This window comes from Euleptes europaea, chromosome 8, assembly GCF_029931775.1.
Source record: "Euleptes europaea isolate rEulEur1 chromosome 8, rEulEur1.hap1, whole genome shotgun sequence".
NCBI lineage: Eukaryota > Metazoa > Chordata > Lepidosauria > Squamata > Sphaerodactylidae > Euleptes > Euleptes europaea.
The window spans coordinates 35,521,494-35,593,582 of NC_079319.1; the positions used below are offsets into that span (position 1 = coordinate 35,521,494).

Sequence of the window (72,089 nt, forward strand, 5' to 3'; positions counted from 1 at the left end):
TGATAAAACATGTCCTAGGTCCAATTAATATAACATTCCCACCCACAAAAGCATGTTTATAGCAATGTACTCACTAGAGGAGCATCTGACTTGCAGCATACTTGGTGAGATGCTTGGCCACAATTTTATAGCCCCCCTCCCATTAAAATAAAGCCCCGTGGCGCAGAGTGGTAAGCTGCAGTACTGCAGTCCAAGCTCTGCTCACGACCTGAGTTCAATCCCAGCGGAAGTTGGTTTCAGGTAGCCAGCTCAAGGGTGACTCAGCCTTCCATCCTTCTGAGGTTGGTAAAATGAGTACCCAGCTTGCTGGGGGAAAAGGGAAGATGACTGGGGAAGGCACTGGCAAACCACCCCATAAACAAAAGTCTGCCTAGTAAACGTTGGGATGTGACGTCACCCCATGGGTCAGGAATGATCCAGTGCTTGCACAGGGGACCTTTACCTTTACCCATTAAAATAATTGAGACATTCCAGTGGTCAAGGTAATTCAAAATGGATTAAACCTGACCTCTCTATATATAATACAATATTACCCCATGTCTGTTCCAGGAATGGTCCCATGGGGCGGGGAGGAGTTTGCCTAGTACATTAAGGGTGACCAGAAGTCTCAGTTAGGCCTACTTGGTGGTGGTTTTGACCTTGAGTGGGTCCACTAAGTAGAAACCTGATGTCCTTTATCTTGTATCTCAACACATGGGACAAAGCCCTTTATGTGAAACCTAGGCCCAGCCTCTTTCTGCACAACCCTACACAGGTGTTTCTTCCCACACCTTGAAGGTCTTGGCTGCTGGGATCTTCCTAGATGTGAACTCTTGCCAGTCCCAAAGGCTTAGGTCAGCCTCAGCTTTCTAACCCTGTAATGATGAAATATCACATTTTTATTTCCTGCTCCCTTTGGCTTGCCCCTTTGTCCTTTTGCCATTTCTGATTTTGACTTGGCTCTTCTTGTCTTGTATTACATGAGCCAATCCCAAGAGGGTGCCCCAGCCCACTGCTCCACTATCCCTCTTTAGATATTTATCCCCACTGTTCATCTTACTTGGCCAGATGGAAGTGGTCAGGTCCTACTCTGATTGTATCATCTAATTTTGACTGGGTTTTGTTCTTGCTTGAATTCTGAACAATAATGTAGCATATATGTCCCCTGGATTTAAGAACATAAGAAAGGCCCTGCTGGATCAGACCAAGGCCCATCAAGTCCAGCAGTCTGTTAACACAGTGGCCAACCAGGTGCCTCTAGGAAGCCACAAACAAGACGACTGCAGCAGCACCATCCTGCCTGTGTTCCACCGCACCCAAAATAATACGCATGCTCCTCTGATACTAGAGAGAATAGGTATGCAGCATGACTAGTATCCATTCTAACTAACAGTCATGAATACCCCTCTCCTCCATGAATATGTCCGCTCCCCTCTTAAAGCCCTCCAAGCTGGCAGCCATCACCACATCCTGGGGCAGGGAGTTCCACAATTTAACTATGCGTTGTGTGAAAAAATACTTCCTTTTATCTGTTTTGAATCTCTCACCCTCCAGCTTTAGCAGATGACCCCGTGTTCTAGTATTATGGGAGAGGGAGAAAAACGTCTCCCTGTCCACTCTCTCCAAACCATGCATAATTTTATAGACCTCTATCATGTCTCCCCTCAGCCGCCTTCTTTCCAAGCTAAACAGCCCTAAGCGTCTTAACTGCTCCCCATAGGACAGTTGCTCTAGTCCCCTAATCATTTTGGTTGCTCTTTTCTGCACCTTCTCAAGCTCTGTAATAACCTTTTTTAGGTGTGGTGACCAGAACTGTACACAGTATTCCAAGTGTGGTCTCACCATAGATTTGTACAAGGGCAGTATGATATCAGCAGTTTTATTCTCTATTCCTCGTCTAATTATAGCCAGCATGGAATTTGCCTTTTTTACAGCAGCCGCACACTGGGATGACATCTTCATTGAGCTATCCACTACCACCCCAAGATCTCTTTCTTGGTCTGTCGCTGCCAGCACAGATCCCATCAGTGTATATGTGAAGTTGGGATTTTTTGTTCCAATATGCATCACTTTACACTTACTCACATTGAATCTCATTTGCCATTTTAATGCCCATTCTTCCAGTATGCAGAGATCCTTCTGGAGCTCTTCACAGTCCAATTTTGTTTTAACCACCCTAAATAATTTGGTGTCATCTGAAAACTTGGCTACTTCACTGTTTAACCCTAACTCTAGGTCATAAATGAACAGGTTGAAAAGCACCGGTCCCAACACAGATCCCTGAGGCACCCCACTGCTCACATCCCGCCATTGTGAGAACTGACCATAGATTCCTACTCTCTGCTTCCTATTTTTCAGCCAGCTCTCAATCCATAAGAGGACTTGTCCTCTTATCCCGTGACTATGAAGTTTGCTTAGCAGTCTTTGGTGGGGGACATTGTCAAAAGCTTTTTGGAAATCCAAATATCCACAGGCTCATTCCTGTCCACATGCTTATTGACGCTTTCAAAAAACTCTAATAGGTTAGTGAGACAGGACCTACCCTTACAGAAGCCATGTTGGGTTTTGCCCAGCAGACCTTGCCCTTCTATATGCTTGACAATTCTATCTTTAATAATGTTTTCCACTAATTTACCTGGAACAGACGTTAAGCTAACTGGCCTGTAATTTCCTGGGTCCCCCCTGGAACCGTTTTTATAAATGGGTGTCACATTGGCCATTCTCCAGTCCTCTGGTACAGAGGCTGATCGAAGGGACATATTACATATCTTTGTTAGAAGTTCAGCAATTTCCCATTTGAGTTCTTGAAGAACTCTAGGATGAATACCGTCTGGTCCCTGTGACTTGTTAGTTTGCAGTTTGTCTAGATGTTCTAAGACTTCCTGCCTTGTTACCACTGTTTGCCTCAGTTCCTAATTTTCCCCTCTCCAAAATCTCTGTTCAGGAGAAGGAATCTTCTCTGTATCTTCAACAGTGAAGACAGATGAGAAGAATTCATTTAGTTTTTCAGCAATCGCTTTATCCTCCCTTAGAGTTCCTTTACTCCCATTGTCATCCAATGGTCCAACCGCTTCCCTAGCTGGTTTCCTACTCCTAATATACTTAAAGAATTTATTGTTTGTTTTGATGTGTTTAGCAATATGCCCCTCAAAATCGTTTTTTGCATCTCTAATTATCTGCTTGCATTTCCTTTGTGCAAGTTTGTATTTGCTTCTGTTCGCCTCGTTTGGGCAACCCTTCCAGTCTCTGAAGGAAGACTTTTTTTCTCTAATTGCTTCCTTCACCTTACCGGTTAGCCATGGTGGTGACCTCTTGGACTTATTACTACCTTTCCTGACCTGTGGTATACAAGCTAGCTGAGCCTCTAGTAATGTGGACTTGAGTAACCCCCAAGCCTTTTCAAAAGATTTAACCCTCCTAACTGTTCCTTTCAACTTCCTCTTTACCAGTTTTCTCATTTTAGACAAGTTCCCTCTTTTAAAGTCAAAAGTAATTGTGTGAGATTTCCCAGTCACTTTCCCACTTACATATAAATTAAATTTGATGCCATTGTGATCACTATTGCCAGCTGGCTCAACTACATCCACATCCCACACTAAATCACTGGCAGCACCACAGAGCATTAAATCCAGGATTGCCTCCCCTCTGGTTGGGTCTATGACCAACTGTTCAAGGGCACAGTCATTTAGGATGTCTAAAAATTTTATCTCTTTGGCTTGACTGGAGCATACATTTATCCAATCAATATGAGGGAAGTTGAAGTCTCCCATTATTTCTACTTCATTACCTTTACATGCTTCCCTAATTTCATTCTCCATCTCAAGATCACCCTGAGCCATTTTGTCAGGGGACCGATAGAACGTCCCCAGTACTAAATCTCTTTTGGGGCCTGGAATCATCACCCATAAGGATTCTATGGACGAGTCTGCCCTTTTTATGGTCTCTAGCTTATTAGACACTATGCCTTCCTTGATATACATAGCAACACCCCCTCCAATACGCCTTTCCCTGTCATTTCTATACAGTTTGTAACCAGGGATAACTGTATCCCATTGGTTCTCACCCTTCCACCAGGTTTCTGTACTGCTCACTATATCTATATTTTCTCTTAAAACCATGCACTCTAATTCCCCCATTTTTGCTTGGAGGCTTCTAGCATTAGCATAGAAACACCTCCACACTGTTTCTCTCTTTCGACTTGCCTGGCATGTGCCTTTGGGCATCTTTAAGTGGCTATCCATCATTTTTTTCCCATTCCCTGTCATGTCAAAGTAATTCCCTTGTGGGCAATCTGAAGCAATTTCCCCTTTGTCCGTGTGCACTGTGTTTGCCCGAACCGGATGCTTCTCAGCTCCTGTCGGCTTTCCCCCCAGGTTCAGTTTAAAAGCTGCTCTGCCACCATTTTTATATTACTCACCAGCAGTCTGGTTCCATCCTAGTTCAAGTGGAGCCCATCCCTTTTGTATAGTCCCGGCTTGTCCCAAAATGTTGCCCAGTTCCTTACAAATCTAAAGCCCTCTTCCCTGCACCACCGTCTCATCCACGCATTGAGACTCACCAACTGTGCCTGCCTAGCTGGTCCTGCACGTGGAACAGGTAGTATTTCTGAGAAAGCTATCTTGGAGGTCCTGGCTTTTAGTCTCCTGCCTAGCAACCTAAATTTGGATTCTAAGACATCTGGACTACATTTCCCCACGTTGTTGGTGCCAACATGCACCACAACCACTGGCTCCTCCCCAGCACTACCTACCAGACTACCTATATGATGGGTAATGTCCGCAACCTTCGCACCACGTAGGCAAGTCACCATGCGGTCCATGCACCCACCAGAAACCAAGCTATCTACATTCCTAAGTATTGAATCCCCCACTACAAGAAGCCCCCCTCAGTACGAGAGGATATCTGTTCATCCACCAAGGAAGAGGTCCCTTCTAAGGTACCACATCCCCCTACCTCAGTGAGATGGCCTCCTTCCCCAAGGGCTCCATTATCTGTGACTGGCAGGTTGCCGTCACCTTGGGACTGGGATGTGACTATTTCATCCCCGGAGTCCTTAGTCACCTTGCTCTCTGCCTGCCTCAGCTCCTCCAGTTGAGCTACCTTGGCCTCAAGGAAGTGAACTCGCTTCCTGAGAGCCAGGAGCTCCCTGCACCAAGCACACACCCATGACTTCTGTCCAGCAGGCAGATAATCATACATGTGACACTCCATGCAGCACACTGGATAGCCCCCCAACCCCTGCTGGCTTTCTACCTTCATAACTGTTATTTAATTAATTAATTAATTATTATATTATTCTTTGGTGTTGTAACCCTGCCCTTTACTCTCTTGCACTCTTCCTATACAAAATAAGAACTGAGTGCCGAAGTTCCTTACCCTGCAGCTATCTGCTGCTAATTCACTTAGATATTCAAGTTGCTCGGTACTCCAAACGGATGGAGGGAGTTACTCTGCCAAGATAAAAAGATTTTATACTCACCTACAGATCCCCAGTCACTTATTTTATTTATGAGTCTTCTGCTTTCACTTAGTAATAGCACACATCCTGTGTATGTACAATTGCTGCCAACTGAGGGTAACATTCATTCATCTCATGAAGTGGGCAGTAATTCACAAAAGTTTAAAACTGTCAGTCCTTACGTTTCCGTGGGACTCTTTTATTCCCTTCCCCAATGTTCAACTTTCAGGTTTCTTATGTGCCTCTTATTGCACTAGTTTAGGTTTGTTTGTTTTTAGATAATACATTATCTTGCAGCATAAGAATATAAGTAGCAGTCAGAAAAGATTGTTGGAGTCAAAATTCATTCTAAAATGCTTGGATCTATGTAATCAGCTATGCTGAACTATGTGGTTATGGTTTATTGTATCAACTTAAATTTGTTTGAAGTGTGCTACTATAAGAGAAGCATTATAAAAAAAAAACCCAAAAAGAACAATTGAACAAGCCGAAATTAAAAAGCATGCACTTCCCACTGAACCACAATCCACATGGAATTAAGAATATTAGTTGAAACCACAAATTCCAGCGAATTTACAGTTAAGGCTAAAAATACCATCTTAACTCATTCTGTTGTGTTTAGGTATTCAAAAGATGAGTGTACCTAGGCAGAATGGGGTTAGTTAAGGACCCACCATGCAATTTGAGTATATCCACAGGCACAGCATTATGTCGCCAGTCCCATTTGTGGATACTGCTATATTAATGGCACAATATTTGTTTTACCAGCCACCACATCTCTCTGCCAGATTAAACATTTGTAATCTGGATCCAGCCTTAATATATCCTTTGAAATGGGAAAGCCACAAACAGCCATACACTATATCAACATCGCCTGCCTCCATCTCTTAGCCTGTCAATTACAGAGGCACCGGAGCCAGTAATAGCAAGCACCTCCCATGAAGGCATTAATTAGAATGCTAAAGTAAAGACTTTACCTTACTCCATACAAATCTTTATCTGATACACTGCTGTGATTTTTTTTTAACCAAACAGCACCCAGAAGCTGACAGCAAAGCGAGTGTCTGTTATTTATTTATTTTTTAAATTAAGCAGAGCGTATAGTTTCTTTCCAGCAATAGTGTTGTGGTTTGTATCCATTTCCCTGAAAGATCTGTTCTTGCTTTCTCTTGCTTTGTACATATAGTGCATACAGCTGGCCTCGCTTGGTCAAACCAGTTCTTTGTTTTTAGGATTACTTCTGAAAAATCTCATAAAGCTGCCACCCTTTTTACTGGCCCCTGTTTTACCAGAGTTTAATAGCGCCTTGATCAATAGACATTAGCAGATGATAATGCTTTTTCACATGCCTGCAACAGTGAATTGTCTCAGCGCCAACATTTCTTAGGCTGCTCTTGACATCAAACTGCTGTTATAAACATACAGTCCAGTTTTTCTACAGTCTGTTGGGAACTGTAGAGTCAGATTGTTAGAAATGCTTGGAGAAAACCAATAAATCACAACTAATGTCATCTTGCTGGAAATATTATGTTAATTAGCATGGATTTTATTGAAAATGTGAGTGTTAATGCCTAGTTGTTTCCTCCATTCAACCATATTGGAATCATAACTTGAAGGCTAGCAATCCACTGGATCTTGCACGATCATTCACCAATCTTGATTTTAAATTAACCATTGGTAATACAAGTTTCCTTATTCATAATAATGTTGTGGTGCTCTCTGGTGGTGGAAATAATTTCTTGCATGCTTTTTTAATTTCTTTCCAAAAAATTCAGAAGTTGTTTCCTTCTTGTAATTATATGCACATATGTACTTATAATAGCTATAATGGTATCTACATCTGCAAAATGTAAAGGGTGCTAGCATTACACTTATATCACTATAAAAATTCCATTCAAATAATTTAGTTCCTATTTGAAACTGGTGTGTTAAAATACTTTACAGAATATTTTAAGCATACCTTTAATCATACTAAGAAAATTAGAAGCTTGTTCAGTATAAGTAGGTCTGGCCTCCTTAAAGATGTAGCTATAGGTGTGGAGAGCCAGCGTGGTGCAGTGGTTAAGAGCGGTGGATTCTAATCTGGTGAACTGGGTTGGTTTCCCCACTCCTACACATGAAGCCAGCTGGGTGACCTTGGGCTAGTCACAGTTCGAAGTGTCTCAGCCACACCTACCTCACAAGGTGTCTGTTGTGGGGAGAGGAGGGGAAGGCGATTGTAAGCTGCTTTGAGACTCCGTAAAGTTAGAGAAAATTGGGGTACAAAAAACAACTCTTCTTCTAAAGGACAGGGAACTGGGAAGAAGGTGAGTCAAGAGGGAGGGTAGTGCAGGGTTCTGTGGAAAGGAGGGGTTAGAAGTAGGATTACCAGCTTCCTTGTGACAGGTCTTTTTTCTATCGTTAACTGAGGGGTATGATCCAGCCAGAGTCCTGTGCATGGAGCTCCAAGCATGATGGTGCTCTCTACTTAGGGATAGGCTTGTGCGGTTTCCCCCTTGCTGCTGCAGTTGCTGATACAGCATAGTGGCAATGGGACTTTCACCTGGCAGGTTTCCCCCCACATTTCCCCTTGCCCCAGTTTCTTTGCAGCAGCCATGCCACCCCCACTCCCCCATGCATCACCAGGGCCTTTCCAGGTGTGTGTGTGTTTTCAAAATCATCAATTGAATGTCATTATATCATTATAACAATATAGGAATTCCCAACATTATAACAATACAGGAATTCCCAACCTCTATTCCTTTTGTTGTGCAGATATAAGGAGAAAGGCATGTCTCCACAACAAAAGGGGCCAGGGAATTCAGAGACCGAGATAGACAGACACATTGTTATAATGTTGTAATGATATAACGATACTCAGCATTAGATTAATAAAACAAAAAGCCCTCTGTCATGGGGGTGGCTTGGCTGTGATCTTGCTTAAAACTTTGCACCAAAGCTGGCGTTCAAAAGATTGGAGAAAAGCCAGGGGAAACTAAGGGGGCACACAAATGTATCAATCACAACGCTGTGGAAAACATACTTCCAAACAGCATACAGCCCATGCGGAAAAGGTCTTACTAGTCCTTGTCCTTTATAGATCTCTTCCATTGTTCCAAAGCTGCTTTTATCCACTTCTCTAGTGGTACCCACTGAACTGGCTGCCCCCTTGCCCTGGGTGATGACATCACTGCCTGACTTATTTGGTTCAGAAAGACTCCTGCCAACTTCCCAGGCCCTTGGTGTCCAGTCCACCTCTCTAGCAAATATTGTCTGAATTGCTCTTGTCGCTCAGGATTTTCTGAGGATACCAACCCAGCCAGGAACCTAAATGTACATAGCATTGGCTGGATGATGCATAGTTGTTTTTTCTTTACCAGCTGCATACTGTTGCTATAACAGAAAGGCTTAAAATGCTAGCAGCAAAAGAATGTCACTACAAGCCAAGTTCTAAAGCAGTAAGCATTCTTTACTGCTTGGGTCAACTTTTTTGCTAGATTTACCACATTTGTTTTTGGCATATCATCTGCAATGTACTTAACTGCAAGCTGCATAGTAAGCAACATGGTACAGCATTATAGCTGTTTGCAGCTTGGTAAACCACATGAAGACAGTTGGAATACACAGGGAACTTTCCTGATACAATGCTAACTAATAAGAGGTTGCAGCTGGTTGTAGTTGAATTGCTAGATGCTGAAGGGGAACCTGGTTTGCTTGATCCAAAATCTGCTTCTTCTCAATTAGTTAAATGCTTATCACACTGTGGTCAGTACCATACATGATGGATATGAGATAATTACTGTTTTGACTTCTTCAAAAAAGAATCTAATCCATATGAAAACAAATCATAATGCCTCACTAGTGTTCCAAACAAGAATTATATGTAGTCAGGCAGCTGATAAAAACTCTAAGGCAAGAGCCCTTTACAAAAAAAGAAGAAAAGTTAAAATTTATTCCTGGGGGGTGGGGAGTTCATATTCCCAGCATGTCAGTTTTCAGCTGGCTTTTGTCAGTGGTTCTTAGTGCACTTGTAGTGTGGCTTGGCTGAGAAGCATGAAAGGAAGAGCTGACAAAAGAACTGTGGAATAATTCAGTCTCTTGTTAGGGTTAGCAATGCTAGAATTTGCCAAATCTTGTCATTTGTGAGGAAGGTGACTGTAACTCGGTCGGGAAGTTTCTCACTTGAAAAGCAGTCAATAAGCAATTCAAATTGGGGTAACCCTATAGGATTTCTTTGAACTATTCCAGAATAACTAATGTATGGGTTACAGTTTAGGTGATTAACACCATACATCCAAGACACATTGGCTTGGATCGTAACCTCCTCTCCCACTTGTGAAAGGCAAACCTGCCTGTGGAAGAGGTGGGATGATTTGAGGTGATTTCCCAGTCCCTCTGCAGAGCCATGCTTCACCCTGCCATACTGTTTCCAAAGGCCTACTTGCCCCTAGGAGCAGTTTTTGAGGACATAGCAGACTACAGCCATTCCACCCCATTGTGTTTTGAGGTGTTCTGTACTCATAATACATTCAAAATAACTAAATACATAAATGCTGCTATTATGGACAATTTGACTATATGAAAAAATTAGGCAACTATCAAGGAATACTGTTGAGAGGTGCCCCAGTCATCAATATATCTAATTGTCAGCGTTGCCAAATCTGTGGATATTTAAATCCAGAGACTGGAGCCATGAACAGGCAAGACAGATCTTTCTACAAACCTTAAGAAAGCCCTCAGGTTTGCAGAAAAATCTGAAATCTAAAAAAAGAAGGGGTGTTAAAATGCTCCAAAATTATAGAGGTACCTGTTGTTTTAATAAAAGAATGCCCTCATTAGCCATTGTAAGAGTTGCTAGGCAACCACAACAGTATTGCTAGCCTTCAAGCATTCCTTTCTGACAGTAAAATGTGGGGAAGGGGCAGGGCCCTTTCCAGGCCCATTTTGGCCTTTGATGAAGGACTCATTGGAACCAAACCTGGCAGCAACCATCACCACCATGCGATTTGCATGACTCACCCAGGCCCAGCTGGGGATCTGTTGGTTTGCCAACAGCTTGTGTCAATTTCAAGTGTCTGTCAGTTTCAAGAGGTTTTTTTTTTTGTCTCTGCCAAAGTTGCTTTGTGTCCCCTTCACGTTTTTTATAGTGTTGCTCAGTGATTGGATTTATTCTGCTGTGGTTTCACTTTGGCTCTGTTGATCTTGCACTGCTACAGTGGCACTGGGTTCTGCTGGGCATTCTGTACATTGCCATTTGTTCTGTTGGGCTTGCAACCCCCCCCCCCTTCCCTTGCTTGGATTTGTTCTGTTGTGATTCTCTGGATTCACATTAGTCCTGTTGAGCTTGCTACAGTGGCACTTGGTTCTGTCCCCTGGGCTTGCAAAAGTGGCCCATTATGCTTAAGATGGTTCTGCTGGGCTTCTGAGGATTGCCCTTGGTTCTAAAAAAAACCTGCTGGGATTCTCTAATTTTATATTGGTTCTGTTGGGCATGCACTGTCACACTGGGGTTCTGCTTGGCTTCTCTGTTACTCACTGGTTCTGTTGGCCTTGCAAAAGTGGCCCCCTGCTTGATTTTTCTGTTGGGATTCTCTGGTTTGACATTGGTTCTGTTGGACTTGCTACATTGGCTTATGGTTCTGCTGGCATTCCTGGGCTCTGCTTTGGTTGTGTGGGCTTCTGTTGGTTTTTGACATGGGAAGCTCTGGCCCCGGTCTGGTGGAACTCTCTATGTAATGAGACCAGGGCCCTATGGGTTCTGATGCAATTCTGCAGGGCCTGCAAGACTGAGGTGGCTTATGGTTGAGGGAAGCAACAGCTTTCCATATTAGCTGGCCTCCTCTCCCCCCATTTTCCCTCCTCCTCCTCTTCCTTTTCTCTCCTACTCTGCCTTCCTAGTTATATTGTTAACTCTGCGTACCTTAACCTTGATCCCCACTCACCACTGGAACAATTAAGGGAGCTATTAGAATTCTAAAATTGATTTTAACTGGAATATGTATGTTTTAAATTGTATACTATGTTGTGAGCTGCCCCGAGCCCAGCATTGCTGGGGAGGAATGGGATATAAATAAATAAATACATACATACATACATCCTTTAGCTTTTATTTAAGTACACAGTCTTATACATTCACTCAAAATAAACTACTTTCATGTTTGCACAAGATCAAGAGTTGAGTGGATACTAGTTATCACAATTCATAACGTAACCAAAACAACATGGAAAAATAAGTTTATTCATTGCAACATCTATGTCAAACAATGAGCTTTATTTTTAGGATATCTTAAAGGTAAAGATCTTCCATAACAAAAAAGAATGGAATATAAAGGAAGACAAGATTTTTTGTTACATACAAAACAGTTTTAAGTGTTGGTTTCAGATAACAAGAAGCATATCTTCTGTTACAGGTGTGATAATTAGTTTCTTGAAATAATCAGAACATTGTGTAAACAGAGACAGAGTGAGCATTTCGAAAACAAAACTAAATTCATTTATTTACAATCTGAATGTGCATACATATCTTCTGTTAGTTCAGCTTATCAGGGCTGTTTATGTGACTGACAACCAATGCTGGTTCAGTCAAATGTCACAACCTTGATGAGTGTGCCTGCATGATAACTTTGTTTGCAAACATACATTTGTTACACTTAAACATTTTTGATGTGTATCTAAAAATACAAAAAATATAAAGAACCAACAAATTGTCTTTGGTAGATACCACTCAGGTTGTTGCAGAGTAATGAAGGCATTTGAGAGAGTTATTTTCATCAGTTCCAAACAGGGCATTCCTAAGGAGAGTTACTCCAGTCTTAAGCCCATTCATTTCAGTGGGCTTAAACTGGAGTAACTCCCCTTAAGAACTCACTGTTAGTGCTTTATTGTATGATGTTCTATCAGTTGTTGCACGTAGGGATTGTTGTTGTCAGACAGCACACTTGAGAAACAGCTTGGTATTGGATCTCATTGAATTATATACTTAACTCAGAGGTACAGAATTCATATAGCCATGGGAAAAAATGATTTGAAGATTGTAAACGTTATCTAGAGACATTTTTCACACATAGCACAAGCATCTGTTGACATTCTGGTTAAAATGACCCCAAAACTGGAATAGTTGGTCAGGGTCATTTTGACTAGAATGGTTACAGTTGATTACACAGCGTGTGAAAAACATTTCCAAATACTGTCCACAATCTTCAAGCCATTTGCTTATATTGTTATAGAACTGCAGTCAACAAGAACTGTTAAGAAAATACTACTTCAAAACTAGCATTAACTCTAAAAGCAAATTTTCCTTTGCCTTTTATGCTCTGGCATATATAATTAAGCTTTGAAATAAGTTTATCAGAGTAACCTGAAAAGATAGATAATTGCTGTGAGATGCTAATATAAGGAAAACAGCTCATGGATATTTTCCATCGTGCAAAATACTAAAAAAATAATGATTGGAAAATTAGATTTTTGTCATGGTTCTTGTTCATTCTCCAAGAAGGATTATATTAATTGGCATTGTTATAGTTAAAATGTATCCATAGCAGCATATAATGTCATGAAAATAAAAATCAATTAATTGACTTAATATTGTGAACTCAGCCACAATTATGTAGATAGAATTGCCTTATCAGTGTAATTATGTTAGTGATGGCACATAATAATTTGGGCATTTACTATACAGTCCTAAACAAAATTACGTGCTTCTAAGCTCCCTGTAGAGAGCCCTGTGGTGCAGAGTGGTAAGCTGCAGTACTGCAGTCAAAAGCTCTGCTCATGGCCTGAGTTCGATCCCGACGGAAGTTGGTTTCAGGTAGCCGGCTCAAGGTTGACTCAGCCTTCCATCCTTCCGAGGTCGGTAAAATGAGCGCCCATCTTGCTGGGGGTAAAGTGTAGATGACTGGGGAAGGCAATGGCAAACCATCCCGTAAACATAGTCTGCCTAGTAAACGTTGGGGTGTGACACTGGTGCTTGCACAGGGGACTACCTTTACCCTTTTAAACTCCCTGACATGGATAGCCCAGGCTAGACTGATCATCTCAGATCCCAGGCACTAAGCAGGGTTGACCCTGGCAAGTATTTGGAGACCTCCAAGAAATACCAAAGTGGAGGCAGGAAATGGCAAACTACCTCTGAACATCTCTCGCCTTGAAACCCCACCAGGGGTCGTCATAAGTCAGATGTGACTTGACACCCCCCCCCCAAAAAAAAACTCCCCCCCAAAAAATTTTAAGCTTATTTACTGCAGTAGCCTTAGAAGGTGGTAACTCTGTTTAGGATTGCATTGTTAAATAGCTCCTGGACTCAAAGTTATAGTATAAATTCATTATTTTGATTTTGCCTTTTGATAATAAACTACAGGCATGATCCATAGTTATGCCTTTAAGTCAATAGTATGGAAGTCATTGTTTCTTAAAGTGCTGTTGCCTGGATTGTGTTTTATTTTTATTGTTGCTATTAAACCATGATAGTTTTAAGCCTGAGCTGGATATCTGCTCAATTAATAATATAGCACCTAAAATATGCAATGTCTTTCTTGGTTTATGATCCATAGTGTATATTACAACATTACTAGAATAATCCTAAAAAGAATTACACCCTTTTAAATCCATTAAATTCAATAGATTTAGGAGAATATAACTCTGTTTAAGGTTGCACTATGGGATATTATTTCACTGGTTGAAAGAAGCCAGTCAGGACATCCTTTTGTGGAAGTTTGTGATTGGCTCGAGAAACCTTACTTACCACCAACAAAAGGGTGAGATTTCAACACATCATTATTTTTAGCTGTGTTCTGTACCACTTATATTTCCTAGAAGAACAACTGGACCAATATAATCCTTTTTTAAATGTAAATCAATATTTATATGGTACATGCTCTTCTCTCATTTTCTGACTAAAAATCCATTTGGCAACCATAAGAATGGCCTAATGTTGATGTGATTGGTTTAGCAAACCCTTTATTTTTTGCCTCAGATGTACATATAATTCCCACCAGTTCCCATATGAATAGTTCACATCTACTGATCATTTTTTAAAAGAAAATTGCTCGTGTCCTAAGGGATGTACCGTATATACCCGTGTATAAGCCGACCCGCGTATAAGCCGAGGTGCCTAATTTCTCCCCAAAAATGGGGAAAAATTAGGCACCCGCGTATAAGCCGAGGGTCGGCTTATAACCCCTCCCCCCCCCCCGCAGACTTACCTTCTGGGCTCCTGGTGGTGGGAAGCGGCGGATCCGGCGGGGGTGGCCTTCCTGCAGCTGCAGGAGGCCCCCCCCAGGCCGCTCCTGGCGGCAGGAAGTGGTGCGGCCCGGCGGGGGCGGCGGAGCGCCATCCCCGCGGCCGCAGAGGGCCTCTAGAGGCCTCTCCCGGCCACGAGAAGGCGGCGGGGGCGGCCGAGCGCCCTCCCCGCGGCCGCAGGGAGGCTCTGGAAGCCTCTCCCGGCCGGGAGAAGGCGGCGGGGGCGGCCGAGCGCCCTCCCCGCGGCCGCAGGGAGGCTCTGGAAGCCTCTCCCGGCCGGGAGAAGGCGGCGGGGGCGGCCGAGCGCCCTCCCCGCAGCCGCAGAGGGCCTCTAGAGGCCTCTCCCGGCCGGGAGAAGGCGGCGGGGTCGACCAAGCGCCCTCCCCGCGGCCGCAGGGAGGCTCTGGAAGCCTCTCCCGGCCGGGAGAAGGCGGCGGGGGCAGCCGAGCGCCCTCCCCGCGGCCGCAGGGAGGCTCTGGAAGCCTCTCCCGGCCGGGAGAAGGCGGAGGGGGCGGCCGAGCGCCCTCCCCGCGGCCGCAGGGAGGCTCTGGAAGCCTCTCCCGGCCGGGAGAAGGCGGCGGGGGCGGCCGAGCGCCCTCCCCGCAGCCGCAGAGGGCCTCTAGAGGCCTCTCCCGGCCGGGAGAAGGCGGCGGGGGCGGCCAAGCGCCCTCCCCGCGGCCGCAGGGAGGCTCTGGAAGCCTCTCCCGGCAGAGAAAAGATGGCGGCGGTAAGTTCCCCCCTCCCTCCTCCCTCCTCCCTCCCCCCTCTACCGTATTGACCCACGTATAAGCCGAGGCCGGCTTTTTCAGCCCTTTTTTTGGGCTGAAAAACTCGGCTTATACGCGAGTATATACGGTAATGCTTCTCTGTGTCAGGAAGGTGACACAGATAATTACCAGATAATATTTAGTAATATCAAAAATAAAATTCCAACTGCAAGGAAACACTTCTAACACCACTGTGTATAGTTGACAACTGCAAACATGAAAGACTAGCACCAAATTGTGTCTACTAACTGCTGTTTAGTAAGGAAGTCCCCCCCCCCCCAAAAAAACCTAGGCAATTATTATGTTATTAAAAACTAGCTGGTCTGCTAAAGACATTTTGGACATCCTTGTAGGTTTTTATTCTTATGTCTATTCTAATTTTAGCAAACAGTTTGAAAATCAATTTAACATTTACTGTATTTTAGTTTCCTTGAAAATATTTGCTTTATATTTGAAGGAGAAAAAAAAGTTACATTCAGAAAAAGTATTTTCCAATGGAATATCTGTTTTAATCAGAAAGCTTGTGACTTGATCAATTTTTACCCCATTCCATTTCAATTCATATACAGCCACTTGATGATGAAAACATTGAGAGAATTAGCAATTCCACTGGAATCAGTGAGATGTCCAAGAAACTAGCTACCAGACTTTCTCCTGTGAAGTATGAAACTTGAACTACAAAATGTTATGACCATTCACATGGCTAAGTTTGTGCTGATGTTCCTATACTTTATTCTTTGTATTTGGCTAGCAGAACAGCAAAATTACAGTTTTGTGGCTGACACTCCAAATATTTTCTATGTGGTCCCCCAATTTCATTCAAGAATTGTCTCCTGCTTTGTTTTTAGTAAATACACACAGCTATATATCTAGCTAATCTATTGAGCACCAATGATACTGGTCAGGAAAGCAAATTAATACTTCACTTTTCTATGATACAAACCAGTGGTTTTCAAACTTTTAATATTTCACAGAAATGTATATTCCAAAAAAACCCATATCTCTCTAGATATGAATATATCATTTGTATCTGCCAGAGAGCATGGTCATAAGCCAAACCTGTTAGCCTTCTGTAAATTGTTGCATGTCAATTGGGTGCATCCTACAGCATATCTAGAATTCTCCTTGGACTTTACATTACAAATATATATGTGTGTGTGTGTACGTGTGTGTACGTGTGTGTAATGATAGCCATTGTTCCAACGGAGTTCAAGGGAAAACCGTTACGTTCATTAAACAATCCCAGGTTTTCATCTTTGAGGAATGTCATTAAAGTTCCTTGAACATATGAAGTTTGGTTATGATACAATACTGTATATTCTGACTGGGAGATCTCAGACAGAGAAATGCTATCCTTTAACTGGAAATTCCGGCAAGTGAAACCGGGACCTTCCGCAAGCAAAGTGTGCACTCTGTTTCTCAGCTATAGCTTCTCCCTATAGTTCTTCCCATAAATTGGGTTCCTTGGAATACAGTTTAAAAAACACTGGCATAAACCCATAGAAAAGTGATAATACGTATTACAGGATTTCAAGTAAACAGAGCAGAAAGTTGTACAACGGCCTTCTATACGATTAAAATGGGAACTTTGCCTTCAGTTATATGTTAAGATTTTGATTTATTGAAAGGCCTCTCTGTGATGTGAAAAACGTTCTGTTGAACTCTCCAATACCTGCTGCCTGTTTTAAAAGAAGCTGCTCTTGTGAAATAGCTTATCTTGCATTTGTTTCCTGCTACTGTCCATAAAAAGTATGCATTTAATGGATATGTGAGCTAAATCCTGGCTTCATTGAAAGAACATAAAAAATATTGCCAACCGATTTCAAAAGAGCCAGGGCTTCACCCACTGTTAGCACCACTATTGTATATTGTGAAAAAATCTGTGCACCTGTTTTGGGAAAGCCGAGTTCCATTACCTGCATTATTAAAAGAAACTATTCCACAGAATTAGCTTATTCATATTAACTTAGAAGAGTAACACTACAATAACATGTATGTATATAAATATATCCATATCCATTGTAATATTTAGCTACATTACAGAATCATGACTTGACCATTATTATTTGTTTGGCAAACATATAAAACTGTAATAACTTCCAGAAGCAGTGTGGTATCTCCCCCCTCCCCCAATATTAACAATGAATGTTGGGTTGGCATGTTGACCATCTCTCTTCCCAGTGCTCAGATCACTGTCAATACATTGGCAATGGAGACGAGAAGTTATAAAAGAAGAAGAAGAGTTATTTTTTATAGCCAACTTTCTCTACCACTTAAGGAAGAATCATAACGGTTTACAATCACCTTCCCTTCCCCTCCCACAACAGACACTCTGTGAGGTAGGTGGAGCTGAGAGAGCTCTAAGAGAGCTGTGACTAGCCCAAGGTCACCCAGCAGGCTTCATATGGAGGAATGGAGAAACCACCCCAGTTCACCAGATTAGCATCTGCCGGTCATGTGGAGGAGTGAGGAATCAAACCTGGTTCTCCAGATTAGAGTCCACTGCTCCAAACCACTGCTGTTAACCACTACACCACACTGGCTCTGTATTTTTACAGAGCTATTGTTTGACCAGCATCTGCCACATGGGAATGAAAAATGCTCAGCAGAAAAGTATGAAACAAGCATAGTCATTAGCCTGAGTTAAATCCCCCATTTTCTTTCCCAAGAACAATTTCAGTCATGTGAAAGTTTTTTTTAATCTAGGGTCACTGATCCATCCACTGACACCTAAAGAATCTGTGCTTCACTGAGATGCAAAGTCTAAGCCTTTGATTTCCAACTGAAGTGGACACTACATATGAATTGTGCTGTTCTCATAACAGATTAACCTGTTTTTCAACCTCCGTAAGTATTACAGTCAGTCACAAGACTTGCTCTTTAATGTTGAGAAAGTGATTTAGAGTGCATGTCTCTGTTGTTCTTGTTTGGTTAGTGAGCACTTGAATATCAATGACTCTCAACAACTGTGAAGATATATATGGGCTGAATTCCCTCCTCTGGTCTACCAGAGGGAGTTTCAGTCAGAACTGCCTCTCTGCTTCCATGCTTGGAATCTAAATCCCAGGCACGTGAGGATGCAATTTGCATTGGGACTGTATTGCATGTGGAAAGGGGGCTTATGCCTCTTCTCCATGTTATTTTCCCAACCTGAAACAGCTTCAGGGTGCCACTATTTTCCCCACTTAGGCTACACATGGGTTTCCTCTATAGGGCAAACAGCAGCTCCATGAGGCCATTTTAGATCAAAAAACAGAATAGGGAAAGACTTACAGTCCTTCTAACATGCTGGTCACAATCTGAATTAGACCACCAATAGGGGTGTGCAAAAAAGAAAACCTGGTAAAATTCAGGTTTGGTTTTATTGGGCCCAATTTTTTTCAGGAAACCTGAAATAAGCCGAATTCCCATACCAGTAAATATGGGAATTTGGTTTATTTTTGGGTTTCTTGAAAAAATTCGGCCCTGGGGGGCATTTTTTGAGGTAGAGCCCCCAAACTTTCAGGGTAGCTTGCAGGGACTCTCCTTGCAAGAACCTCCAAGTTTGGTGAAGATTGGTTTGGGGGTCCAAAGTTATGGGGTCTGGAAGAGGTCGCCCCCTCCCGCCTCCATACACAAGCAGGAAGGAAAGAGTCAGATTCTCTGTTCATTTGCTAATCAGCTAATGCTTGTCTATGCAGGAGGGAGGGGGTGACCTCTCCAGAGCCCATAATACCAGACCCCCTGACCCAATCTTCACCAAACTTTGGGGTTGGTGCAAGGAGAGTCCCTGAAAGCTACCCCAAACATTTGGGACCTCTATCCCCAAAAATGTCCGCACAGGAGCTTCGCAAAAAAATCCCCTTTGTTTGCTATCGTGGGAACTTTCAATCAGCCTACTTTCGCTACACAGACGCAATCCTGCGGCTGATCCTGCATCGAGCAGGGGGTTGGACTACATGGCCTGTATGGCCCCTTTCAACTCTATGATTCTGTGATTCTAATTGCATTCTGAACATGAAATTTGCAAGGGATGTCTGACTGAAAGTCCTTGTGGTGGAACAGGGAAGGATGCAAATATAATGTAACATATATTTGATCCCTCTATCTCAAAGGTTGCCCTGACCTGGATGGCCCAGGCTAGCCTGATCTCGTCAGGTCTCAGAAGCTAAGCAGGGTCAGCCCTGGTTAGTATTTGGCTGGGAGACCACCAACGAATACCAGGGTTGCTATGCAGAGGAAGGCACTGGCAAACCACCTCTGTTAGTCTCTTGGCATGAAAACCCCAAAAAGGGGTCACCATAAGTCGGCTGCGACTTGACGGCACTTTACACACACACATCTCAAAGGTTAACATTATTCAGGCCTCAGGCAAAATACTGTTTTAGTGGATCTTAGTTGTCCATACTTTATTTTCTCCAGGTTGTGTCACTGACAGTAACCAATGCTCTTCTGTTGTAATGGCAAAAGCACATGTGATTTTTAAATAACCTGACCATAAACTGATGATTGTTTTGACCTACAGCTATCCTGGTGTTTCATTCCAACACATAGTTCTTTTGCAATTATTATTCATGTGTAACAAATCTGTCACTCCAGCATGAGAAACTAGTCAGGGACAGTTCAAGATAAATTCAGAGTTCTGTCTAGAAGCGATTACAGGATAAAGGAACCCAATAGCTATTCCCAATGTCACTGTACATCTGGATGTGATCCTAGAATCTATACTGCCATGATATTGGCACTGAAGCTCTGTTTCACCAGCTGGAAGAACAGATGCAACGTTGCATATGCAACAGCATATGCATGCATGGCACCAGTCAGGGCAGGTATCCTAAGGATACCTGTGGTCATTGGTAATATCAGTGTTTAAAAGCTGGAGTAGTGTGACAAGAATACAGTAACCAAGATAGTGCTTCTTCTTTTGTAATGGATGACACTTTAGCAGCAGTTATGTATCCAATTGTTTGCCATAATGTCAGTTCATAGCATTGGGCCCCAATTGTAATAGTGCACATGTTTTTGTGCAACCAACCTTGGGACTCTTGCTATCTAGATTCTTCAGAAATAAACCTACACAAACGTATACCATTACAACTTAAGAACAATTTGTCTTAAAATGGTTAATTTGCATTTTTTTTAAAAGAATTATGCTTAGTACCCGATTTTTTTTGTTAGAATGTTATTGCTTCATTTTAAAGAACAGCACACACAAACACACACACACACACAGAACTCATAGATGATACTTTCCTCCTGACCAATTTCTATTAGTGGAGACTATTTGTATAGCCTATAGGCTTCCATGTCCTTAATCTTTCTCAGTTTTGCCAGAAGACACTAGCCTTTTATGCATGGCTGTTTCCCACGCAGTCACCCCTCCGATGACTTTAGGTCTTTGTTTTGATTATGCATGCCATTTCCAACCGCCTCACTCTCCCCCTTGCATTTCCCCACGTTTTGCCCACATTTTCAAATTCAAGATAAAACAGGTCTCTGAAAACACGAAAAAAAACATGGGGAAACGCAGGGGGACAGTGAGGCGACCTCTGATGGTCGGAAACTGCATGCATAATCAAAACAAAGACCCAAAGTCATCGAAGGGATGACCACAAGGGAAACAGCCATGCATAAAAGGCCACTATGAAGTTCAAAATACCATATACAAAGGGATTGCTTCAAAATAAGGCCTGACTTTTCAACTGATGCCCAACCCTATTTAAGAAATCAATTTAATTCCTATTAGTGAATCCTCTTCCGTCCAAGTCGCCCAGTTTTGCTTGTTTGTGGATCAGCAAAGTGTTTCTTTCTCCCTCTTCCTTTCTTTCAATGCATTATGTATCCAACTCTATATATTAGTGCGTATTGATGTCTTTATCAGTTCAGCAGTGATAGCTAGATTTATGCTACATCTTAAACGCACAACAGACATTATCATTATAATATATATATATATACATACACTATGTGCAAAATTCAACAGACAAGATTTTGTTACACAATCACTCTATTATAACAGTTATTGAAATATTCCACCACCTTACTTAAACCAATATAAGTAGTTTGAAGTCACCCCTGGAAAGCACAGATTGTCAGTACAAGATCCTCCATAGCTGGGAGGGCAGGCAGAACACGGCACCCCTACTTTATATGGTGCTTCTCCAATCCAGTTCCCTCTGAGGAAAAAAAAAAGTAATTATGCATTTGGTAATTTAGAAGAACACTTTCACTACCATTTGATCAGATCAATAAAGTTTGATTTTTCATTTGTTATGTATAGAGTCCTTTGTATTATGTGTTTTGAAACAGAAAAGGTACAGAATTTTATATTGGGTGCCAAGCTTCATGACATGTTCTGTTATCTATTCTTTAGTAACATAAAGTTTCTATCCCCTGTGGTCATGCAAATAAGTTTCAAAGTTCAAGGGCAAGTGTGGTGGCCTCAAAAGAATCTAAATAAGTTTTCAAGCTCTGATGGGCAAGATTTGAATGTTCTTTATCGTTCTTGAAAGTGTTGAGGATTTCATAGTCCTGAGAGCTGGTGGAAGAAACTGAGCCATGAATCAGGAGGTCCCTGATTTTGCCTCTACAATAAGCTTACAGGGAGCCTTAGGCAAGGCACAATCCATCAGCATCAGCCTCTCCCCCATCTGAAATGTGGGGATAATAATGCTGCCCTAATTTTAAAATGTTGTTGAAAGGATAAAGGCAAAATGATACAAAGGAAGCATTTCAAAAACTCAAATGCACTAAAAAAAATGGCATTATCATTCTTTGCCCCTCCACATGACTAAGCAATGCATAAGTTAAGCCAGAATAATGAAAAGGTATACAATGTAATGATAAGAAGAGCTCATAAGACATTTTTGGGTTTTTAAAATCTAATCCTGAAATATCCTATAGCAGTACTTTAAATCTTGCTGACAGTCTGTCCCCATCCACTCCCAGTGAAATCTTTTTGTCCCTCTCACTGTTGAAATCTGAAATGTGCATAACCAGGGATAATAATGTCATTGTTGGGTTATACCTTCCTTGAATTATACTTTGTGTATGCAAACAGTGGTGATAAGCCACCACTACATATTTGCTCATGAACATGGACATCAGAAAGATGTCCTAAATGGAAGCTGTGGTGTTTTGTCATGTAAATAGTTAGTGTGTGTTTTATTTCTATGTTTTAATATGTCGCTGTGTTCTAAAATGTAGGCCTGTAGAGTAAGAGGGGGGATGGATGAGTGAGTGAAGCGTGTTATGATTGAATGGTAGTTGCACCCTAGGGGGCAGAGTTGGCTGGTTGGTTCAGAGAGAGGCTTTGTGTGAGAATTAGTGCTGAGCAGAGTGTAGTATGTGGAGGAAGGAGCTTGAGTGAGGTGCTGTAGAGTGCTGTAAGAAAAGTCTGTGTTCTGTGTACAAGTTATTAGTCTAAGTGGCGTTAGGTGCAATTGACAAGGGGAGGCCAAAAATGCATAGGAGCCGGTGGGACCCCAACACCAGAGTCCGTGCCACTTGCGCCGTGCAAACTGGCACGGACGCAGGCATAGGGCAACTTATGCTGGCCCCAGAAAGCGACATGGCAGTGCAGTGTTTGGACAATGGCGCAGCCTCCCCGCTGGCATTTTCCTGGTGTATCTCCCTGGGCCGGCATCCTGGGAGGCATTCCCAGGGCATTCCTAGGGCAGAGCTGCCTTTAGGCAGCTTCCTAACCCCTTTCAGCTCCCAAAAGCCTGATTTTGCAGGCATATCTTGATATGCCTGCTAAAATTGTGGTGCATCCCCATGAAACTCCATGAGGACTTCCACAGGATTTTTTCAAAATACTATTTTTTAATTTCTTTTTTTGGCTTGCTGTACTGGCAGCAAGCTGCTCTGCCATCGTACCACACACCCCCTTAGGAGTGGGCTGTAAGCTTTGTGGAAGTTATGAGCCTGCGAGGCAAGTTGGGAAGTTAAGCTTTGTGGAAGTTATTGGCCTAAGTGGCAAGTGAAAAAATCAGCCTGTGTGGCTAGTTTTCTGTAAGGGACCATTACAAGTATGCACCTAACTGAAAACATTACACTTATTAACCATACAGAAACTGTTACGCTGATTTACTAATAAATAAACTTTAAATACTATAAATAAACTATCTTTAAGAAAAGCAACTTTATTTTACAATAAAGGATCCCCTTTTACTTCAAAGCCACCCCCACATGCTGACCATTCTGTCAATCTACCATATACAACTAAGCCATCCTGATCTTTGGGTCCAACTAAGAATTCTAAGGCAAGAGCCTTTGGTGGCAGTAAAAATCAGGATGGCAAGGAGGCAGCATAACACATCACTTCAAAACACTACAGAGAGGTGCCTTTACAGAGGTTATACATAAAGGGGCCACACAGAAACAAGCAAAAACGTTACAGAAGCCAAGAAAAATGAGATAATAGAAAACCAGATAAAAGGAGGAGGCAACCAATCAGATGGCCTGATAGAACACAATATATAGAGAGTTAGGTGGAATTAAAAGAGAGCTACTTACTTTGGAGCATAGTTGCATACCAAGTAAACAGCTCGTCGCCAAACTGATCCCCACACATTCATGTTGTGGCAAGTGTGGATTGCACAGCCTATTCGATTGGAAGTAGCCCAAACCATCTGAAGAAAAGGTAATTTTATTTGTTTAAAGTCCAAATTAAAAAGCAACACACCTACCATACATAGAAAAGCTTTGATTTAAAGCACGATACAAGAACAGTGGAACTTATATAACCTGTGTGTAATGTGTGCACATGGGTCCGTAGCATCTCAGAGGACACCTTGGATTGCAATCCTGAGGATATGGAAAGGCATAGTCTTTCACCTCATCATACCATGGCTTTATCAGTTGGAGAATGGATCGATATCTAGATATAATAAAAATCAGAAAGAGGGGAACATTTTTAATGTTCCACGTAATTGATGTGCATAAGGTATATATTATGATGTGATTGTTTCTTTCATGTAATCATATACTTGGGAAGTGCAAACCGATCACCCAAAAAGGAGACAAGTGGAGCCGTTTGTATGTTCATGGCAGTGGAATAAACTAAACTACTTCTTTGTGATCATGCTGAGAACTGAATGAAATGCATAGTCTATCTGAATTTTTTAAAAATGTGAAAGAGAAGCCTATAAAACTAAGATAGATACAGGCTGAGTATCCCTTATCTGGACTGCATGGGACCAGAAGTGGTCTGTATTTCAGATCTTGCCATATTTTGGAATATTTTGGAATTTTTGCATCTATATAATGAGATATTGTGGGGATGGGACCCAAGTCTAAACACGAAATTTATTTATATTTTATGTATGTTTTATATATAATTTATATACATAGCCTAATTTTAAACAATATTTAAACAATATTTTAAATAATTTTGTGTACATTGAACCATCAGTGGCACTGCTGAGAGCCTGGGAGTAATGCCTGCTTGCCAGCTCAAAAGGTCCGGTTTTCGGATCAGTCCGGATATCGAATGTCTGGATAAAGGATACTCAACCTGTATATGAAAAGTTACATTAAATATCTAAACGCTTTATCTAAAAGTTAGGGATATTTTTCTCCTGTCTGATGAATAGCTTTTCATAATTTGAACACTTTAACGCAATGATACCAACTAAAGACAATTCAGGTAGCTATGCTTGATTACATGCAGCTTCAGGTCACATCCTGTTTGCCAATTGCAGTCATGGAGCTGAATGATTTTGATTGCATCCAAAGTAAAATGGATGCATCCATTTGCAATATTACACAGTTTTCTTGCAGTTGCCATCCCCCTTCTCCACCCCCACCCTGTGTTAGCACTGCCACCTCCAATTTTTAAAAGGCACAACGTAAAATAAATCTGAGATTCTGAGTTGAGACATGTTACTTAGGTTTCTCTGTGTTCCTTCGGTACCTGCACATGAGCCTAGTCAGTTTTGTGAGCAGTTCACTTCACAGATAAATGCCACTGACTGCACAAGTGAAATACCAGGCAATGCACAACATCTAACGTCAGTCATCCAAAGAATGTATCTGACTGCACTGCCACAGAGAAGGACAAATGGCAAGCAATTCTGTGCTTTATTAGTAAATCAGTTTTAATAACCTGACATGCCTCTTCTCTGGTAAATTAGTTTGCTGACTGGGCAAAAGCAGCTGCAAGCTACAACTTATTTATTTATTGACCAAGGCCCTGCAACACAGTTGGCTACTGCGCAGGTGCAAAGTTGCTTGACATGGCGCTCTGATCAAGATGAACTTCAACAGGAAACATTGAGGTGATTCAAGATGGGGCTTGTTTTGCCTATAGGAAGGCAGTTTGTGTTGAAGGTTATGGCCAGGGCACATATCTCGTTGCTTATTATAAACATATAATCTTGGACCACATCAAGAACCTTCTTTACCAACATAGGAACTGTTACTATGCTGAATTAAAGAACACTGTGTTCATCCGGAGCCTAACGTGTCAAACCATGTACACAGAGAACTCCGGCGCAGACTTCTATATTTCACTGGTTGCTCTGTGACTAAATTCCATTGTGTTTGATGATGGATAATCATGTAAGTGAAAGACACCTTTGGTTGGAAGATTATTCATTTGCACCAAAAGTACTTAATGCCCTCAAGAAATTATGTATCAGCACAACTGTCTTCAAATAGCATCAAATGAAGTTATCTGTCTACCTTCCAGTTCTCACAGACAGATTTTGTCCAAGGAATCTCAGTAAAAAGGAAGGGCCATGGTCCCAAATACAGGTTGCTGCCCATGCTTCTGCAGACTTGGCTAGAGTTTCATCCCAAACCTGGAAAAAGAGAAATTCTTTAGCTATACTGACACGAAAAGAGTTCAGAGATGATAATTTCACTGAATTAAGCATGAGAAAGAAAAAGCATATTGCAACTCTATGCCACCCCACCACTCCAATTGGTTCTCTTTGGCCATTTTTGTTCTTCTAAGCATGATGGATTAACCAAATGAGGAAAAGTTGACATAGATAGATAACTTATTGTATTTATGTCCCACCCTTCCTTTGAGGTTCTTGGAGGAGCAATTTTAGTCTCACGCCCTGTAAGATTCTTTGGCCATTTATTTATGGTCAATTTTGATGCTCACTCAAAGCTTTTTTTAAATGTGACTTTAAAAATGCCTATTCACGGTCCCTACGCAAAAGGAGAAATTCCACCCCCACCACTCGCCTGCTCCTTTGTTCCTGTTAGCATAGTCATAAGCATGTGCCTAACTAATGTGCCGCTGTTGTTGTGCATGTTTCCTTGAGGAGGATTCTTCGAGACAAACGCCAAAGATTGCATTAAGTGGGCTCTTTAGTAATGCGAAGCAGGTATGCGCCGGCTTCGCAGTCACTTCTGGAATGACGGTTCATTATGTAAAATTCAAAAAATTATGCGGGGCAATTCAGCCTGCAACGCGCTGCTAATTACCATGAATAAATGACCTTTGTGACTTGCCCAGTGCCAGCCAACAAGCCTTCATATTTGAACATGAGTTTGAACTTAGGTTCCCATATCCAAACTCTTAGCCACAGTGACTCATGAACTGCTGAGGGCAGACACAAATGCCATTCAGTTTTTCTCTTCATAATGGCCTAAGCAAACAAAGTGATCTCTGCCTGTTTGTCTCCCTTTATCCTGCACTTCCTCCAAGGAAATGATAAATGGTTCCTCTCTCTCAGGGCTTCTTTTTACCCTTTATGTAGAATTCCTTTCTAATAAAGAATTCTCCTAAAGAATTATTGGGTGGAGGATATGCAATGGTGTGGGGCTGTTACAGAAGTTATTTGTTCAGTTTTAAAGGAGCAGTATAATATAGGGGTTAGAGTGCTGGATGAACCAAGAGACTATGCATGGGAGGCTTTGCCTTCGATTTGCTGTTCCCTAGATGCACATTTTTCCCATCCAAATTCTCAGAACTGAAAAACAAGCCCCCATGCAGAGTTTTGAGAATTCTGATGGGGAAAATGTGCAGCTAGAGAAAGGCAAATCCAAGGCAAAGCCTCCCATGCATAAATGGCCCAGGACTGAAATCCCTGCTCAGTCATGAAGCTCACTTGGTGGCCTTAGGCCAGTCACTCTCAACCTAGCCTGCCTCACAAAATTGTCGTGATGACAAAATAGGGAATGGACCTTTATATACTCCCCTCTCGAAGTTCCTTGGAGCAGGGGTAGGATAAAAAGGAGCTCAACGGAATATCCTGTAATGGAAATAAAAATGAATAAGGCACAGATGCAGTGGTTCTAACAATTCACTGTCGGGTTATGATCAGCTGAACTAAAATCTAGCCCTAGAGAATATGTGCTCCAGCTGAGTGACAGAGGAGCTGGAATCTGAAGTACAGATGGTACTGTTCTGTTGACCTGATAATGGAAGAAGGCTTTATACCACACCTAGCCAACCCAGAGGCTTCATGCCGATTGTTAGTCACTCTGATGGCCAAATATAGTCCATGAGTTGCTCACTCTTGTCCCTGGTTCAAGAGAACAGACCAACAGACATTCAGTGAACAACTGTATGAGTTCCTAGAAATTTGTTTCTTTTGAACTAATAAGAGGAACATGACAAATCTGGATACACAGCATGCCATTCTGAGCCATAAATATCTCAGCATTACAGCCAGAGTAAATGCATAGAATGGAAGTATTTTAAGCATGTTCTTGGATTAGACCTCCTTGAATGAGGCTTATTTTGCATGCATTCAGCATGTGCAGTATATTCAATATGACCAGTGTTAGAGACAATGGGTTGGGTCCAGACTACATTTTCTGCTCACGTAAGGCACTTCTGTCAGTGGACAGAATGTTCTTTCCTTCCCCGGCCCAAACTCCCCAAAATGCTACTCCTGGGTAAAGGGGACCCTCAGGAACATGAGAGGCAAATTGGGGTCTGCAGCAGGAAGGGGGAATAGGTGGAAATTACCCTACCCATCTATTAGTAGAAAATTTAGTCTGGATCCAATCTATGTGCAGTCCTTGTGATAGATGGAACCAGGCACATTTTTGTGTGTGTTTTCTTGTGTTCTTCACATAAAACCTTACAGTTGGCTTGCTAATGGCTTGCTAGGAGTTCTGTAGAAACAAAGGACAAGAAACACATACTGTATATACTCGAGTATAAGCCAACCAGAATATAAGCCGAGGCACCTAATTTTACCACAAAAAACTGGGAAAACTTATTGACTCAAGTATAAGCCTAGGGTGGGAAATGCAGCAGCTACTGGTAAATTTCAAAATAAAAATTCTTCTGCTCTTGACACAACCTAAAGTTTGAAACCAGCTTCGTATGACCTGCGTTTTTGTTTTGCTCCAGGATTAGAAGTATTGGGATCCATTTGTAACAGGATAAAAAAAAGACTTTGAAAAAGAAGTGCTAAAGCAACACATGCAATAACACAGTGCGTACACAACGCAGCATGTATATTATGAGCCCTAACACATGCTGCTCTATGCAAGCATAGTCAACACTGGGTCCTGATAGGGGTTAATAAAAATAAAAAATAAAATATAGCAGAGTAAGTACTGTAAATAAATATAGCAGACTAAGTACTGGGTGTATGGCGTGGCCTTGGCGGCTGGCAACCCTAGCCCCTCACGCCGTACTTGGGGCATGTCGAGGAGAGCTTCCTCGGCCTCAGAGCAATCCGACGGGGAGTCTGAACTGTCCTCCCCGTCGGTAGCAGCCAGTTTGCCCTCTTGTCACCGCACAGGGTTTGGGCTGCTGCTGTCAGTGCTGCTGCTCTCCTCCCCGGTCTCCGCTCTTTCCCGCCTTTATTTCCCCATCCGCCCCTGTGGCCCCTCCTCCCAAGCCCTTAAAGGTCCTCCATGGCTCGCTCCACCCTCTCCCTCCTTCCCCCGTCTGTGGCGGCCATGGGGTGCGCCCCCGCCCCACCCGTGCTCGCCCGCTCGTCAGCTGGGCAGCACTGGGGCCTCTAGCAGCGACGGAGCCCCGGCCCAGAGCCATTGACACGGCGGCACAGGGCTCCCTGGTTTGACGGCCCCGCCCTGCCCCCCGCCCGTCGGCCCCAGCCGGCGCCATCTCACCCCCACATGCTCCGGGCGGCGGCAGCATCTCCGGCGTTGGGCGGCTCCTGGCGACCCCACCCCTCCCGCGGTGCAGAGTCTCTGCGGTCCCGCAGGGTCCCCGGGGGGGCGCCTCTCCTCCAGGGGTGTCTGCGTCTCCGCGGGCATTGCAGGGAGGCGCCCCGCCTCGCCGGGCAGCAGCGTTGTCCTCCTGCCGGCCCTGCCCCCAGCCGCCGCGTCCGGGCCTCCTGTGGAGCTGCTGCCCGGTAAGTGCAGCCGGAACGGGGTGTGTGTGTGCTGGCCGCCGACACAGGATAGTGGGACCCTCACTCGAGTATAAGCCGAGGGGGGCTTTTTCAGCATAAAAAATGTGCTGAAAAACCCGGCTTATACTCGAGTATATATGGTAATCAGGCCCATCCAGAGCTCCAAAGAAACTTGGATTGTTACCAGGATTGCATAAAATATATTAAATGTTATACACAAATAAAACAAAAGTAAATCCCTGCCAATGACATCATCAAAAAGGATCCGTAGTTCTTCCATGCACACACCCAGAATCTCCTTCAATGAAAAAATCCAGTTCCAAGACACATAACTGTATCCACAGATCAGGTACCTCCGCTGAAAAGATGGGGAAGCTCTTCTGAGTCAGGATAGCAGGTACTGAGCTCATAAGCAATCTCTGGATTGAATTTACCAGTTAACATAATGCAAATAAGACATCCAAAGATGTCATCATTTCTTGGAACCTCACGGAATTGTGTATAAAACAGTATTGAGTACAGAGCCAGAAAAATTAGAAATCATTATGCAAAGCAAGATGGGTTTTTTTAACTTTTGTATTTTTCTGTCACAACATCTTAATTTATTAACTGCAATGGTATATTAACAGCTTTTGTTTTCTCTGTGGAAGGTTTTGTGACAGTTATATAAACACTGTATTTTGTTGGTGTTAGTCAATGTATTGGCATGCCAATTTTCTCATTTTATTAAGGCAATAATCCAATCCACAGTTAACAGTAGATGTCTAGATTCAAATAATTACCTGCGAGCGATTAAAAATCACACTTATTTCACTTCTCTCTTTTCAGAATTTCTGCAGACTGAGGAATCAAGAAAACATGGGGCGTCCTTTAATTACAACTGGAGAAAGTTAATAAAATCTTTCAAGTATGTTTTTCTAAGCTCAAACATAATTGTGTTTGAATATTGCCACATATAGCTCTGAGGCTGAGATGTGCTGATTTTTATCACTTCGTAGATTCAAAAATTTACATTGTATAGTCTACTATGGAACTGAACACTGCAGAATCAAATGACTACTTGTGTTGATATTATCTCCCCATTCATATGGTATATAGACTCTTCACATGTAAGCACAGTTTGAATAGAAGAGTACGTTGATAAGTGATTTCTCCCATGTGCACTATGAGGTAGGAGACTAGTCTTTTAAGGCAACTCATAATACAGTTTCAATCAGCATGTTTGAGTTAGCTTTTTAAGGGGAAAATATGGCTTTATTAGTATCCCATTAACTGCTTAGGGCACAATCTCACATTTAGTTGGAGCTCACCTTTCTTCAAGTAAGGCCCATTGATAGTGTTGCCAGGTCCCTCTTCGCCACCAGTGGGAGGTTTTTGGGGCACAGCCTGGGGAGGGCAGGGTTTGGGAAGGGGAGGGACTTCAATGCCATAGAGTCCAATTGCCAAAGTGGTCATTTTCTCCAGATGAACTGATCTCTATCGGCTGGAGATCAGTTGTAATAGCAGGAGATCTCCAGATAGTACCTGGACGTTGGCAAGCCTACCCACTGAACTTTTTATGGGCTACAGCTGGACCCTATCTAGATTAGGCTGCAAATGGTTTGACAGTTGGGTTCAGGATATGTTCACTTTATTGGCTTAATTAACTGGAAGAAGGATATATTGCTACACTGAAAAGGCACTGTCATTTTGGCGTGAGTGAGGCAGTTTGGAGATTGTTGACGTGTAGATGATAGCCTTTTGAAAAATAGATTTGGGGAAGCAACTAGGAGACCACTTATATGGGAGATTAAATTGCCCTTGATTTCCCCTTGATGGCCCATTCTCCAGTCCTTCCACATTACAGGTAGAAACAAACTTTTCTTGGCCATCAGTATTGTGGATATTTGCTTTCTTCAAGTGGGTTGATGTACAGCCTATTCAACACTCACCATATTTGGCCAAACATTTAATACAAAAATCTGCATGTTTTTTATCCATGATTGGAAACTGACTCTCCTCTTCTTTTTTCAGTGTATATTATGTGATGAAAACATATGAGCTCACAGGAAGATTTGGCAGACATCGTGTGTTTATTGGGATTATGAGGTCACCTAGACTCTAGAGATCCCTTTGTAGATCAAGAGTGGTTCCTGTTTTCAGTCAAGAGTCAGGTGTTCAATCAAGAGTCAGATATTCAAAATACCAGTTAGTATGATCAATTAGCTAAGTAATCTCTACTTACCTACAAGCAGTACATATCTGAATTCTTAAGCGCATTTTTACACTGAAAAAGTATGCACCATGTTACAAGCCAAATTTACGTTTTAAAACATGTCATTGTTTAAGATAGTTCATGTGTGAGACAAACATCACACACAAAGATACTCTTCTCAGCTGGAAAACTATGTCAACCCCCCTCCTTTTCCACTGGGTTATTTGGTGGAGGTAGGAGGTCTGTTAACAAAGATCTCTAGAATATAAACAAGATTTCCCCCTATTACGTTGATCTTTCATTTCTCTCACACTGAACTGTGTGTAGATGCTTTCGTTTTGCAACTTTTTCATGTTTGCATTTTATTTCTATTGGAAGGTTTGGACTTAGGGCCTAGGGAGCAGGAGCACACTGAGCACAGGCAGTTGGTAAGATTGCTCATATGTTTCCAACTGCAAAGGCCAGACCCTTTCAGTCAGACTGGCCTGCAACAGGTGAGGGAAGGCCCAGAGCTTGACTGAGGGAACTGATAATTTTCTTACAGGCCCAAGCTAGAGAAAGATCTGCAGAAGCCACAGAAGAGTGGATGGGGAAGAAGCAGCCCTGTACTTTTAGTTAACATTTTGGACTTCCTTCTTCTTCAGCTTTGTATTACTGGGCACTGTTTGTTATTTGCCATTGTTCTGAGTGCCTTCCCTGGAGGGCACTGAAGATCCTGTCTCCTTCAGTTGTGTTATGTTCATAGCCGTTTTGATTCAGTTTTACTTCTAGTTGTAAAGTTGTTGTGTCTATGTTAAATGTTTGTTACCTTGAATGTTGTTTTTCCTGTTTGAAGCAATTTCACATTTGTTAACCAAGCTACAAGGATGCTGACATTTTAATGATTTTGAATCCCCCCCACAACTTTCCAATAGGCATCTATGTAGCCAGGGGTCAGCTGGGTTATAATGTCATCAAGTCTCATCAAGTTTTCTAAGGAACATATTTGGAGACAGTCCTCATGAGGCCAAATCAATAAATATGTAGTTATTAACTTAAATAAAGAGATAATTTCAATATTCCTTCATTTTGTTCAATAGAAGCCAATTAATACCATATTGACTGTATTTGAAATGCTCATATACTGATTTAACCACTAGACAGTCAAATACTGAATCTCATACAACAATGTCTTTCTACTATATAAATCAAGACATTAGGGGTGATATTGGTTGCCCTAAAACATTAACAGGTGCCTAATTCCAATAACTGCCTTTCACAAGGAACCTGGCTGAATTTATTTTGGGAAGAATGATCTCTAAAAAGAATTTCCACTCGTATTAAATCTGCATATGGTACATATTCATCTGGTCAAACCACTTTCGGAGAACTGGAAAGAACCACTTATGCCAAAGCCATTGAAAAGCGGCCATTCCTTTTTTAATGGCTCAGGAAGCTCTTTGTACTAAGAAGAGATCCTTTCCAAAATCTATTTGTCTTTCAAACTGTTCTGTGATCTTTCATTATTAACACATTTCCTGGCCTGACATTTTTTTAAAATGTTAAATAATAATTTTAACAGCCTGGGGCCAGTTGCTGCAGAGAAAGCCCGCCATGTGAAGTACATCATAGCGGATAGCACTTAAGGATCTGAACCTTTTAACACATTTTTAGATTTTAATCCTCCATTAAAAGCTTCATGATGACATGACTATTGACAACACATTAAGAAAACTATTTGCTCATAACGTCTATTTGCATGTTCTATTCCAACAAGTATGGAAAATCTGGCCAAAATTATTTATTTATTTATTTATTATTTCAACTTACTATCCTGCTCTCCCTGGCCAAAGGCCATTCTCAGAGTGGCCTACAAAGGAATATAAACATCCTATTACATAGATAGAAACCTTAAAACAGCAATTAAAATAGCCCTATAAAACAATCTTATAAAACAATGTCCTAATTTACTAAAGGTGCCTCTAAGGTGTTAACATAAAATCGCATCCAGGCGAGCAGATGGATAAAGACCCAGCTTAATATGGGGGAATAGCAGCAGTGGAGGTTAAGGAGGCCAGCATTTATATATAAGAGAACTATCATGCCAATAAATAAGGTTATGGATGGATGGATATAAGGGAACCGTAGCTGGCCTCAATCATAGGCCTGGTGGAATAGCTCCATTTTACAGGCCCCGTGGAACTCTTTAAGGTCCTGCAGGGCCCTGGTCTCACTAGAGAGGCTATTCCACCAGGCAGGGGCCAGGGCAGAGAAAGACCTGGCCCTGGTTGAGGCAACCCGGACAGTCCTCGGGCCGGGGACCACTAAAAGGTTGGTATTTGTTGAGCGAAAAGTCCAGGGAATATACAAGGAGAGGCAGTCCCACAGATATGAAGGTTCCAAACCGTGTAAGGCTTTAAAGGTAATAACCAGCACCTTGAGTCTGACCCAATACTCCAGTGCACCTTGTGGCACCCCACACACCAAAAGGTGCTGCTGCGACACCTCCTCCCCCAGTGTCGCTCTCTGTCCCTGATTGGGGGGGGGGAAGCCCAGCCATTGAAGGGCTAAGCCCCAAATCCTGATGTCAGCAAGGCGGCGGTCTAGAAGATGTTGATCGACCATGTCGAAGGCTGCTGACAGCTCCAATAATATCAGCAGCCCCAACCCGCCCCGATCCAGCTGTCGAAGGAGATCGTCCATGAGGGTGACCAGAGCCGTCTCCGTCGCATGGCCAGGGCAGAAGCTGGATTGGAATGGGTCCAGGACTGATGCTTCAGCCACAAAAACCTGAAGCTGCTTGGATGCCACTCTCTCAACTACCTTTATAAGGCAATAGGAAGATTTGAGTCCAATTGCCAAAGTGGCCATTTTCTCCAGGTGAACTGATTTATATCGGCTGGAGATCAGTTGTAATAGCAGGAGATCTCCAGCTAGTACCTGGAGGTTGGCAACATGTAACCTATGTGCCATATCGTATTGAATGAACATGTTTGATATGGAAAGCTGACAGATCTGACGATCATGATGTAATCATCCTCTCTCTCATTCCCAAACTTAACACATTCTCTTCAGAAAAAATGAAGATCGGGACTTTAAAACGTACACCACTGAGGGATCAGGAGTGGCTCAAATTTTGTTTGCATTTATTTATTTAGAATTTTTTTAAGCTGCATCTTTGATACTTTTTGCAGGACAATGATTCAGCTCAACCCAACCCCTTTTTGAGTATATATTACTCTTCCTACACACTTGACACTGAGAGACACTGTCCTTCAGTGTTAATCCTCTGAAGATGCCTGCCACAGCTGCTGGCGAAATGTCAGGAAAGAAAATACCAAGACCATGGTCACACAGCCCGGATAACCTACAAGAACCAATGAACTCTGACCGTGAAAGCCTTCCACTAAGCACCCTTAGCTTTGAGAAGCTGTATGTATGTAAACGTCAAAGCAATTAATTACTGAACTCAGCCTAAGTTGTTATTGATTTATTTTATTAATTTAGATCATTTTTATGTTGTCTTTCCAGGAACCTGCCCAAAGAGCCTTACAACAACAATAAAAACAAACCATTAAAAGTTATTAATTAAAATCCAATATTTAAAAGCCTCAGCCCACAATGAACACAGCTGAAAATAAGTTTCCAGGTTAAAAATACTGTTAAAAAATGAACACTTTAATTAAAAGCCTTGGTAAACAGAAACATCTTGTCCTGGCACCTAAAAGAAAGCAACATCATTAAATAAAGTGTGTACAGTCAGCTAGGTTTGCTCATTTAGCATCATCTTCAAATGCTTAAATTATATCTTTCTTAAAAGTATACTTTCTACTTAGGCAAAAACCCAGAGCCTGCAATGATTCAAGACAATATGCAATAATCTCAGCGGATTAGAACTCTCAGTATATAGAGAGAAGTCTTAAGGGAGAACATATCATAAGGAAAACAGGATTAGATTTAGATGAAGGTTGGGTGAAAACTGGTAGAAGGAACATTAACAATCTGAGATATGCAGATGACACCACATTACTGGCAGAAGATAGTGAAGACTTGAAACGACTATTGATGAAGGTTAAAGCAGAAAATGCCAAAGCAAGATTACATCTGAACATCAAGAAGACAAAAGTAATGAGTACTGGGGAATTAAACAGCTTTAAGGTTGACAGTAAAGAAATTGAACTTGTTACAGATTTTCTATTCCTTGGCTCCATCATCAACCAAAAAGGAGACCGCAACCAAGAAATCATAAGGGGATTGAGACTGGGAAGGGCAGCCATGAAGGAGCTAGAAAAGATTCTTAAGTGTAAAGATGTGTGACCAAGGTCGAGATAATTCATACCACAGTATTCCCCATTACTAGTATGGTTAAAGTTGGATAATGAAGAAAGCTGAGAGGAAGGAAATAAATTCATTTGAAATGTGGTGTTGGAGGACAGTTTTACAGATACTACGGACTGCAAAAAAGACAAATCAGTGGGTTCTAGATCAAATCAAGCCTGAACTGTCCCTAGAAACTAAAATGACTAAACTGAGACTGTTGTACTTCAGTAACATTATGAGAAGACAAGAGTCACCGGAATAATGGTAGGAAAAGGCTGTTAACGATAGAACCTTTTGGAGTTCATCAGTTCACAGGGTTGCCATGATTCAGAAGTGACTTGACAGAACTTAACACTTGCACACACAAGGGAAAGGAACAAACTGAACAATTAGGAAGGTATGAGAAAGGGAGAGAACATGATGCTGAAGCTAAGGAAATCTAATCAGACATCTTTTGTAAAATAGGAGATGAGTAGTTGCCTAAGCAGTTTGATTTTATAGAGGCTTGGATCATGCAATGCACAAGTACAAACGTAAATTTACTTAGCACAGTTCTGTTTGTGCAAGACGTTGTGCCTAGAAATTGCTTGCACAGCATCTTATGCAAGCAGAAAAATGGTACAAGATGTTTAACTTAGTACAATGGCCTAGCCCAAGGGTATTTTCACACTTCTGCAAGGACTCTTGCACATGCTGGAACCTTCTAATGGATCCAAGTCTTGGATGGCTATGAGACTAGATCGGGGAGGGGGGAATTAGAGTCTATAATGAAAAGGAAGACATTGGATTTTGATGAATAAAGTAAGAACTTAATTGGACAGTGCTTGTGCAGAAGAAGAAAAATTATTTTTCCAACCACAGAAGTAGTTGGTTGAGCATGAAAAACTCTGCTTCCTATTGTTGTACAGTTTGATCCAATGTGTTATGTTTTTGCATGAGGGCGATTCCTCTGCTGCTGTTTTTAACAAGCACCATTGCTGCTGTTGTTGATTGTTCATGTTTCGACTGCTTTAGGTATCTGATTTTTGTGTTAAGCAGTATTAGCCCATTTGAGGGTCTCAGCAGTATGATGAAGTTGTATAAATAAAATTAAAATGCCGGTCTTTCAAAAAAAAGTTGAACGTGTCTTCTAGAAATCCCTGGAAAGAGAAAAAATGAATACTTCAGATGTTAGGAGTTTCTTCCTTATTTCCAAGAGAGTATGTTGGTTTTCATTCAGCCTACTAAATCACCAGTATTCAGGCTGGATTGTCTGGATTTAAATTATTGACACCTTGACAGAACATATTGGCTCTAAAGGCATCTGCTTCTGATGCCACTGGCAAATCACTGCAAAACAGGTGTCACATCATATTTTATTGCTACATTTTTTATGGTCTTTTGATTCTAATGAAGTCAGGTAAGGGTCATAGTTAGTTCCTTCCTTAACATAAGAACATAAGAGAAGCCATGCTGGATCAGACCAAGGCCCATCAAGTCCAGCAGTCTGTTCACACAGTGGCCAACCAGGTGCCCCTAGGAAGCCCACAAACAAGACAACTGCAGCAGCACTACCCTGCCTGTGTTCCACAGCACCTAATATACTAGGCATGTTCCTCTGATCCTGGAGAGAATAGGTATGCACCTTCCTTCCTTTCATCTAATTGAAGACATTTTCAAAAGTGCTATGAAGACCATCAAGTTCAGCATAGTATAACTTAACGTTGGGATGTTAAATACAATAAATTTGGCGCTTAACAATTCTAAGCAGAGTTTTGCTTAGGTCTGTTCAATGGGGCTTACTCCCAGGAAACTGTTCTTAGGACTGCACTGTTAATGTGGGAAAGCTTGAAACTACTAAGCATCTTCCAGATCCTATTAACAGCTACAATTAATGCAGTCCTAAGCAGTTAGGTGAGCCAGTGTGGTATAGTGGTTTACAGCCCATTCGTGAAAAAATGGGCCGAAAGTCCTTAGGAGGAGGCGTGACCTTGCCGCCAGCGTGAGTGCATGTAATCACGTGATTACACATACTTACACTGGAGGCGAGGCCGGTGTGGTCTCCATTGTGCCAGCAACGGCGTAGAGAGGCCTCTCCGGCGCAGGGGGGCGTTCCAGGGGCGGGGCGGGGGGAGGAACAGCCTTGCTGTTTTCGATGGGGCTTTTGGCCCCGTTGAAAACAAAAAAAAGCCGCGAAACATATGGGGAGAAAGGTGAGATACAAATAAATTAAATAATAAATAAAAGTTATATCCTTCTAAGCACATTGATTTCTATGGACTTAGAAGGGTAGCAACTGTGTTTAGGATTGCACCGAATGTGTTGCATTTCCCAGTCATATTATTTAGTAGATCTGACCAAATAAACACTATTTACATGCATGGGTGGCTACCACAGACCCAGGCCACAGGCAGAGAAATCATTACATAATGGGCAGGGGTGACTTTTTTCTTTAAACCATGCTATGTGGGCAGAGAAAGATGCCTAAGATGAGCAGACTGTTTCTCAGCTTGGAAGCCCCAATGCTACTGAAGAGCAAATTATAGAAATATGAAATTTAATCAGATTTTGTCAAAGGCTTTCATGGTCAGAGTTCATTGGTTCTTGTAGGTTATTTGGACTGTGTGACCGTGGTCTTGGTATTTTCTTTCCTGACGTTTCGCCAGCAGCTGTGGCAGGCATCTTCAGAGGAGTAACACTGAAGGACACTGTCTCTCAGTGACAAGTGTGTAGGAAGAGTAATATATATATATAATATATATTATAATATATATAATATATGTATATGTATGTGTGTGTGTGTGTGTGTGTGTGCGTATATATATATATAACTCTTCCTACACGCTTGACACTGAGAGACACTGTCCTTCAGTGTTACTCTGAAGATGCCTGCCACAGCTGCTGGCGAAACGTCAGGAAAGAAAATACCAAGACCACGGTCTCACAGCCCGGATAACCTACAAGAACCAATTAATCAGATTTCCCTCTCAATGTGAACTAAATGTGAACTAAACAGGCATCATTCTAGTTCTGTTCCTTCATCTTTTTTGTGAGTATATTTTGAAAAGATTCGTTTATTGAACCCGGGGATGGGCATATTCAGTTTTGAAGTGCCTTTCTTGGTTTCATTTCTAATAAATGATACCACAGGATGAATAACAAGTATACTTGATACTGAATGTCTATCTCCTAGTCATCAAGAGAAAGTTTTGCTTGTTTAAAAAAAAAAAGAGACCACCCATTATTAATTATGAAACAATATATGAAGTTTGAATGCATATTTTTTATGTCTCTGAGTTCTCCATTCAAAATACAGTCTTGTTGCATGTAAGGGACTTAATCCTAGAACAAGAACATCATGTCCTCAGTTCTGTTGAGAAGTGCTGAGTGTATATATACTGCATGATCTGAGTAGGAATCCAGTAAGCTCTGTGTAAAAGCGCTGTCAAAATTAAGACATTTCTGGCAAGGAGAAGTTAGTGTCATGCCCTTTCTATTTGGTCATGTTGACAGGCTTCCTTTTCATATGCTTGTTAGCAATCTGAGGTTATCCAAGATGCTTCTGTGACTTTAAGATAAACATATTGTAATGAAACAATGGCTCTTTCAGAACTATGTGAATTCTTTACTCAGTAGGTAACAGAATTTCTGCTTATCCAGCTTATTTATAACATTAAAATGCACTCACTAAGCATTGCAATGATATGAAATTTTATATTGGGCTGCTGTGGAATACAATCATTCATCGCCAGGAAGTTGGACTGGCAAGATCACTTTACTGGCAGGCACTCCAGAGTTTTTCAAGAAAATGTTGGTCATAATCTATAAAATGTTTGTTAAAAAACCCTGAACTCTTAAATTCCATATGTGTTAAAATGTTACTATGCCATATAAAAAAACCTCAATCCTAAGCAGGTCTACTGCTATATAGTGGGGCTTACTCCTAGGAAAGTGCTTTTAGGATGGAGTGAGAAGAGTATATGACAGTATTCTCAAAAGCTGCTCCATATTTATGGTCTAATCCAGTAGCACCTTAAAGATCAGCAAGGTGTCTGGAGTATAAGCTTTCAGGAGTCACAGCTCTCTTAATCAGATACATAAGAAGAATGAATGTTTCAAAACACTGGAACAATTTAATAGGATAACGAACCTACTACAGAGTATGGAACTGTTATCTTTTTATCCCTCCCCTTTCTAGTCTGCTTAAAGGTAAAGGTCCCCTGTGCAAGCACCAGGTCATTCCTGACCCGTGGGGTGACGTCCCACCCCAACGTTTCCAAGGCAGACTTTGTTTGTGGGGTGGTTTGCCAGTGCCTTCCCCAGTCATCTTCCCTTTACCCCCAGCAAGCTGGGTACTCATTTTACCGACCTCGGAAGGATGGAAGGCCGAGTCAACCTCGAGCCGGCTACCTGAAACCGACTTCCGTTGGGATTAAACTCGGGTCATGAGCAGAGCTTGGACTGCAGTACTGCAGCTTAACACTCTGCGCCACGGGGCTCCTTCTAGTCTGCTTATTGTCCCCTTATATTTTCCCCAAGTCATTTTAGAAAGGAAGAAACACATGACCATAATATCATGTGGGATCCAGGAGCAAGAGTAGAAGTTTTGAGTTTTTCTTCACATTAACATAATGTTATGTAAGCATTCTGGCTTCTCCTCACACCAAGGCATATATATGTAGTATGGAAAACAGAGCAAGGAGAGTTAACTGTGGGAGCGCTCCAAGAAGATGGGATGAAGGAAGAAGAAAACAGTCATCCCTGCTATATCAGAAGGGGTGAGGATTTCATAAAGACAATGAATTTCTATGGTGAATCTGTTTTTTCTCCAAACTAACAGGATACATGAATATACACATAATTTTAATGCTGCAATAGAAGTGAGGGATTTACCTGTTGCATTTGCCATGACATTGTTCTGAAGAGGATAGTACTATGGTTCTTATGTCTTTTCTGGAGTAGTAGAAAACTAGTCTCCACGTAAAGTGAAAAGACTTCTAGCTCTCCAATGAGACAGGACTCTATATTTGAAACAGATTCTGTACCTAATGCTTGTAAAGCCTTGGCAGAAGTTAAGTACTGGAAAATTCTATCATTTAAAATAACCAGACCACATCAACCTAGCGGGATGAGAGAGAATAACCCAAAAGGCAGGGGTAGGCAACCTTTATGGCTCAAGTGCCAGAAAATCCACAACATATACCAGCGTGGTGTAGTGGTAAAAATGTAGGGCCAGGATTTGGGAGACCAGGTTGAAATCCCAATTCTGCCATGGAAACTTGCTGGGTGACCTCGGGCCAGTCACATACTCTCAAACTAAGCTACAGTGTTGTTGTGAGGATAAAATGAAGGAGTAGAGCATGATATAAGCCGCTTTGGGTCCCTACTGAAGAGAAAAGTGAAGTTAGGGTTGCCAGCTCTGGGTCGGGAAATACCTGGAGATTTGGGTGGTGGAGGCTGGGGAAGGTGGGGTTTGGGGAGGGGAAGGTCTTCAGTAGGGTATAATGCCATAGAATCCACTCTCCAAGGCAGACATTTTCACCAGAGGAACTGATCTTGGTTGTCTGGAGATCAGTTGTAATAGCGGGAGATCCCCAGGTGCCACCTGGAGGCTGGTAACCCTAAGTGGAGTATAAATAAAATACACCCAGAGACCTGTGAAGATGTTGGTGTGCTGGCCAACAAAAAGGAGGGGGAAGCCAAGGACCATTCTTGTCAGGGACACTGACAGCTGGCTGAGCCTCAGAGGTGCCGCCAGCCCCAGAGGCACTGTCAGTCCCTTGGACAGAAAACCGGTCCTGCATGCCAAGCAAAATGGTCTGGTGTGCTTCTGTTCAGCATGCATACTAGGGGTTGCCTACCCCTGCTATAGGATATGATAGATTACACATTTGTGAATATCCTTGTCAAAAGTGGAGTCCAGAATCTGTTGAAAAATTGAGTATTTACATTGGAAACAGGCACGGAGGGAGATACCTCAATCATTAACAGATTTGTATCTGATACAACAATAACAATTCTCTTTCATATCTTACACAATTGTAGGAGATGTTGCAGAAATAAGGATTGTTTTGCTCATGTGTTATAGTCCTGCAGAGTCCTTGGAAACTTCTTCATCAATAGCAGGTAAGCAAATTAATTACCATGAGGAAATCCAAACCTGGTTGGTGGAAATTGTACCTTTGGCTTCTAAGAGGTACTGCACTTACAAAAGAAGACACATTTTTACAACCTCAGAAAAAAATTTGGAATCCATTTTTAGAATACTTTGACTAAAAACTTGTCTACTTGTAAACAGCATAACCACCAGGATTTCCTTTTGCTCAGTGTGGTTCCTTTTTATTCTGCATATTAAAGTGTGTTTATGTGAGCAAATCTCCTTCCTTTTGCGTCAGTAATGCCAAAGATTTTTCATACAGAAGAAGAAGAAGAAACAACTGAAGATGAACAAACTGAAAAGATAGAGGGTTGGATCCAACCAGCTTTTCCCTGGTGGCAAAGAGTGAAGAAGGTACCATCTGAAGGCTATGCTAGGGATCATAGAACTTGCATGTATAAAAGGCATGTGCAGCTGGAGGAAGGGAATTACATGGGAGTGACTGAGAAAGTTAGCTGGATCCAACCCAGACAGTTAATACTATTAAATAGGCTTTATATGTAGCAAAAAAGGGGACAGTTATTTTTGTAATGGGTGGGTGGATTATTAGTCTTGCTTCTTCTTCTGTATTTTATGTTATTTTTACCTCAAATTCATTAAAATAATTACTAGGAAAAGTCTGATGCACATGGTTTTACGGTACCAAAGCTTAGTCTAGACATAATGCCAAATTGTAGTTTGAAGCTACATCATAACTCCTCTACCATCTTTCTTCTCTTGAGTATAATGAGGTAATCAGCTACTTTCTGATTGGTGTCAAACCCTAATTTGATGTTATACCTTAATCCGCAAACTATGGTTTACAGTTGCCCTGCAAACCAGGATTCCAGGGAACAAACTGCATAGGGAACAAACAGCAGTTTGAACCAAGCTATTTCCCATGTTGCATAGGGAAAAGGGCCTGTTGATTGTGTGGGAAAGTATGATGTGATCCACATTTCCCGGATTATTACCAGATATAAATGCTACAGCTATAGCATAAAATCCACACTCAGGGAAGCAGCTATTCTGCTTCCCCGCCATATTGATCATGACCATCAACAGGCTTGTGGGGGGAAAACAGAAGCAAGCAGACAAAGATAATCAATTTTATGTGGCGTTTTGGGTGTCCATTTCTATATACCGTTATTGCTAAAACACTTCAATGATCCATATCTGTACAGTCCTCAATTTTGAAGGCCTAGAGCCTTCAAAACAACAAGATTAAATATAAAGAAACTAAGCTCTAGAGACACCGCATGAACTGGCACTACTGCCATAAAGCTGAGCAGATGATAAAAAAAAAAAGGCTGTGATCATGTGACAATATTATATACTGAAATAACATCTTTGGAGAAAAAATAGAGAAAGCTGCTCTGGGGAATGATTACATGGGAAACCACTAAAAACTATTGTTGCTATTTAAAATTCTTACTTGTTTACTGTGGCATGATTTTTCATGGACAATATCCTTTTTCACTAAATGCATGATACAAAGTACAGACGAAGATAGGGCATGTTAACATAAGAGCCAATATTACAAAGTTACATAGACTTTAAATGAGTTCAGTTGAATTGGCTTCTCCAGTCCTCCCCCCAAAGAATCTTGATCTCTATAGTTTGCTGAAGAGGCTAAGAACTGTCCATTACAGAGCCATAACCCTGTCACACAACTACAATTCCCAGAGTTCCCTGGGCAAAGAAAATGACAGCTGAAGCATTTTGTCGATTGTATTCTAGATGTGATACACAGCAAGAAGTAATGATACCATAAATGAAAAATGTCCTTGTAGCTGGTTCTGAAGAAAATATAGCCAAAAATCTGCTAGAGCATGAAAATCTGAATGCAATGGTTTATTGCTGTATTAAACATAAGCATAATGAGCCACTTATAAACCTCACAAATCCTGACAGATTTTGTGAAATTTGTTAATGAATTCCAGTCCTGCAGTGGATCAGCCATTCTGACTATTACTCGATTTTTTTTCCTTTTCAAGTATAGTAATCCTGAATTCATATACGGTATATAGTGCACAGGCAGATTTCAAAGCTTGTTTCTGTATTTTCCCTATTATTTATGTGTTTGTTTATTTATATAGAATCATCAGTGTGGAAGGTGCTTTTGCAGACTGATATAAATAAAATGAGAAGTCCCTGCCTCAAAGAATACATGAAGCTGCATGGACCTTTGGTCCATCGAAGTTAGTTAGACTGGCAGCAGCTCTCCAGGATCTCAGGCAGAGATCTTTCACATCACCTACTACCCTGGAGATGCCAGAGATTACACCTCAGACCTTCTGCATGCCAAGCAGATGTTCTACATCTGAGCCATGCCCCAACCCACAAGAGCTTACAATCTAAATCATATCAACAAAAGTCATAGAGGAAGATGAAGCCAAAGGTCAGGCCCCATTTCAGTAGGGATGAGAAGCCAGGAGAAATCATTCTGCAAGTTGTAGTGGATTAAAGTGGTTCTTGAGGCCAACTTGCAGGTTCAGAAGTTATAAAGGAACTTTTTATATTGTATATAAACCAGAACAGTAAATACTATTATGTTTTGCTCTATTTTATTATGATCTGTGATAGCTGTAAAATTGTTGTGCAAGAGATTTCCTACATTCTGAATATGCACTCCTGCTAAAGGGACCAAGAAACTAGGTTGCCAGCTCCAGATTGGGAAATTCCTAGAGATTTGGGGGATGGAGCTGGGTAAAGTGATCTTTGGGGAGGGGAGGGACCTTAGCGGGGTCTAATGCCATTGAGTCTGTTCTCTAAAGTAGCCATTTTCTCCAGGGGAACTGATCTCTAGTCTGGAGACCAGTTGTAATTTCCAGGCTAGCTCTGGGATGTGAAATACCTGGAGATTTTGGGGGTGGAGCCTGAGGAGGTATAATGCCATAGAGTCCACCTTCCAAAGAGGCCATTTTCTCCAGATGAACTGATTTCTGTCTCCTGGAGATCAACTGTAATAGCAGATCTCCAGCCCCCCCCCCCAAGGTTGGCAACCCTAGCATAAAATTATTACAGATCATAGCTCCTTTCACAGAACTACAGTTCCAAGGGTTCCCTAGGGAGAGGAAATGACTGTTAAATAAGTTTAAGTTTGCATTACAGGTATGCCCCAGAGCTGATGCTAATGTAAATGCTGTTATAGGATTGCTATACTGGCAGTTTATGTCAGAGCCCACGTGTCAGTTGTATACCATACTGGAAAGTGGGTCATTCTGTTGCTAAGCACACATAAAGACCGAAAGCAGTTTCAAAGGCCGTTGGCCTAGCTAACCTGAAATAAATAATGGTGTCATTGAGAAATATCACAATCTCAGGTTTATACTTTCATTTCTAGGCCCAGATTCATAAAGTTCAGAAATGGTAAAGAAGTACATATAGGTCTTGTTACCATATATTCCATGTTGGCAGCAGGTGGGAAGACTTTGCCTCTGACTTGATTGTGATAATCCAGGATGGCAATCATGTCATTCTGTGAAATGTATCGTTTCCTCCTGGCTTTGGGGAGACTTGCAGAATCCAGATGAGCTGCCAAGGCTGCTTCAACATCGGTGTAATTATTGGTTGACAGGAATGCGTCAGTGGAATTGGATAACTCTACTGCACTTGTTTCATAGAGAATTAAAATTAATAGAGCACCACTGATTGCAGAAATTACTATCATTTTGGTGCTGGGGGGAAATCCACTTTAAGTCAGGGCATGCAAAGACAATCTGTAAAGGAAAAATATTTCGAGACAGTGACTGTTATCAAAGTGAATCTCTTTTACTCTCAAATCAGCTTTTCCCTCTACAGCTGTTCCCACAAGATGATAACGTAGGCAAGAAAACCCAAAATATGATATTTCCAGGGAGTCAAAGAGAGCTCCACATTCTCTCAGGTAACTTAGCAACTGCACACACAAACTGGACTGCAACATAAAGCAAGATTTGTTCACAGTGTGCGTGAAAAAAAGCATCTGCTATGCTGAACATAAAAAGATACATCCATCCTGGTCATTTATAACTGTTGATAAAGATTTATAAGCAAAGCGATAGGCAAAAAATATGAGAAGACATGGAAACAGAATGTCTTACTTGCACTGTTAAATTGAGTCCAGCAAAATAGGATGTGTGTTAATAAAAATGCATGCAAAGCAAACTGACTGAGCTCAATGGCTTACCTCTGTGCAGAACCAAAAGCCTAGTGTATTGTTCTTCCAAGTTAAACAGCTCTTTTCTGTGCTCTAGTGTGAACCCTTGGAAAGAGGAGTGTGTCTTATTACAAACCCACAAAGAGAGAGAGAGAGAGAGAGACTTTGCAAGCTTTCTAGCTGCTGGCCACAGGAGCTGCTAACAGCTTTTATATGTTACAGTCTGTGTGATCCAGAAAATGCAGCCCTTTCCAAGGGTCTATTCTGCAGCCAAACCTAGAGGGGTGGAGTTTTGCACAGAAAACACAGTGATTGGGTGCCATCTGTTTTTTAGTGCAGAGTATTAGGATATTGTTTCACACCCCCTTCTTTCTGACTTCAGAGAGGCACAAATCAAGCCTTCTTTTCCTTCAAAATTGTCTGCTTCTTTTTTTTAACCAGTGTTTCTTTCTTGCCCCTTGATATTCTGTGTAGCTCCCTATTGCTAACAATATGCATCAGACAGACAGATCAAGTTTTTCAACTATCTTTTTTATCACAGGATTGGAGAATGTGCAATCAGTAGCTTCAAGCAACAGAAAAACGTTTAGTGGATCAGACACTACTGAGTGAAGCAGACACTTGAACTACTACTGATTGTTTTGGTTCAGGCAAACTGAAGCGGGAATGAATAAGCTGACGGGCAGAGAAATATGTTTGTCACCTGAATATCTGTCTGCCTATGGAAAACAACAGAAGCATTTTGACTAGAGAGTAAAACGGGGTCAGCGAACCATCTGGTTCAGATTTAGTAGAATGTAGTTGGAATTATTTAGGCAGTGAATAGTTCAGCCACTTATACAGCAAATGCTGAGGGCACAACACCAGGTCTGTGAAGAATGCAACAGCAGCAGGAAGGGTAGCCAATGACCCAGTGCCAGCGATCCCATACTATGGGGTTATAGACTGGAGCTCCTTCAGAATCAGGAGGACTCAGTGCCAGGACTGGGAGGCCTGAGGAAATCTTTCAGACCAAGCCCCTCGAAATTATTTTGTGATGTCACAGCGTGGGACGAGGTTATTCACAGGAGACAAGTCATGGAAAGAATAGAGAAACAGCCTGGTTTACTATAATATGCACAGATGTTTACACAGCATTGGTCCAATGCAGCATTGTAGCTAGGAAGTAGCAGGATTGTAGCTAGGAGCCTTCTTGGAAGAGTGTAAAGTACTAGACTGAAGCAATGGCACCTGAACTCTGCATCATTCTTGAGATCTGTAGGGAGCCTACAGCAAGTCATTAGGGTTGCCAGGTCCCTCTTCGCCACTGGCAGGAGGTTTTTGGGGCGGAGCCTGAGGAGGGCAGGGTTTGGGGAGGGGAGGGACTTAAATGCCATAGAGTTCAATTGCCAAAGCAGCCATTTTCTCCAGGGGAACTGATCTCTATCAGCTGGAGATCAATTGTAATAGCAGGAGATCTCCAGCTAGTACCTGGAGGTTGGCAACCCTACAAGTCAAGGCTGCTGTGGCTTAAATATCTTCCAGCTTTCATACAAGTTCTTCCCCCTCCCTTCCAGTCCCACAAGACTTCCAAATTTTGCAAGATCTCATTAGTGTGGTGGCAGTGTTGATGTCAGAGTTGGAGTCCTCCCACACACACCTGCAGGGCTGCTGTGTCCTCTAGATGATCAATGGCATTAATGGAGCTGGCAAGCATGTTGCCTGTGCCCTCAGCTGCCACCTCTGCTTTCCAGTCCTCATAATTTTGTTAGGCCTGGGAACATGCAATGGTTCTATCTCTGCGAGGGTTGCCAGGTTCCCCCAGCCACAGGCAGGGGATGGGGTTAGGGTTTCCAGATCCAGGTTGGGAAGCTCCTGGAGATTTAAGGATGGCGCCTGGGGAAGGCAGAGACCTCAGGGGGGTACAATGCCACAGAGTCCACCCTCCAAAGCATCCATTTTCTCCAGGGGAAACTGGTCTCTATAGTCTGGAGATGAGCTGTAATTCCAGGTCCCACCTGGAGGCTGGCAACCCTGCACATTCTTGTTGTAACAGTCCAATGGCTTCTTTTAAAGGATTTTTTAATATATATTGTGACATTTTAATTGTATGCAAACTTGAGCAAGTGGAAAAGACATAGCCTAAAGAAATAAATAAAATAATTCCCATGCTCTTGCTATAAGGCAAAGCAATTTTTTTTATAAACTTCACTCTGCTTACTTTATTCCAGCTTTTCCAATCTTACGCTTGCCCCACCCTGCTCCATATTATAACCCTTCCTCATTTTCTATTGGCCACTTCCAAGTGCACAGTATCATCTGTTTCTCTAGTGCTGTATGTTTTAACGGGCGTATATGGTCAACCGCATCAGTATGTTCAGGGCTGAGATAATCACCTAGTTCGTTGAGTCTGTAACAGCCCTCCTCCTCAGAAGAGAAGTTGGTTTTTATATGCCGACTTTCTCTACCACTTAAGGGAGATTCAAACCGGCTTACAATCACCTTCCCTTCCCCTCCCCACAACAGACACCCTGTGAGGTAGGTGAAGCTGAGAGAATGTGACTTGCCCAAGGTCACCCAGCTGGCTTCATGTGTAGGAGTGGGGAAACAAATCCAGTTCACCAGATTAGCCTCCGCCATTCATGTGGAGGAGTGGGGAATCAAACCCGGTTCTCCAGATCAGACTCCACCGCTCCAAACCACCGCTCTTATCCACTACACCACGCTGACTCAGTTAAGAAGGTTATCCTGTTATGGGAGAGAGATTAAAAACTTCTCTTCTATGTTCCACTGGAATGCAGCAAAAATACGGATTGGGGTTTTTTGTGCGTGTAGTGCACACAAACAGAAGATGTCCGCATACAAAACTATTATAGGAACACAGCTAATTAATCAAGGATTATTGTTGAATGTTTTCCACAGGGTTTGCAGCTTTCTTTGATTTCAACTCAACTACTGTAGTCCTATTTAATTTTCTGGGAAATTAGAAGCATTGCTATTTATTTTATGCCTACCCCATTTTTTCCCACCAGTAGGCTGCCAAAGCCTTATTCAGTTCTGTGAGGTTTAGCTGAATGCTTGGCTATCCATGAAGTGATGCTTGGTAGTAGTGGTACCCAAGGATTGCAGCTAGAAAAAGATGGTTGTGTCATGGATAAGGGTACTGACTCCTCTTCACTGGGCAAAGAGACCAAAGATTCAGACTAGGAGAGGGCTAACCACCTGCCGCCACCACAAAAGGCAGCAGTTAAGACACCTCCAGGAACCCCTTTGACGTGCAAGAGTATTTAAGGCTTCAGTTCACTCTCAGCCTTTGCTGGAACAACACCTAAGCTACAGTACAGTTGATTACAGTAACATCACTCCAGCCTTCCAGCCTTGACCTCTGACCTCAGCCTTGAGCAGAATGGGTTCATACAGGTTGGACCTTATAACTCTCTTCTGCTCAGATTTCTTTAGGAACAAAAGACAAAGACTTCCTCCACTAGAGAATGAATTTTTCTGATGACGAAGGACTTTCTCTGATGGAGAATAGTATTTCTTTGTTGAAGAAAGTATTTCTCTGCTGGAGGAAAACTTAGGCCATTAACGCATGGGCAAGATGTCACCGGTTAATCTCTCTCTCATCTCACACTATTTTAACCTGGGATCATAAAAGTAAACGCAAGTCCGTCTCCCATCCCACACTATGTGCACCACCCGATGCTCCATGCGTTTGGGACATGGGATAACGTGGGATATTCGGGGAGTTCTCCGTCGCTACCGACGTCATTACATCACAGTCACGTGACTGTGCGTGCTTGGTGTCTTCCTTTTTTTTCTTCTCCCCCCTAGAATGATATGCTGGTATACCAACACAACTCACTTCAGGACGTTAGTTTTTCTCCTGCCCTCCTGCTCTGCAGCAAAAAGCAGAGCTCTCTGGCCCACAGCTCCGCCATCTCCGTTTTTGAGGCGGCGGAAGCTCGGGGCAGGTGCGGCTAGAGCGGGGAACACTGAGTCCACCGGCCAGCTGAGCGGCGGCTTGGCAGGTGCTGCAGGAGCCGCAAGAGACAAGCGGATGCTTGGGCCGTCTCGTCAGGCTTAGCGGCGTCGCCCGCTTGCTTTCCTGGCCAGGGGAGGGGCGGCTTTGAGCCCCTGAGGGGAGTGAGCCTGTGAGGGAGAGGCGCGGCCTCGGCGCAAGGCGTACACGGGGCCTGATGTCAGCGGATGGCTGATCTACCGGAGTAGCCCCCCCCTCCTCTCTTTGGCGGGAAATTTCACACACACACACCCCTCTTTAGGGCAGCCAGGCACTAATTTAAAAAAATCACTCCCGGTTGCGTTTGGCCAGGTGATTATCACACACACGCGCATGCTGGCAAGCACTCATACACACAGTCTTGGGCAGCAAGGACTAATGGAATATCAACCCGGAAGCGCACACATGACGAAACAACCGGATCTATCTCGATTGTGACCTGTATTTCACGATAAGACGGGTCTTGGAAAACACGCAAGTAAATCGCGCTTGTGGTAGATTTGATCCCCAGAGCGGGGACAGCGTGCGTGTGACCACTGGAAAACCGCTACATTGGGGGGGGGGGAAGCAGACCAAATTGGTCATGTGTTAACGGCCTTAGTGGAAGGGAGTAATAAGATGCAGCTTAGTGGGAGGGAATCATAGGATCCAACCCTGTATATCCAGAAGTCATTCCCAAATAATGTCCAAGTTAACATGCATGTGTCGAGAAGGGATCTGCAGAAAACGTCCCACGTGGTGACAAAGCAAATGGGCCTTACATGGCTAATGGGTTATTCTCAACTTTGTAGATCTGTTCCAAAGCAACTAATATGACCAGCAATTACTTTTGACTAAACAATATGTGAGATGTCCTCATTCATCCAGCCTGGCAGAAATCTAGAACATTCATATGATACAAAGTAGAAATGAAAATATAAAAGATTTTAATTAAATTTAATTTTAAAATTAAAATAGTGGATAACAAATAGTCGTCCTAATAAGAATAAATTGGTAGGAGAAGCATTGTGTAATAGCTGCTGTTAATTTTTGCTTTTTACAATTCTTCCTGGATAGATTGTTTCAAGAGACATTTCTGGTATTTGTATCACCTGGATTTAAAATGCTTTCACTAAGAAGTTGGTAGTATTTCCCCCCATTTATTTCAATAGCTAACCTACTGTCAACAGTTTTTTCCTAAATACATCTGCATTCAATTTTGGGGAAATTGGCAAAGACCAAAGGAGACACCTTTAACTTTGTCAATATTGTATGTCTGGCTAGATTAGTTACAGTTTTATGAATTGGGCTATGCAATAGTGTCTTTGCCATTGAGCCAAATTCTCAAACAAAGACCTCTGGTAACGCAACTAGACAAAATATTTTACAAAATGGAAATGATGTTGGTCAGTTTATTTTTACAAATATTTTTACTAAGGGGTGCAAATGCAGATTTAAGTTATTTATTCTGTATTAAGCCAAAATACTAAGTGCACATTCATTTTTCCAATTGTCTACATCTGTGTCCTTTAAATAAGAAAAAAAAATTTTTTATTCAAACTTGCGTGTCTCTAAATGCAAATAGTTTTAAAGAAACACTGAAATATACTACTGGCAATCTTGTACTAGCGTCCTTGCTAAAGAGGATCTTTTCAGTATGTGAGTTTTAAACTCTCCATTGATTCCTTGCCAGTGAAATTTCTAGCTAGATTTGTACTGCTCAGGAACTCATCCTCAGTGATCTTGACATACTTTGGAAAATACCAAATGTAACTGACCAAGAGGAAGGTCCTAGAACTGAAGAAAGTCAAATATGGCACCCATGGCCTAAAGATAGAGTCTTAAGCAGGTTTAGTCAATAGTAAGTCCCATTCTATTTAATGTAGCTTAATCCCAGGTAAGTATAATTATTATTACAGCTTCTGTCTTAGTAGAACAAGTAGTCCTCCATTAGTAGACAATGCTGCTAATTTGACTTCAGCTGACATTGGCTTCTATTTGACTTTCGTAAAGTACCGTTATTGGGGGAGGAGATGGAAATGCATGGGAGATGCAGAAGGTATAAGGTAATGGTGAGCATGTGTATTTGTATTCATGTATGCTCCCTATAAATAGCCCACTGCTTCAAGCAACATCAGGAGAGGGGAATAATTTGGAGCAAGGAGGTAATGGAGAAAGGGAAGTTTAACCCTCTTCCAACCTACTACTGCCCGCTCCCTTTCTTCAACCCAAGCTGCTTTTATCTCATTGAAGATTCCTCATCACATTAGATTTGCACTGTGAAATCCTTAATACATAGCTCATGAATCTGACCACTTATACCACAGCTAGGTACCCACACATGACACATATCAGGAGCTACAAGTTATTAGGAGAGGAGGACCCTCTCCTATCCCTGAATTTCCCACAACATGTGATTGTTCTTTGAGTCTAAATTTCTATCTGATTATTATGAGGTATTAGAAAATATAACAAATGCTTTAAAAATGGTTTTACAAAAATTCATTTTGAATATATCTAAAAGCAGACCTTCTATGGAGCTGTGTGTGTGTGTGTAAAGTGCCATCAAGTCGCAACCAACTAATGGCGACCGCTTATGGGGTTTTCAAGGCAAGAGACTATGAAGCTACCACTCCCCAAATCTAAGTAGCACCCCTAGAAACATGGCTTTATTCTTACAGCAGTATCATACGCTGCTTTTACCAGCCTACCATTAAAAACACAGGTCATACCTTCAGACTAAAAATGAGCAGTCTTAATGAGATACTATATGTCTGAGCACAGGTGGCAGTTTCTGGCTTTGGCCCAGATGTTTTACATATATGACATATGAGGTAATTATGGGCAACATGCTGAACTTGTGGTCTCAAATGCGATTGTTTACATAGATACAAAAATATAACTATACATACAATAGAAATCAGCCTTGTACTGGTAAAATCACCCATCCGAAAAGCCACATTATTTTATCAAAAGTCCGTACCGCTTAAAACACCATCTGTACACAGGGACTATTTGATTTGATACAGCGTACAGTATAACACAGAATGGTGGACTTGTTCATCAAGTAAATATACACAACAGTCCAGAAATCCTTGCCAGGTTTAAATCGTGCCAAGTGAGGTTCACTTCAGCAGATCATAACTTACCCTGGCAACTAGTCAACTCAAAGCAGAGTGACGCATATAGCTCTCGAAAGAAAATCACTAGTCTTTTACTGACTTTGACTGGAAATTCTCCTTGTCATATTACACTGAAATGTTTCTAAACAAGTAATTTAAAATAACAATGGGAGCTAAGCAAGCTAAGAGACATATAAATGTCATCCATGTCAAAGTGAATTCCAGCTGTGGAAATGTTGACTTCATTCTTCTAAATTCCTCATAATCTATGTGGGTGGGAACTTAAGTCTCTCTTTCAGGAAAGAAATTCCATCAGAGGCAGGCCTGGTGTTTCAGCTGCTTTACACCTCTTCAGATGAGAGTCTACCCACTCCCTCATCTCCAGTGACAGTGGACACAAGTGTTCCTGATTTAGAAGTTGAAGCAGAGGGTGAATTTCAAGCCTCCTCTCTGATATTTCTCTCTCTTCCCCCTTCTCAATTCTTTACTATGGTTATGTCTGTGAAATCAATTCTCTGTGGAGATTCAACAACCAGTAGAAGAAAATGTTTAAGGGAGCTATTTATCACACTTCAGTGTGAATTTCACTGACCGTTATTGATCTCTATGAATTCTGCAGAGATGTTCTTATATTCCGGTACACTAACGAAACACAAGAGTCGTGTGTGCAGTACTAGTACTGAAATGCACACACATGTTTGTTGGGTTGTTGTTGTTGTTTGGCATTTATTTCTTTCAAATGGGATGTCTGGTCCACTTGATTGCATTTCAAAGCTACAAACACTGATATACACACACATTCACCCGCATGCACACTTCAGATCTGGTGGCATTCTCTGCAGTTTGTACGTGGATAAGAAGATATGCAGGTACAAAAATACTTTATTTGAAATGGCCTTGAGCTTCCAAACAAGACTGAAACCATTTGTTTTACAACTTGGGATGTACCTCAAATGTCTTCCTTCCTTAAACCAATGTTTGATGGAGGTTAACCTTAAACTCAAGCAAATATGTATGCATAAATGTATTTAGATTGACTATGACCAGAAAAAGGGAATATATCTGTAACTCAATTAGGATGTTAGAAAAAGTGGGGGGTATCCCTTCCCCCTTCCCTTTTTTTTTGTTTTTTGTTTTGTTTTTTGTCTTCTTTTTTTCTTTGTATCACCGTTTATATGTAAAATTAATAAAACTTGTTTAAAAAATGTCTTCCTTGCACCAAGGGCATACTGAATATGTATATAAAAGTAAAGGGGGCATTGAGGGACTTCAATAACTTAGAGTTCAATTGACAAAGTGGCCATTTTCTCCAGGTGAACTGATCCCTATTGGCTGGAGATCAGTTGTAATAGCAGGAGATCTCCAGCTAGTACCTGGTAGTTGGCAACCTCTTGTAAATATATATATTTACAGCCTATCAGCTGTCATAGTGTGGGGTCGGTTTGCTCTAATATCAAAGTATAAGACATATTACTTTATAAGATCTCCCAGGTTTTTTAACCTAAAAAAAGCAACTGGAGGCATGATTTGGATCATGAATATGGCATTGAAAGATGGGCCTTTTACCCTTTCTGCTGTGCTGATTTTCTGATAGAAAACCCAGACAGGGCTGCAGCTCAATGGTATAGAATCTACTTTACATACAGACAATCCCAAATTCAATCCCTAGCATCTCACGTCGATGTGAAAGACCTCTACTTGAGACCATGGAGATCCATTGCTTGCAAGAGTAGACAATGGTGACCCAGATAGACCATGGTCTGACTCAGTATAGGATAGGCATCATGTGTCCATGAGGGCCACCCCCCCCCCAAAAAAAGCTGCTGGTAGCCTTGATGGGGAAACAAGACAGGCACCATGTACTATGTTGTATTTTACTTTCCCCCCTACTGGGACCAATAGCAGAGCTGTCATAGAGGTTTTGCTGTCTCACACAAAACCAAATACTAGTTCTTGCAGTTTCCGTTACTGAATTTCTAAGGTAAAGGACAAACTTTAGTTGGATTAAATTAAATTACATTTCCCCCCTATTTCAATACTCTTACTGTCTATGGTAGATATATATGCATGTCAGCTGCCTTCAGGTTTCCTAGTGCTCAAGTGGCCATGAAGGCAACTGCCAAAACATATATGCACACACATTCTTTCCACCATTACTGTCACCTGTCCTGTTTGCCAGGACACTGTGACAACTTGGTGAAGCCCAAGTTCACCAGACAGTCAATATGAAGGCATGGATATAAATTAACGCCTTGGCTTGGAAATGTATTGCTTTCCTAGCTTCGAACCTGAATTGTGTAGAAGGATGCCATGCAATAGGCCTAGGATCTGAAGTGTGACATCACTGCAACAGAGCAAACCTTAGTTCTGAAAGTTAACTTTAAACTTGGGTTGTTTTCCTTTTTTCACTACTTCGTAGAAATGAGAAAATGAACATTTTACTCTTCCCCCCACCCCTACAATTTGGCCAACCGTCAGACTGAGACCAGCATTAGGTGTAAATCACAGGAGCACTTTTCCAACTTAAATATTATTTTTGAACTGGAGCTTAGAGTATTGCATAATATTCCAGCTGTTCCCATGCAGAGCAGCATCAAAACTTCTGTTTAAAAACAATATGTTTATTTTATATTTCCCAAACTTGCTCTTATGAAAGCATACAGAAACGCAGAGAAATGGATTAACTTCTCACCCCTACTCACACACATAATATCTTCTTTGGATAAAGCAGTACTTACTGAACCAGCATATGTGTTAATTCTATCTTATCAACTCCAAATAAGGCACCAAATTGCTGTATGATGTTAGCTTGTTTCTGTTCAATGTCAAGGAAACTGGCTGATTAGTGAAAATGTATAATTCTTCTTCTACAGTTTCTATGTATTTGTTTGCTTCATTTATACCCCATCTTTCTCCCCAATGGGGACCCAGAGCAGCTTACATTGTTCTCTTTTCCTCCATTTTAACCTCACAACAACCCTGTGAGGCAGGTTAGGCAAAGAGTGTGTGGATTGTCCCCAGGGAAGCCATATCATGTAGTTGTGCCTTGAGTGACTTTGGATAAGTTTATAGTATCTCACCTTCCTCACCAATAACATAAGAACAGTAATAATAGTGGACAACAATGTAGAACTGTTTTAAGCATAATTGTAGTAATGTAAGTGGGGAAAGTACATAGTCTGTCATATCACATACCAGTGAGGCCAATTTTTAACTGTTCCTAAGAGACTGTAGAAGCATCAGTTTTTCCTAGCCTATCTTTGCCTTAATTAATTAATTTATTTATAGAACATTTTAAACCCACCTTTCAACCAATTGTGGGTCCCCCAGGCAGCAAACAACCAAAAATATTAAACAAGCTTAAAAACACACATACCTATTATCAATTCAAAACAATAAACCAAAACACATGAACACATAGATGCTTGAATGGGAAGTAGGTCCAATGGGGAAATGCCAAAGAAAACAGAGACATCTTTACTCCACCATAGGAAGACAATGATAGAAGGGAACAGATGAATCTTCCTGGGGAGGGAATTCCATGGTTTTGGTGCCATGACCAAGAAGGCCCATTCTTAGGTTGCCACCATTGCCTCAGATGGCAAAGGCACCTTAAGCAGGGCCTCCAAAGATGGCCATAATGGTCTGTTTGGTTCATATGAGAGTATGTGGTCCTTAAGGTATGCTGGCCCCAAGCCATATAGGGCTTTAAAAAATCGATACTAGTGCCTTAAATTGGGCCTGGAAGCAAATTAGGAGCCAGTGTAGGTGGAACAACACTGGAGTGATATGGTCCCTGTGAACCACTCCAATCAGAAATTTGACCACAGCATTCTGAACCAGTTGTACCTGCTGGACACTCTACAAGGGCAACCCCACATAGACCTCATTGTTTTGCCCTACCAGGGCACCCTAGGCTACCTGGTATGCCCAGTGAGATGTACAGGACTGGAGTGAACACTCCAGGAGAGGGCACTGCTGTTTAGCCCTAGACAAAATGGACGTTTTCTGGCATCCATCTTTGTGACAAACTCCAGAGTTGACCGAGCAAGTCCAGGCTTGTCTGCCTGCCTTCCCCCAGGCTTATGCCAAGTGCATCCTGGCACAATAAGACAGAAACACACCTTCTTCAGCATATGTTTTGCTTTCTCTTGCAGTCAATAAAGAAGCCAGCAGTAATCGCCTCAATAATTAAACACCATTCAAGGAACCTGGAATCTTACTCAGCATAGCCAGATGCCCAAAACAAACCCATCAAGTTGCCAGACAGCCAGGAACCAAACCCCTCTGAGTCATCCCCTCCTTCCTGAAAAACATTTTCTAAAGACATCTCTCCTCATCTAGAAATCTATAGCAGAACTTAATCAAGAAGAACCTAGTTGTTCTCATCTTCTGTCTTTTCTCACCCAAACTTCTAAATTCATCAAAGGTCAATCAAACCTTTGTCCACCAGTAACGTTTGGTCTCCAGTGACTTCACAGTGCCCCAGGGTATAAATATCTCCCCTTTTGCCATGGCAAAGTGTGCCCGTTTTCTTGGATCCAAAATGTGTGCCCCCAGTACTTGGGTGTACAGCCCTTTTCATTCTCCTTGTGAGAAACACTGGTCATTCCTCGCTCCACACAGCTGCCTTCTCTTGGACGTTGCCCCTGGGAACCTCATATCCTTGTATCCACCCCTCCTACCTTTAATTTCCTAGTTCTTGAGTGTATCAGATTTTGTGTGTTGTGAGTGTGTATATAGTTCATTCCCTTTAATAAAACTCTTAAACTTGTATAATGCTTCATTATTGAGAGTGTTTCCACTGATGTGCTCATCCCGCAAAAATAGCTCTGAAAGATTCCCGATGCCAACCCTCTCGCAAAGCTCTACTAGTCTACTAGCTAATTTCCCCCAACAAAAGGAGACCTCTCTAATTGGCGTAACAATTGCAGCAGTCTAATCTAGGTGTTACCAGGGCTTGCATCATGCATCGACGGCAAGATCTTTTTGACACAGGAAAAGGCTCACCAGCTAAAATAAGTGAGCGGTGCTCCTGAACCCCACCCCCTCCTGTTTTTACAACAGGAGGCCTTGGTCAAGCAGCACCCGCAAGCTAGAATCATAGTCCTTTAGAGTGAGTGCAACCACATCCAGGAGACACCTCAATTTTTTCCTCCCACCAGTAGCACCTCTGTTTGGTCAAAATTAAGTTGTGCCTTAGGGTTGGCAGCCTCCATGTAGTAGCTGGAGATCTCCTGCTATTACAACTGATCTTCAACTGATAGAGATCAGTTCACCTGGAGAAAATGGCTGCTTTGGCAACTGGACTCTATGGTAATGAAGTCCCTCCCCTCCCCAAACCCCACCCTCCTCAGGCTCCACCCCAAAAACCACCCACTAGTGCTGAAGAGGGACCTGGCAACCCTATTGCACCTTGTTAGGTCTCATCCATCCCCAAAGTGCCTCCAGGCACAGGTTCATAGTTCCCACACAGCCTCCATGGGGTCTGATGGAAGCAAAAGATGGAGCTATTGTTTGCTCTTTATACTTGTTCTGGTTATGTATTGTTGCACTTAATAACATAAAAGAGATGGAGCTGAGTATCATTCACATGTTGGTAACAAACCAGGCAAAATCTCCAGATGACCTCTCTCAGGGACTTCATGTAGATCTTAAAAAGCTTTTTGCTCAGCAGCCCCATCCCAATGCCAAACCATTCTGAAACCCAGTCTCATTTCAAAAGCAGGTTATAGGGCATGGGAATTTATGGTCTGCTGTTCAAAAAAATTCAACTCAACACACACAAAATCTTGGGAAAGCCTTTTGACTCTGCACTTATTTTCTTAGGTCACTACATTATAAATCACTATAGCCTGCCCAGCCTGAAGCCAGTGGTGACTCAGCACTGCTGATAGAAGATGGACATTGTCCAACAAGACACTTCTATAAACTATAGATGGGATGTACCTAACAAGGAACACATGTCATAACACTGAATAACAGAACTCAGGCACTGTGCTCTGCTTACCCTGAAGCAGAGGCAAATTAAATTTTATTCTGATTTTATTCTACATATAAAATAATACTGTTCTGTGAACCACCCTACCCTTAAACTAGCTCTGCTGATTAAGACTGAATGGAACTAGTTGTCCTTAAATGGACAGTTTACTTTCCCAACATGTTGCCTTTTGAACTAATGACATACAGCTATTGCATAACATTTTTACGTATGCACAAACAGTCTTTGTAGAGCTTTTTCAGCCTGGTTGATTTATGTGTCCTGTTCCCATTTCTCTGGACTGGCTGGCTGATGCTGTTATCTGTTTTGCTAATTGACCTATAGATTGGTAAACCTCTTTTAGCACTCATCTGCTGGATGATCTACAACAGTGATCCTTAACCTTTAATCCCCTACTGACATTATCATTAACCCCTCCCCTTTTAATAATTTATTAAAACATGTATATGTAGCCTTTCCCACTGATTACAATGGCTCAAGGTGAACTGGATTTGTTTCCCCACTCCTACACACAAAGCCAGCTGGGTGACCGTGGGCTAGTCACAGCTCTCTCAGCCCCACCCACCTCACAGGGTGTCTGTTGTGGGGAGGGGGAGGGAAGGTGATTGTAAGCCAGTTTGAATCTCCCTTAAGTGGAAGAGAAAGTTGGCATATAAAAACCAACCCTTCTTCTTCTTCTTCTTCTTCTTCTTCTTCTTCTTCTTCTTCTTCTTCTTCTTCTTCTTCTAAAAAGAACCTGAGTTGCAGTTAACAAAGCAGAAAACAAGAAAATAGACAACAGTAGTGCCCTGATTAGGAAGTCTAAAGCTGCCACCTAAGAAGAGCAAGCCAAATGGACAGCTTGAAGAGACCGCTTCACTAAGAGAAGGCCCTGGGAAGATCTGAGGGAACAAACAGGCTTATAATAAGAAAACAAGTAACAAACTAGGATATATACAGCACCTTATACAAAGCTGCTTGCTTTTTATTGGTATGTTTATGATGTATGCATATAATAAAGAGGTGTCAAGCACACATTCAATAAGACCCTTATGCCTCATGGCTCAATTTAATGATAGGTTTGATTTCAATTTGCTGAGTGCCAGTTTTTTAGGGTTGGTGCGTGTGTGTCTGGGATTTTATTCTCAGTGTAGAGTGAGTAGTATAAATAATCTCCTCTTCCCTTGCTGGCAGAAGCCATTGCAAGTGGAGAGAGGAGGTTGCCTAAAATCCCGAATGTCCCCATTTCTCCCCAAAATTCTGAGTGCCCTGTGGGGGTGTTAGTCCCCCATTAAGAATCGCTGGTCTACAGTATGGTCCCTACCACTGATATCTCTATGATCACTTTACCTGGAACCACTCCACTTCTCAATCTCATCTCTTTCTGCAAAAATGGAAGATGGCTTTCATTAAATCATAAAATATTACCATTGTCACATGTTGAATATAGTGCAATTTCTCCAATTGCTTTTGTCCCCTACATATACACAAGTACTTAAACTACTTCAGTTTATGCTTCCTATCTTTAGAACATAAGAAAAGCGATGCTAGATCAGACCAAGGCCCATCAAGTCCAGCAGTCTGTTCACACAGTGGCCAACCAGGTGCCTCTAGGAAGCCCACAAACAAGACAATGATCATGACTAGTATCCATTTTAATTAGTAGCCATGAATACCCCTCTCCTCCATTAACATGTCCACTCCCCTCTTAAAGCCTTCCAAGTTGGTAGCCATCACCACATCCTGGGGCAGGGAGTTCCACAATTTAACTATGCGTTGTGTGAAGAAATACTTCCTTTTATCAGTTTTGAATCTCTCACCCTCCAGCTTCAGCAGAAGACCCTACATTCTAGTATTATGACAGAGGGAGAAAAGCTTCTCCCTGTCCACTCTCTCCAAACCATGCATAATTTTATAGACCTTTTATAGATCTTTCTGCCTTCTCAAGTTTCAGTTTACAGTAACAGCATCTGGCTCTCCATCTACATGTCCCAGGGTTCCTAACTACAGCAAAGTTATGAAAGCCATGGAAGGGAGGAGAAGCAGGGCAAAAGAAGGGCAGTGAGGATCCCTATCCTGCCGCTGCCATTACCAAAACAGCTGGACCTAGTGCAGTTAGGTAATTGGGTGTCACAGAGGGTGTAGGACACAGGAGTTCTGCTCATGCCCGGAGAAGAACTATCAAAGCTATGATGCACAATGCTGTTTAATTTTTTTTTGTACAATTCTGCAGCATATTTGAGAACTTCAATTATTTAAAAACATCTTTTCTGCATCTCCCTGTTTTCTTCTCATCAGTACTGAGCCATGATTTTTAACAGCTACCACTTTCCCTGAAGCGGTATACCAGAAGAAGTGGATCAAACTACCGGCCTCTGACCCCTTTGCTAGTCCCTCCTTCATATTTTCTTTGGAGGTTTTATGTATATATTCCTTCTGTGTATTCTATGGCGTTGTTCTTCCTAGCGTAAGTGACTTTGAAAATGTACGTGCTTTTAAATAATTTTCCTTAGCTAAACATTTCTCTTTCACATGATCCATTATTCTCAAACATCTGAAAACATTACAGAGTTTTACAATGGAGAACATAGGTTGGGGAACTTGGCTGGCACTTTTAAGGGTTTCCAGTATTAAGCTAGAACTTGTAGCTATATTATTACTGAATCTGACTATACAGTATTAGAAACGTTTCTTTAAAGAAGATGGATGCATAGTGGATTAACAGTCAGCTCTGAAGTATATCATTGGCAATGATCTTTTTTAAAGAAAAAACACAGATAAAGGTTTTTGCATTCTTTGAATTCAAAGGTATGCAATATAGTTGCAGATCCTTCAGATTCTCAGTGTTTAATCAGATCAGATGTAATTAAAGGTAAATGTCCCCTGTGCAAGCACCGGGTCATTCCTGACCCATGGGGTGATGTCACATCCCGACATTTTCTAGGCAGACTATGTTTACAGGGTGGTTTGCCAGTGCCTTCCCCAGTCATCTTTCCTTTACCCCCAGCAAGCTGGGTACTCATTTTACTGACCTTGGAAGGATGGAAGGCTGAGTCAACCTTGAGCCTGCTACCTGAAACCGACTTCCGTCGGGATCAAACTCAGGTCTTGAGCAGAGCTTGGACTGCAGTACTGCAGCTTACCACTCTGCACCATGGGGCTCCTTTCAGATGAAATTACTCTTGGTAAAAATAAATGGTAAATGCACAGGCACATTAGATGTAACTGTATGTTAGTTCCTTGCTCTGACAATAGAAAAAGCACATTAAAAGATGGATCACAAAACATTCATTTTTATTCCTCCAAAGAGTTCAAGGTGGCAAACACAACTCTACCCTTGGGTAGTACTGCAGTCCAAGCTCTGCTCATGACCTGAGTTCGATTCCCAACGGAAGTCGGGTTCAGGTAGCCAGCTCAAGGTTGACTCAGCCTTCCATCCTTCTGGGGGTAAAGTGTAGGTGACTGGGGAAGGCAAAGGCAAACATCTCATAAACATAGTCTGCCTAATAAATGTTGGGATGTGACGTCACCCCATGGGTCAGAAATGACCCGATGCTTGCACAGGGGATTACATTTACCTTTTTTTAACTTCCAGATTGCAACATGGCAATCCTACCAGGTAAATACTTTTACCTTACAACATATGCGGTAGCTAAGTGTCTTCATTTCCCCTGTTATCCTACATGTATTTCAGAAACAGGGAGACATGATGTGGGAGAGGGGAGTTGAATTTGTTGCCTCATACTGTCATTGGCAGAAGTGGATATATGTGTGCGTGAAATTGCCGTCAACTAGCAGCCGACTTATGGAGACCCCACCAAGGGGCTTTCAAGGCAAGTGAGGAGCAGAGGCAGTTTGCCATTGGCCAAAAACGCAAGGTCCCTTAACCCACTTTATTCCCCGTTTCAGCCAGGATCAAATTGACCCAGGCTGGGGGCAAACTGTACGCATTACCTTGAAAAGCAGAGATGAAACTGTGTGCAAATCCATCCATGTAAACAGAAAGTGCAGGAGACACACACAGTTCCTGTTTAGCTTGCAACATCCCCGCCCCTGGTGATTAGTCGTTTCCCGGGGCAGGGAAGGCCCTCATTGGTCAATTTGAAACGACCAATCACCGGGGCGTGGGGTGTGTGCCAAACTAAACAGGAACTTCATGTCTCTCGCACTTTCTGTTTACATGGATCGATTGGCACAGTTTTGTCCCTGCTTTTCAAGGTAATGCGTACAGTTTCCCCCCAGCCCGGGTAAATTTGATCCTGGCTGAAACGAGGAATAAAGTGGGTTAAGGGACCATGCGTTTTTGGCCATTGCCTTCCTTTTTAGAGTTTTCCTTGGTGGCCTCCTTTCCAAGTAACAACCCTGCTTAGCTTTCAAGCTACTCCGTGCCACCTTCCCTCCCAAAGTGGATATATACAAAACACTAATTTGTGCCCACTGCTATGACAACTTATAAAAAACACTATAGAATGTTCCTTATTTTGGTGCTTTCTGTCCTAAATTGAGGTGTTCTTATGGTGTTGCTTTAAGTTTCCACACAGTGTGTTTCATGTTCCCCTCCCAACATTCAACAATTATTATTAGGTTGCTCTGAAATTCTTCACATACTTTTCTATTCTAAGATAGTCTCAATATTTTCTCTGACTGACCATACAAGCCATCTTGCTGAGTTATTAATAAATATGCATCTGCCATTATTACCCAGCCCACCATTAAATGCTAGCTATTGGGTCAGATCCTGGCTAAAACTGATGGTGTACAAGCAGTATTTTGGTTTCTTATGCTAATTGATATGTGTTTTGTAATGGCTGACTCAGCATATAGCAATTAATATATGTAAGCATATGCAATTTCATACTGAGACATGTTGAGGAAGGGGGACATGTTGAGGAAGGGGGACAACTATCCCTTGTAGGGACCATGTCTTTGACACACAGGTGTTTGCAAACTACATTATTCATCTTAGAATCAACACACATAGAGGAGGAGCATGTACAGACATGCTGTCTCCAACCTCTGTACAACCACCAATGCAGCTACACACTTACAAAGTATATTCATGTAGACACTGTACTCATGAGCCAGTGATCAAGTATTGGCATGGGTAGGACCAGCACTCTAATGCCCTCTTCCCCTCTAGGCGAACTGATTTCAATGCAAGCAATACTATCTAAAGAGGGCTCAAAACTATGTCAACAGAACTCATTACTTTTCCCAAGTATAGGAGAGCCTATATGATGGCCCGATTGAATGCTCTGCCATCACCTGAGTTGAAGGGCAGATTTAGTAAAATTCCATTTTCTGATAGGATCTGCCCTTGTGGATCTGGCAGTATAGGCACAATTAGTCATTTGTTTTTTCATTGCCCGTTATTCGAGGTTGATAGACGGAGACTGGTTGAGTCATGTGATAATGGAAAGAAGGCATTCAGCCTTCCTGAATTTTTTTAAATAACAAATAAATCAGAGATAGTAAAGATTTCTATACATTTTGGCCATTGTGCTTTAGTGTAGTCCTGCTTAAGACCTATTGGTCATGTGAGCAGAATCATTAAAGTATTTTTAAAAAAGAACTCATTACAGGTTGAGTATCCCTTATCCAGACATTTGATATCCAGACTGATCTGAAAACCAGAACTTTTGAGCAGGCATACAGGCATTACTCACAGGCCCTCAGCGGTGCCATTAATAGTTCAATGTACACACAATTATTTAATAATATTGTTTAAAATTATATTCAGGCTATGTGTATAAAGTATATATAAAACATAAATGAATTTCATGTTTAGACTTGGACGCCATACTCTGGGTCTTGGGTGCCATGCTGGGGATCACATATACAAAAAAAGACCTGTTTCTTATTGTTATTACTATTTTTGGATCCAAACAACATTGTGCAAATTACCTAATTAACTACCGAGGCTTACTTCCAATATTTATTCCCTTTGGTTATAAACAGAGTACATTATTTGCAGGGTTAACACAGAGAATGTTTTCCTTGTATAGGATCTGTGTAATATTTCTGTTGTTGACAAAGAATTTTCTCAGTCACTTCTAGTGCTATTCCTCATGTCCATCTGGTACTGAAATGTAGTAATCTTAGAATTAGCTTCTTAATTTAAATTAAAATTTCAAATCCATGCTATTTTAGATCTCTAAGTTATTTGACTCATGTGAGCCTATTATAATAAAGATTGGCACTGAGTGAAGGCAACTTTGATCCAAACAGAACATGTGCATCCCATATTTAGAGACTCAAGCAAAAATAATGAGAATGGGATGAGCAACATTCTGACTAAACAAAGACTGTTAATGCCACTATTACAGTTTTATTGCTTGTGGCTCCAACTTTATTTACAAAGTATTGGAACCGTACAATGAGGAACTGACTAAACAGTTTCAGAGAAACAACCCAAGTTCTTGCCTGAAAAACTACTCAGTCTTAAATACAATTGTGGTTTTATTTATCATATTAACAGCTCTTTAATTGTGATTTAGTGCTAGAAACTCCGAATTATTGTCTATGAAATGGAGATTGTTCATGGCTATAAAATATCATAATCTGTACAACCAGTCTCTCATAGAATCATACAGTTGGAAGGAACCACCAGGGTCATCTAGTTCAAGCCCCCTGCACAATGCAGGAAATACCAAACTACCTCCCCCCCCCACACCCCCAGTGACCCATACCTCATGCCCAGAAGATGGCCAAGGTGCCCTCCCTCTCATGATCTGCCTAAGGTCATATAATCAGCATTGCTGACAGATGGCCACCTAACCTCTTCTTAAAAACCTCCAGGGAAGGAGAGCTTACCACCTCCTGAGGAAGCCTGTTCCACTGAGGAACTGCTCTAACTGTTAGAAAATTCTTCCTAATGTCTAGACAGAAACTCTTTTGATTTAATTTCAACCCGTTGGTTCTGGTCTGACCTTCAGGAGCAACAGAAAACAACTCTGCACCCTCCTCTATATGACATCCCTTCAAGTACTTGAAGATGGTTATCATATCCCTTCATCAACCAGTTCTTCCCTGTTGGTGAGAATCAAATCTAAGACAGCAGATCCTCTTGTTTCCCTGTCCACTTTCTGGAAAAGGAAGTTGTCAGCAAGACAAGTCAGGAATTTATTGGATCTTGCATTTTTAGCAGAGTTGGACTTCCAACAGATATCCAGGTAATTAAAATCTCCATGACCACCATGTCCGGTCTCTTTGAGAATTTTGTAATCTGGTCTAGGAGTGTCTCATCCAAGTCTTCTGCCTGGTTTGGTCGATAGACCCCCACCATAATATCATGATTATTTCTTACTCCTTTTATTTTTACCTATGGAGTCTCGACTGAACTTCCTTGCTCAGATTCATGTACTTCTTCACAAGTATACACATCTTTGACATATAATGCTACTCCTCTCCCCTTCCTTATCTGTCTATCCCTTTTAAACAAGTTGTACCCCTCAATCTCAGTATTCCAATAATGAGTGATATCCCACCAAGTTTCAGTAATGCCTATTAGGTCAAAATCCCCTTCCAATATAAGGGCTTCAAGTTCTTCCTGCTTGTTTCCCATACTCTGCGCATTAGTGTATACACATTGGAGTCCATGGTTTATGTGCCCCGAGGTTTTTGTTTCTGAACTTACCCACGAGTTTGTTTCCTTGCATACATGGCACTCCCTGCAAATCTTTATAGTTCTCATCTCCAGTTATTGTTATCATGCTAGGGCTTAAGTTCTTGTCTTGCTCCCCCATAGGGTTTAGTTTAAAGCCCTCCTCATCAGGTTGGCAAGGCTCTCACCAAACCCATTTTTTCCTACCCTCGAGAGATGAAAACCATCTCCCGATAGAAGAGCTTCATCTTGAAAGCATAAGAGTTGTCCAAAAATCCAAACCTTTCTTAACGACACCACCTATGCAGCCAGTTATTAATTTGTTTCCCTTATTAAGCCATGACCTTCGACAGGAAGAACTGACAAAAAAACAATTTGCACCCCAGGTCCTTCACCTTCCTACCCAGAGCCGCATAGTCTCTTTTAATACATTCTGGGCTGTGTCAGTCAATATCATTTGTTCCCCCATGAATGAGCAAGAAGGGGTAATAATCTGTGGGCTTGATGAGGCTCCCTATCCTTTCTGTCACATCATGGATGCATGCACCTGGTAGAGAGCAGATGTCTCGAGAAGACAAGTCCGGTTGGCCCAATCACCAGAACACGCCTCTTTCTACATTGGGGAGCGGAAGATCAAGCCCTCTCATGTGCCGGAGCCTGAGAAATTTCTTTCAAGCTTTGGGGGAGTAGCCCTTGTTCCAGTGGTCCAGAATCAGTATCTGTGGGAAGATCCTGGAACCGATTGCTGAGCAACAGAGGATCAGAATAACTCCTGAGTTTCTGGCTCCTGTGGGTCACATTGTTCCATGCACCCTCCTCCTGTATTGCTTGCGCCTCCATTTGTTGAGATTCCTTACTCTCCTCCTCCTGTTGCCCCCTAAAGAGTGCTTCATGCGTTCTGTCCATGAACTCTTCACCTTCCTTTATAAAATGGAGTGTGGACAAGTGTGCCTCAAGTCCCTGTGTCTTCTCCTCCAGCAGGGCTACCAACTTACACTTGCTGCAAGTGTAATTATTGTTACCCTCAGGTAAAAATACAAACATACCACAGACCTTGCATGTTACAGCTTCAGCTCCCTCACTAGCCACACTGCTGTGATCCATTGCTGAAGTTGTTCAGTGACTTTCCTGCACTTCCCTGATACCTCCCCTGACACACTGCCTCTCAAGACACCCTCTTTAGAACTCTGGGTCCTGCAGACTCTCAGCCAGATGCCTCAGCTTCTGCCTCTGGCGAGAGGAGCAGTCTCTTCTACCTTAGATCATTACTTGTATGCAGCTGGTACACACAAAACAGTCTCTAAACCTCCAAAGATTTTTTTTTGCTCTTGCTTATATCACCAACCAGTTCCATATGAAATTCTCATTACAAACACCCCCAACTTAAAGGACATCTCTCATATCTTTCAACAGTTACACCCACCTACTCCCTCCCTTCTCTTGCTTTTTTTCCTTCTTGAAAAAGCCACACCTGAATTTCTTGTCCCCCATTAAAGAAAAAAACACAGAACAAGAGTGAATGAGACAGCAAGGCAATATTCGGATAAGCACCCATTTTGTACTTTGGTTCTTTTCAATTTTTGTGTTTTCAGTGCCAGGAATAAAAAAGAGAATACATCAAAAGAGACTGACATTTTATTTAATATCATAAAACTATTATGTATTGGTTATCTCAAGATTCGGTAACTTCCTTCGAGTTCTAAAAATGTGACCTTCCCTAGATCACATGAGAATAGTATATGACCAGAATTATTTTTCACCTGATCCTTGGGTTTTACTTTTCCAGAAAAGTACTTCCCATTAATAACACTATCTATTAGCTAGAGTAGCCAGTAAGTGAGAGCTCTGGAGATTGTGTTGAAGTTTCTGTTGGTTTTGCATCACAAAGAATAGTCCAAAGCTGTGGTTACAACACGTAAAATTGGTACTCGTTCCCTGCTCCAATAGGAAAGGAAACGTGCCTGGTTCTTGAATATTGTTTTTATGCTTGTTTAGGGTTGTTTATGACATGTGATGTGAAATCTTCCTGCTGCTTGTTGGAAAGTTACAGCTTTCTGATCTCAAAAACAAAATTCAGATAATGTACAGAACTTGACAGTTTGCTGTTTTGATTTTAAACAAGTAAAAAAGACTAAAGGAACTTGCTTCATGTGTTAAGGATGGTTAGTGCCAAAATCTCGAGATTTTTTTCTTACATTCAGCTAACTGACATAAAAATCATTACTGGCTTTGTGAGTCAACTTTTTTTCCATCACCATTTTTAGAGTTGCCGAGTTGCCTCAATAAAAAGGATGTCTCATTGTGTTCTGACAACAGTTACTTGGAAGAACCACCAAACCCTCAAATGACCAGAAGAGTTCCCCCCCACCCCCAGCTACCAATAAGATTAATTTGAAACGTAATATATCTTTGATGAACTTAGGTAGCTCTTGATGAACTTAGGTAACATCTTTGATGAACTTAGGAAACTCTTGATCAACAATGGATTTTTGTGGTCCCAACAGACTTAAACATAGAGCCACAGCCAATGTGGTTACAAACTACAGCGTCACATGGGAGAGAAATCATAGCTCAATGGTTTGGTACATCGTTCCCATGAATAACGTCCATGGTTCAAACCCTGCATCACCAGTTAAAAGAAGCACATGTGGTAGAGATGGGAAGAATGCCAATCTGAGACCTTAAAGTCCAGGTAAACCTGCTAGTCCAGGTAAACAATACTGCACTAGATGCACATAATGGTCTGATTCAGTATAAAACAATTTCCTATGTTGGTGCACATGAATATATAGCAGCAATGATGGCAGTCTTTTAAGACACACTTGATAGCCCAGACTACACACATATACAGCATCATTTCAGTTATAAAATGTCACTGTCAGTCCATCGATTAAAACTCTGGAATGGGAATCTGGTACTGAGGAAGCAATGATTTATTACAAGAGCTCTACCAGCTGGGGGCAGCATTACTTAACATATGGCTTCTGATAACACTGGCAGGCAGGGAAGGGTCCCAACATGACTCCCTAGACTTACATTTAGTTCAAGTCTTTAAACAAATTCAATCAAGACAAGATGACTGAAGGAGAAAGCAACCCATGCTATTAATCTTTAGCTGAATTTACTAAAGGTTTCAGTCTATGGTGCCATTTTTGTCCACCTGAGGCACTTACGAATATCACTGTTCTCTAATCAGTGTTTACAGAGGATATATTTTAGTGCAATATGTGCCATGATTTCCAGCAAGCATTCCTAATCAGTCAATACGTAGGCCAAGTAATTTAGGAAAGTATATTTAAGATGCATTATACAAATGAGATAAGCTGTTCCTGAGCTTCCCTGAACTTATCTGTGGAACATGTTCAAAGTTTTTCTTTCCCAGAGCCAAAGTTAATTGCAACTGCTAATAAGGTCAGCAACATATAATTATTCCCAATTGAAACAGCACAGTTGTGGTTAACAGTTTAATCCTTGTAGGAGTCTCTTGGCATTTACTCCAGCCATATCTGCCAATACATAGAAAAGGCCTCAGATCATAGCTGGCCAGGAGTCCAACTGTAAATGTGTTCAATGAGGTGTGACATTCAACATTAAGAGTCTGGTACCAGAGCAAACAAGTGCATACTGAGTCCCAAAACCCAGAGTAAGTGTTGTCTATTGTTCTCACTGAAATAAAATTCAATTACAATTTGAATTGCAATTCCATACTAAACTTAGAGACTTGGTATCATTCTACACAAGAGAAGTGGATTCATCATAACTCCTGCCAGAAGAATTGATGATTTATTTTTAGCAGGCAGTTCAGACTAGAAGACAGACAGCAGCCAGTCAGGAAGGCCTCCTCCCACCTTCTGCTGTGTTTAGCCTTCATAATCTCCCCAGGACACCTACTTATAGGCTCTCTACCACAAACACAGACACAGCATCAGAGATGGTCCAGCAAGGCAGAGGTCAAGGGACTTTCCAATTTCAGACACAGGGAAATACTATTGTGGTTGCCTAGCAAGGGCCACAGATAGAGTTGCCAGCTCCGGGTTGGGAAATACCTGGAGATTTTGGGGGTGGAGCCTGAGGAGGGTGGGGTTTGGGGAGGGGAGGGACTTCAATGCCATAGAGTCCAATTGCCAAAGCAGCCATTTTCTTCAGGTGAACTGATCTCTATCAGCTGGTTGTAATAGCAGGAGATCTCCAGCCACCACCTGGAGGTTGGCAACCCTAGCCGCAGAGGGTATTTTTTTTTTCTCTTAAAGCTACAGGCATTGCTTCTATAAATTTTTTGGGTGGGGGTTAACCCCCAGGTTTTGTATTTTTAGATTTCACTTTTCTGTAAACCTGGGCCTTTTCTCATGATTGTTGAAAGATCTGTCTTGTCTATTCATGGCTCCAGTGGCATTTTGAAGGGACAAGGAATTATTTTTGGGAAATTCAGTTACAGTTATTTGCATGAAGCTTTAAGTTTTCTTTTTAGTTTTCTTGGTTTTGTTATTGTTTTAAGCAATGTGGTTACCCTCTTAGTCCCACACTGGTGTTTGAAAAAAGTAGGATAAAAAGATTTTAATAAATACAATGTGAATAGATCTGTCAATGTATTTGATAGACGCATAGGTCTTTGTGTGTACCAAAAAGAATTCAGGTTTGTTTTGAATACAGTATCTGAGGAATACAGCCACAGCGCCATCCTAAGCAGAGGTACACCTTTCTAAGTCCACTGACATCAAGGCTTGGAACGGCACTGGTAATGTCTACTTTCTTTTTTCTACTGAGATGAAAATTGTAAGAATGGTCTACATAGCAAAATTTCTTTATAATACATTTTTAGAAATTGTACTGTTTTGGAGCTTGGCAGCATATAATCTCAATCCTGATGGCACTTATCTTTTCATAAGTTGTTGTATAATACAAATTAAAAGTTGAAGGGTTGGATCTGAAGGTGCCATTTTGCGTTCAAAAGATAACT

At 41.8% G+C, this 72,089-nt stretch overlaps 1 protein-coding gene across 1 annotated transcript; it reads right to left on the reverse strand.

The window, feature by feature from the left end:
* Nucleotides 1-21,402: 21,402 nt before the first annotated feature.
* PI15 (peptidase inhibitor 15) lies at nucleotides 21,403-46,662 on the reverse strand. Its single transcript, XM_056854726.1, has 6 exons — nucleotides 46,479-46,662; nucleotides 45,708-46,029; nucleotides 26,086-26,204; nucleotides 24,148-24,280; nucleotides 23,917-24,032; nucleotides 21,403-21,575 (listed from the first exon to the last, which is right to left on the reverse strand). Exons 2-6 carry the CDS (start codon nucleotides 45,978-45,980, stop codon nucleotides 21,440-21,442), a joined length of 777 nt encoding a protein of 258 aa, XP_056710704.1. The 5' UTR covers nucleotides 45,981-46,029; nucleotides 46,479-46,662; the 3' UTR covers nucleotides 21,403-21,439.
* Between the last annotated feature and the right edge of the window lie 25,427 nt (nucleotides 46,663-72,089).

What these genes read in the sequence shown, in the direction of transcription:
- PI15 (XM_056854726.1), bottom strand. Translation starts at nt 45,980, where the DNA reads ATGATAGTAATTTCTGCAATCAGTGGTGCTCTATTAATTTTAATTCTC. An exon ending in CTGCCAACATGGAATATATG is followed by an intron (nt 26,205 to 45,707) that starts GTAACAAGACCT and finishes CTCTTTTTCCAG; the next exon opens with GTTTGGGATGAAACTCTAGC. An exon ending in TGTGCACACATTACACACAG is followed by an intron (nt 24,033 to 24,147) that starts GTTATATAAGTT and finishes CCTTTTCTTCAG; the next exon opens with ATGGTTTGGGCTACTTCCAA.